This window comes from Macrobrachium nipponense, chromosome 44 (assembly GCF_015104395.2).
Source record: "Macrobrachium nipponense isolate FS-2020 chromosome 44, ASM1510439v2, whole genome shotgun sequence".
NCBI classification, from domain to species: domain Eukaryota; kingdom Metazoa; phylum Arthropoda; class Malacostraca; order Decapoda; family Palaemonidae; genus Macrobrachium; species Macrobrachium nipponense.
The window spans coordinates 52,272,625-52,344,713 of NC_087221.1; the positions used below are offsets into that span (position 1 = coordinate 52,272,625).

Below are 72,089 nucleotides of genomic sequence, written 5' to 3' on the forward strand. Positions count from 1 at the left end.
CCTCCCAAGAGTTGTATCTTTGGGGAGAGAAAAACGTGAACAGAAATAAAAAGAAATAATGAGCGAATGGATAATTGTTTTGCGGAACAAGAACATTCTCCTTGCAAACCATTCACAGTAGTAAAACAAAGAAAATGGGATGGATGATTTATAGACACTGGGCTGAAACTTTAAAGTAATAAATAAACGACTGGTCTTAGTCTTGTATGGACGCCGGCAGTAACAGCCACTGCCGCAGTGGCTGTTTTAATTAGAAAACTAAATGTAGGCCAAAGGACGCGCTGAGACCTGGAGTCACTGTGTTGAAAAAATTGTTGCAACAATAGTTAAGATGGAAGAGACTAGCATGGTGGTATAGTAAAAGGAATATATCACTGTCAGGTCCAAGTTTTACTGCAACTATGGTGCACAACAATTGGGTCCTTTTTATCATTCCCATGGGGTGCATAAAGGTCTTATTTTTAAACCAAACAAAAACTTCTTTCAGTTTTCTTCTGAAGATTGAAAAAAAAACCCACAAAATCACTTTGTAACTTGTTTACTTCTAAGTATTTACATTTAGTTATATTCCACACTCGAGTACTTTCAGGCCCTGTCTGTGGCCCATTTTCAAGAGATGTTTGGGATGTTAGCCTGGTCAAGGCCCAGCAGTCTTCTGGAACTTCTTCTCGTTGAGCTGTCATTTATGTGATGGCTGTTCTGGTTTTCTTGAGAGTTGCCAATCCCCTCTTGTCGCTCTGATATTCTGAGCTGATGGTCAATGGGATTAACCCTTGTGGTAAGGGTGTGGTCACCAAAAGTCTGTTGGGCAGGAAACCTAATCTCCAGATCAGCAGGTCAATCTTAGCTTCTTTTAATATCAAAGCTCGGCTTATGGGATCTTCTGAGGTAAAACCTTTGTTTCCTTCAATTACTTTAATCTCTCTGATAAGTGCACCTTCTACTACCCTCCTGTGACTAATTTTGTTGCTTTTGTATATAAGCCATAATGTTTTTGAAAAATCCATCCTATGGTCATTTTCCAACAATGTCTAGCTATAGCACTCCCCTGAGAGTTAAGCTGTACTGCCCTTCTATGTTCTTGGACTCTAGTCCTTATTCCCCTACCTGATTCCCCAACATATCTGTCTCCACAATTGTTGCAATTATGTATACCCCTGCTACACCATCTGTATTACTGTTTTCTCCTTCCAATTTATTTTTACATACTTTTATTTTTACGGTATTATCAAAGGCATATACAAATTTATATTTACTTTCTTTCATTTTTGAAGTGATTTGTTTAATTTTAGGCATAAAAGGGAGGGCAATTATTTTTTTGTTTTCTTTATTCCACGTACTCTCTACATTCGCTCTGTAAAAAATGTTTCTAGCTTTGTTGAGTGCCCTTTTTCTGAACCATTCCGGGTATGCTAATGCATCGAAGCTTTTATCAATGTAATTTATTTCTTCCTCTATCTTGCAAGGGTCACACGTTCTCATTGCCCTAAGAAATAAACCTGTTAGAACCCCTATTTTTATATCATGACTGTGAAAAAGAGAAGAAATGAATATATGAGTTTGTATGTGTGGGTTTTCTATATGTGCTGAATTCATATCCTGTTTCTTTTCTTTCTATGAGTATGTCTAAGAAGGGCAGTTTATTATTGTTACTTTTCTCTAAAGTGAACTGGATATTATCATCAAACTTATTGAGTTCATCTAGAAAAGTTTCTAGTATTTTGTTTTCATCACCTTGCAGAATAGCAAAAATATCATCGCATATCTCCACCATCCTTGCAGTGTTAAGTTAGTGACATCAACATTAGGAACTAGATTAGTTTCGAAATATTCCATATAGATGTAAGCGAGTATAGGTGATAATGAGGACCCCATAGCTACTCCACATTTCTGTTTGCGAATGTAGAGAGTACATGAAATAAAGAAAACAAGAAAATAGTTGCCCTCCCTTTATTGTCTAAAATGAAACAAATCACTTCAAAATTGAAAGAAAGTAAATATAAATTTGTATATACCTTTGATAATATAAGAAACAAAGTATGTAAAAATAAATTGGAAGGAGAAGACAGTAATACAGATGATGTAGCGGGGGTATACATAATCTAATTGCAACAATTGTGGAGACAGATATGTTGGGGAATCAGGTAGGGGAATAAGGACTAGAGTCCAAGAACATAGAAGGGCAGTACAGCTTAACTCTCAGGGGAGTGCTATAGCTAGGCATTGTTGGGAAAATGACCATAAGATGGATTTCAAAAACAGTAGGCTTATATACAAAAGCAACAAAATTAGTCACAGGAGGGTAGTAGAAGGTGCACTTATCAGAGAGATTAAAGTAATTGAAGGAAACAAAGGTTTTACCTCAGAAGATCCCATAAGCCGAGCTTTGATATTAAAAGAAGCTAAGATTGACCCTGCTGATCTGGAGATTAGGTTTCCTGCCCAACAGACTTTTGGTGACCACAATATCAGAGCGACAAGAGGGGATTGGCAACTCTCAAGAAAACCAGAACAGCCATCACATAAATGACAGCTCAACGAGAAGTAGTTCCAGAAGACTGCTGGGCCTTGACCCAGGCTAACATCCCAAACATCTCTTGGAAATGGGCCACAGGCAGGGCCTGAAAGTACTCGAGTGTGGAGTATTAACTAAATGTAAATACTTAGAAGTAAACAAGTTACAAAGTGATTTTGTGGGTTTCTTTTTCGGTCTTATTTTTGTAACTTGTTTCACCTTTCATAACTACTGGAGGCAAGCACTGGAGTGTCTAACACAACTACATGGTCTCATTGAAATAATGACCATTTCCTTGATACTTTGAAATATCATTTACTGTTAACTTGTACTCTAACAAAGCCTGCTGCTAGATTTCATGTTCTTCCAAAAGTTTAACAGTAACTTAATAATTAATACAGAACTTCCATATTTTCATGTTACACACTATCTCATTTAATTTACCAGGATATATTTACTGAATATTTTAAAAATCAGTTGTAAACCTCAACAACAATGAGCAAAAAACTAAATATTTTGCTAAGTAATTCTTGCAAATAAAATTATCGTATATCCATAAAACAAGAGGAGTAGTTGTATTAAAATGCAAAACTTTTGCCGTAATTTTATTAATTACTCTGACATTACAAGAAGTAGGAAACTTTATATGCTGTACATAAAATACTTATAAGCGCAAAAATGATTTGTTTTTAATCCAATAATGGATTCCAAAAACTCATTAGAAAATTCAAATTGATCTGCACTTAAAAAAGGGAAAAGTGGATTCAAGAATAATGAAAATACTACTGTATTCAAACTCACTACAAAACGAATTATATAAGTTATTTATTTGTATTTAAGTATTCCTAGTTGTTCTTTAATATAAGACTGGAGAAATACTTCTAAGTACAATGTTAGTTTCAAAATTACATAACCAAGAAAAAAAAAAATAAAAAAAGTTGGTTTTGCCATTTTAATGAATGTTATGAAAATTCACTAAATTTAAAATTTTTTTTTTTATAAAGAAAATCTATATATTTCAATCCCCCTCACACACATTATATATATATATATATATATATTAATAATATATATATATATCATATATAATATATATAAAAAAAAAAAAAAAATATATATATATACTATATATATATTATATATATATATATATATACAAATATACATATATATATCCTTAATCTAGCTGTTACAAATACAAAGCACCTTATTGCAACATGAACTTCGAGAAAAGCAACTGCAAAAATAAAACTGGAGACAGACTTCAAAGGAGGAACTTAAGACTAGTTTATCATTACACAATATCTCAAAAATTTAAAACTAACAATTCTGCAAACAAAAGTGCTATTGTTGGTTGTCTGCCGTTTTGAATGTCATAAGTAAAAAAAAAATCATTACTATTATCATTTTTCATATACTGTGACCATTTTACCCAAGGCTCACTGTTCTTCTAAGCATAAACGAACCTACAACCTACAAAAAACAACACCTCTTGTACAGTCATTCATGCATCAAGGCCGTAAAGTAATTTGCCAGAACTACACTTTACTTCAAAACAAATAGTGACACTTGATAAGGTAAACACTGTCTACTATAACAATCAAAATTCAAGTAAACTAATTCATTAACTTTCGATAAACATTAGAATGACTAATACCTGAAATTTTTTTTAGTTTTATTCTCTTACAACTACTGACATCCACATGAGAAATGAAACTATTTGATAAGTTCGAAATAAATTCATGGTAGTGCTACACTTTGCACTATCATAGAGTGATTCTCCTGCTAAAATGAAGAATCAAGTGTCACATTAAAGACCGTATGTAAATGTTACTCTCTTAAATTTCAGTTGTGACTCTTTACAAAAAAACACATACTCTATGTCGAAACTGTCCAGTCAAAATACCCCTGGGTGTTCTCTCAGGATCTTGTCTTAGGCGGGCATAAAACAGGGTACAGCTGCCTATTCCCATTTACTGTATAACCAAGTCACGGAAGAACTATGTTTCTAACTAAACACGTTATATTTGTACAACTGGTAACTTAGCTGCAAATTACCTTTGATCTTGAAAGGCCTATGAACATGTATGAGCAATTTGAATTCCTGAAATTCATATGCCATCTCGTACATCTGAGCTCTAAAGGAAAAATTTATTTCAAATTACAGTGTGCACTGCATGGAACACTATAGACGGTGCAACATCTCTTCAGCACCAGAAGCAAAGCTTTCTGTCTATTATTTTAACCATTTCTCTTTTGCATTTTCTTATTTACCTGTCGTACTTAACCTAACTCCAAATCTCCCATTCCATTTCTGAAAGATCATTCAGACAGTCCTGTGAGAACACATGCCCAGCTCAGTGGTTTTGTTGAACTACTTAATAACACTCTGGCAATAACTGTATATTTTAAACATATACATCAAAATCAAAGGTATTTAATTATAAGTTTGATGAGACCACTGATTCATGTAGTTCAGCATAAAGAATCCTAACGTTTATACCCTTTAGAATGTAATTCAGAAGTAGTATCTTGAGAGGGGAAAGGATTTTACTGATATACAATAATGTAAGCAAGCAGGAAATCAAGGCTTCCCAAAGCAAAAGTAGCTTTAAAATATTTACTATGACTGAATACCACAATCTCTTACCATTCATCTGAGAACATCAATTCAACCAGAATTCATGGGATTTTGTAAAAACAATACCATGGGGAACTACATAATAAGAACAGGTACTTACTTTCAATAGGCCAACCCTTTGCAGTCTAAATATGAGACTGGTTTGATTCAACTCACGTTACCCAGTAGCTGATTGTAAATGCTATATGCATTTACAACTTCTGAAATTGGTTGACCAAAAACTCTGCAAACATGATAATTGTTTTTACAGAGTTGAAGAATTCCCAAACTGATGCTACTGCTGTTATTTTAATAACTCCCAAGTCCATGCTACTGTTAGCTTCACTGAAGGTAAATCCAACCTACTAAAAAATTTCTCTCTATATATTGCAAAGCAAACATCAATAATGGAGTACATGAACATTACAATATCAGTGACTTAGTGTCAAAGATTTATCATTTAACTGTCACTTAAAAAAAAAAAAGTCATAGTATTGTATTGGATTTCCTAAATTTCCAGGCTGGAATTTAATGGCAGGCATAAATTAACGGTTTGACAGCATGTCCTATCATTTTTATAACCAAGTACCCAAGAAAAACTAAAATAATTCTTCCCACTCCATCATTTATTCTTTACAGTTGGTTTTATTTGATGCTACATGAAGTAAGCCCTACACAATGAAACATGAGACCAAAGATGATGTAAATAAAATTTTGGAGTAAACACTACGAATTCTTAAATCCTCAATTAAATGTCTCATAAAATGACTGCGGCACAAATATCCAGTAATGTATTCATAAACTATATTAGCTAATAAAACCCTTCTCAGCCTTACTTAAAGCATAAACCCAGTAATCATTTATGATTTTTTTTTTAACTGTATTTAACTACACTAACAAATTCTCTAACACAGCAGAATGCACAATAAAACAACAAATTCAACGTAAGAAAAATTTAAAACTAAATGCTATAAAAAAAAAGCAGGAATTCACTGCTCAATATAAATAACAATCTAATTATATTTATGTAGTTCTTATGAGAGGTATCTTTAAGACCATAACCTCATCCTCTTCACTGTTTATGGGAAGACTTAACCTTGGCACCTTCAAATAACTGAGTAAAAGTACTAAAACTATTCTAATTAAGAAAAAGGAGAAACTTTCATTACAAATCCACATACGTACACAAATGACAAGATACCATTTACTATTGCTGTCAAATAATTCTTACTTTAGGCAAAATGAATTCAGATAAAACTGAATGGATAAACAACAAAAATGACCTTAATATGTAAAACTTCATTTACAAATGCTAAGGACAATTACAGGAAACATAAACTAACTCCAAATTTTAAAAGTTGAGTAATTTTAGCATTTATAAAGCAGTCTACAGTTTTCTTTCATCCTCTACAAGACTTCACTTGAATAACTTCTGTTTACAGAATCATAAGTCTACAGCCACTGAAAATTTCTCCAAGAGATACTAATTAAAATAGACTGTAGTGCACACTCAACGTCAGTCCTTCAAAAACTAAGTCTAGCCTCTCAAAAACACATGGTTTGCATAGGATGCATGACTTGCTTTTACCCATACTACTATTTTATCATATCAAAGTTTTAGTAACCTTATTAACAAATACTGTATTTAACAGCATATTGTTAAACAGCACACAACATTCAATTGCATTTCACCTGGCAAAGTAAGTTCTAGAAATCGAGTGTATGCAGCTGTTTTTATATCATCCACACTATTTCATGACACACCTGAACGTACCCCTACCAATCATAACTTTCAGTCTCAAACATTAATCCTAAAACCAAGGTCACAATCAGATCCCCAATTGTTATTTCAGGAAAAGGAGAATGACCATACAGGAGCCCAGGATATTTTCTTGAAGTTCTGACACCACAACCACTTTGGGGATACACTACATTACCAAAACAAAGTATATTTCAATATTACAATATACTCTCATCATATGAGCTTAGTCATATGATGAGAGTATATTGCCTGTTCAGGCTATGAATTAAAAATAAGCACATGCAAGGTTCAAAATCCTGTACTCCCAAACTAAAATTCTTTTGTTATATATCAATAAAAAGATTATGATAAAGTTGGATGCTATTAGCAAATACTGAAACTTAAGCTTCAGGGCAAGACTTGAGAACACCTATAATTAAAACAATATTACTAAACTAAGATCGTATATACTTCAAGTACATTCACATAAATGATTTGACCCCTCCAACAAAAATACAAAAAGAAAATACAATTAAACTGCACAATAGACAACCAGATGAAAATAACAGGTAAATAGGAGTCAACACAAGAAAGAACTACAAAGCAGTTAAATAAAAACAAAACAGCAATAGGAAGAGCCAATACAAAAAACTATAACATAACAACATAAAAAGGGACATTTCCCATGAGTGTATACAGAGCTATATTATTGCTTTCTACCTTTTACTTTTCATCTGTTCCTTTAGGTCTTCCTACCTACCTTCCCGTCTTTACCTTCACCTTGTTCAAATGCTCTGCACTCGTAGGAATCCTGGCAAACCCTATGAGTTTCTAGAAGTGATATTCAACCATTTGATTAAATTAATAAAAAAAAACATCACCTCATACATGAACTGGCTTTTGTTGTTATAAAATGCCAAAAGTTAAATGTCATACATGATGCATAAATACAGCAAAGTTCGTCACTGTAAAGTTGTTGTTAAAATCAGCATAAAAGCTCTGGCAACCATTTTATACATATATAATATCCCATTCCAACTAATGAATCTTGCAAAAAATAGTTCTGCAATTTACTACAATCCTATAACAGGAGCTAATATTGGTATATGTGCATAGTACTGTGCTGCTGAACATTGGTTGCATTCAGTGAAACATCTTCTGTAATGAAAACATTTAGAAAACTCTTCAAGTCAGTACTGTAATGTATACAGTACAGGCAACCATGGCAGTTTCTACAATTTCACTTTTTTTTTTTTTTAGTTTTGAATTATACTGTCCAATACTGCAGTTGTTTTCAGGCCAAAGTTATTTCTATGTATTGCACATAACTTACTAGTTATGTATTGCAAGGCAGTAATTTAATATGTTAGATACAGCATGAATTGAGCAAGACACCTGAAATATGACTTTACTTTTGACATAAATAATTAGCAGCCAGTAATTGGTGAATCATTATTATCAATCATTAAATTATTGTTATAATTATCAACCACTAATTTTGGTGCTAATGTATTATTACAATATTATCATAGCTTAAATTGGTATGCTAAGAAAACACTAGGTAGGATATGTGCAAGTGTTTATCTTCTAAACTTGTCAATAAAGTAACTCTTTCAATATTTCAAATTTAAAATCTTAAAAAAAAAAAAAATTTAGATACATAATAAATCTTTATGAAAAACATAAGGCAGCGATCCTTAACCTGGTCATGTGCATCTCCAAATGTGTTTGGATTGGTGCTTGCACAGCCAACTGCTTCAGCATACAGGATATAATGTAATGACCTGTCTTGATAGCCATTATAAATGTCAACATAACTACAACACACATACATGAAGTTCTAGTCTTTTGCTTCATGTCACTGGTGCTTTTTTAATGTTTTATATATCTTACCAAATACTATTCTGTATGAAATTCAGATTTTATTCTAACAACCATTTACTTTTATATTTCTACCTAAAAGGTACTGTGAACTGTTTTCATTTACTAAAATACTATATTAGTGCTTCATATTGAAACTTCCCTTTTTCACAAATTTTCCATTAATAATCAATGCAAAAGCTGGTAAACCCAATGAAAGCCATACAAGGCCAAAATCAGATTAATCGGGGTTAGATTAGCAAGGTTTTGTGGTATGTTATAAATTCTGTACACTATACAATTCAGTAACATTCGTGTGTATAGCAAGTACGTACTGAACTCTACATAACTGTACATACTATATCATTATACAGCTGGGAATGAAGCCTGTTTACTCACACCAAACATGGGAGTTGCATAAGGAATCTGCAAGCTATGATATGGAGTTTTCAGTTCCATTATAACCTTATGGAATTGCCATTGTATAACTTGTCCACTGTAAGCAACCTGCAATATGCACACATTTTCTATGATGCCGAGAATACAATCTAACTTGGAATTTACCATACATATGTTAGTGAGAATATTTATCTTGTTTACAGTGTACTGGTCCAATAACATAGAACTAAGTTAAACTTGATAATCTGAAAACTAAAAATGAGATCCGCAATTACATTTTTTCAAGAAGTTCAAAGGTTTCTAGAATAAAAGTTGCAACTGTTTAATTACAAAAATTACTCTTTAAAACAGTTGTTACAAACATTGTAGACATGTATAATTCAGTGGTAATGAGAATGTAATCCATTTTTTAAAGCTCATTTTACTGATTTCATCATTCTTGCAATGGGAAAACAGTTAGTCATGAATACATTTTAAATTTTTCCTTTTGACAATGGAGTTTCTAATTATACTGGACATGAAAATTATACTATACTTTATAAAATGGTTACCAAAATCAATTACAGGCCTTGATTTTTACCTGAAAAAATGGCACTCTACACTTTTTCTCAACACCTAGTGATCTAAATTGACATTGCAAAGGGAAGCTTTGCCAGACCTGTGATTTTAAAAATTCATCATTTTTTTTATCTCAATATTAAGATAATGTTGATCTACACAAAGCTTGTAGTTCATATGGGTTGTAAAGAAAAAACCCAATATAAAAGACCCTACATCAAATTAAAAAATTGCAATGAAAAATCAGCACTAAAACACTGAATGCAAATTCCACCTTCAATTAAATTGAAATAATTTTCAAAATATAAAGTTTTAAAGTTAATAAAATGCTTACATTCTAGCAAGAAAACATTGAACATCCCTTCCACACTGCCTCTGTCAATAGTTTCAGTTTAAATCTCTGGTCATAGAACCACACTACAATGAATCACCACTGGATGTCATACTTATGCTATAATGAACTATCACATTTTGTTTCGCCATCTAATGACTTTACAAAATAAGAGATCAGTGTCTTTTGTACATACTTGTGACTATCATGTGAGTGCAACTTCTTTTTCTTGCATGTTGTACCAGAGCTTGGCTGGTCAAAAGTAACATCTGTAGAATTGTTAATTTCTTCTTCACTCCTCACATCTTGTTCTAAATTCAACAACTCTCTTTTTGGAGTCTTATAGTCTAGACTTAATTTCTTTCTTGTTTTGGATCCTTTTGTTCTACTTCTAATGTTTGTATGAGATGAGGTACCAGATGGCAGAGGCACCACCTTTAGCGATTCCAAGCCACTGCCATCCTGAAATGGCTGGGATGAGGTACCAGCACCAAAAGAGCTACTCTCATTAGCCATGATGTTATCTTGGTAGGATGTAATACTTTCCTCAAGTGGACGTTTTCCAGTTCCAGGATATATTTCCTGGAAATATTTATAAATTATCATAACATACACTGTATAAAGATGGAAAAAAAAAAGGTAAAGGGGACAACTGAAATTCCAGGTTCAGAAATTGTAGTGTCAAGGATAAAATCATTTTGGTATTGTAAACAGCAATCATAAATTCTCTAGTCTAGTATCATTAAGAACACTAGGGGAAAAAAATGGCAGCAGTTTGCAGGTGTTAAAAATAACAAACATTATTGAACAAATACTTCTGCAACCTTATGCACTGGAGGAAGGCAATCAAAATACCTTTACTCTTTACATTACCTGAAAATGCAAGCAAAAACAAATTTCATATCAATAGTTGCCAACTTCAGAAGAGGCAAGTATGGAGAGCTAGAGGATACTGGCAAAACAGCAAACTGAAAGAAATGCCAATCTCTAAAAAAATATAAATGATGAACCTATGAATTTTCATTCTTTTCATTAAATAGTACATATTTCTGAGAATTAACTATAGATGTGTCAGCAGAGTTAAGAAAGAGATGGGGGAGGCCGAGTGTATTAATGAAGAAACAACTTGAAATGATGGTAAACCCATGCTCTGATCACTCAGGAATAGGTGTCTGAATATTAATGTCCTTTCATCAGCCCAAGCTTTTTCATCAACCAGTGCTCTCTACAATCTCTAGAGCACGCACAATGCATGGCAATGTTTTCTGCAAAGAATTTTCCTCACATTAGCACTCTAACATGAATTTGCCTTCTTTGAGGCCGTGGATACAGAATTGCAGTGGTCATCTCATTCTTCCTCATATTACTTCATCAAACATATGGGACCAAAGTTTTTACTAAAACCACTGTCTGCTTGAAATTCAATTAAGTCTGTCTTCATCTAACTTTACCCAAGATTTTCTGGAAAATCCTATGCATCTCCACTTTGCTACTTCCATATCTACTGTTGTTCTCACCAACTGTTCCTAATCCTTTCTCACAATGTCGTAACCATTTCAATCTTTGAGATCTTTTCATATTCCCCCAAAAATTCCTATTCAGGCAATATGATTAATGGGGCTATAATGAATAAATGGTGTTAATACGAAGTGTGTTTTTCAGTACAAATCCAGCAGTTAATCTAAGTTCCCTCATCATTTCCCCTAAATATCACAAGAAAAACGAGTGAAGCAAAGTATCTTCAATGGTATAAGTTAGTGACAGGGATTTTTTTCTACATAATATAAAGGCACAATATAATCAATGTTCTGTTGTAAAACATTATATTTAATGTACTTCCACGCATTATCATAAATTCCACATGTATGGACATTCAATAATTTAACCTGAAAAAGTCTCATCATCAAATAATTACAGGCTACCCCTGTGACAATACAGCTTTGAGCTTGGTGAGCTGGTTGAAATAAATACAAAAATCATTATAGACTGCTGAGTTTACATTATTAACTTCACTGGGGCTGGACAAGCAGATTTGTTCTGTTCTTACATCAGTTACTATTCACTTTCTAAAAACTTGCTCAAATTTTGAAGACTGGATAAACTGAAAATGTTAAAGATTAAGACTGGGATTTTGACAAAGGAAAAAAGGGATTTTGACAAAGAAAAATTCTATTTCTGGGTGAGGACCTGTGTCGCCCAGTGAAATGTTCCTTATAGCACTCATTTCTAAGTATAAATAATTGCTAAATATACAAGAGAAAAAGCCATATGGAATGCCAGGGTTACTACCCCCGGCTCTCTCACCCTCATAGGGCGCTGGTATAGTATCTGGGGCAAGAAGAAGCCACTACCAGAGGTCCTCTGCCAATTAGATATCTCCTTTCTCAAATTCCCCTGCTCTAGAGAGGAGCCGTTACAACGGCCATCTACCGCCCGCTACTGCTACTACTATCGCCCTACCCGATCATTCCTGAAATACGCACGCAAGCTTGGGCCAGCTCGGGGTGAGGAAAGAAGAGGGGGATGGGTTCACTGGGCGACACAGGTCCTCACCCAGAAATAGATTTTTCCTTTGTCAAAATCCCTTTTCTGGGCTCGACCTGTGTCGCCCAGTGAAATAGTAACAGAGAATTGGCCACACAAGCTTGGCAAATAGTGTAAACAAATTTTTTTTATATATATATATATTTTTTATATGCAATTATTTTGGAAATAAGAAAAGCTACAACCTTCAAATATTTTTCGTTTTATTCTACATGAAATTGCGCACATTTTCATATATAAAACTCTATGAAATGCCTAATATGAAACGGAGCAAATATTCCGAGAATGGGACGTACGCATTTCGGAGATTTGTGGCGGAGAATCCGCGCGCGGAGTGAAGGAAATTTTATTTTTTCAAATTCACTATAAATCTAAATATTGTGCTAGAGACTTTGAATTTGTTTCAAGATGAAGATAAATGACTGAATATTACTAGACTGTAAGATTTTTAGCTTAAAATTGTGTTTTTCGACCATTTCGGTAGAGTCAAAGTTGACCGAACGTGGTTTTTTTCTATTTATCGTGATTTATATGCAAATATTTCGAAAATGAGAAAAGCTACAACCTTCAATTATTTTTAGTTGTATTCTACATGAAATTGCGCACATTTTCATATATAAAACTTTATGTAACGGCTAATTTAAAATGGTGCAAACATTACCACAATCGCACGTATGATTTTTTCGGGAGTTACCGCGTGGACGTAAAGGAAAATGTTATTTTTTTCATAAATTCACCATAAATTGAAATATTGTGCTAGAGACTTGAAATTTGTTGCAAAATGAAGGTAAATGCTTGAATATTACTAGAATATAAGCGTTTTTAGCTTACAATTGCGTTTTTTGACCATTTCGGTAGAGTCAAAGTTGACCGAAGGTTAAAATTTTGGCAATTATCGTTATTTATATGAAAATACAGGCGGTCCCCAGGTTACGACGGGTCCGGCTTACGACGTTCCGAGGTTACGACGCTTTTTCTTAAATATTCATTGAAAAATCCGCCCAGGGTTACGACGCTTGTTCCGAGGTTACGACGCTGACGCTTCCAAAGCTCCGAGTTTACGACGCTTTTAAAAAACACATATTATGATAAGATAAGAATCCTTTATAGTTTAGCACAGTTTCTCTCTCTCTCTCTCTTTGTATTTTCCAAGAAAATAATCACTATAATTTTCTCTCTCTCTCTCTCTCTCTCTCTCTCTCTCTCTATACTACAAAGATGTATGTTTTTTTAGTATGATAAATAAATGATTTACTATTTTCAAATATTAATATTAATTTATACAGCAATAATATCAATTCATTAAAGAAAATACCATAGTGAATTAGTAAGATTTTAGCTTATATTTAAAAAATTATCGAAGAATGAAGGAAATCCCAGTCTTCTCTGTTGAAGGAAATCCCAGTCTTCTCTGTAACCTTTCCAGGTACTAAAACTGTCAGATATATATCATGTTCTGTGACAGCCAAAAGGGGGAAGAGCTGGGGGAGAGCTGCAGTGTTGCAATCAGTGGTCCTGACATTTTCCCCCCCCCTCTCTCTCTCTCTCTCTCTCTCTCATTTACCGAGACTCGAGATTTTTTATGTACTTGTACTATTTGTTTTTAATACTTTCAAATAATAATAATAATAATAATAATAATAATAATAATAATAATAATAATAATAATAATAATAACTGTAATTACAAAATTCATATGTGATAGTATTTTAAAGAAATACAATACGTACTAATCTATCCATGTCACTTTTAATTAAGGTTAACTCTCTCTCTCTCTCTCTCTCTCTCTCTCTTTTGCCACACAAGATAATAATGAGTCATAGTGGTAACGCCCTCCCTCTCTTTCGCTGGAAGCGTTATAAACAAAGAGAGATAAACACTCTCTCTCTCTCTCTCTCTTTACTGAGATGAAAGAATTTTTATGGTACTAGTATGTAAAATGTTTATTGATAATTTCAGTTATTTAATAATAATAATAATAATAATAAAACTTTAATTACAAAATTCATAATGGTCGTATTTTAAAGAGATGAAAATTACCTTTCCATTTCACTTGTAAGGATAATTCCTCTTTCTTACTGAGATGAGAGAATTTTTATGGTAGATGCACGTGTTTATTATATTTTCAAATAATAATAATAATAATAATAATAATAGAAGTAGTAATAATACGATAAATAATTTCAAAAGAAAATTCTTCCCTTTGTCTTTTTCTGTATCAATTTCCCCACCTCAACTCAGTGACACTCAAGCTAACAATGCCATACAATGGTCAACGAATTTATGGTTTTATTTATGTAATCTCTCTCTCTCTCTCTTACTGAGATGAGATCATTTTCATGGACGTGTATGTAATAAGTTTATCATTAATATTTTCCAATAATAATACTATAAGTACAAAATTCATATCTGAGTATTTTAAATACAATAATCATTCCATTTCTCTCTTTTAAACAACTCTCTCTCTCTCTCTCTCTCTCTCTCTCTCTCTCTCTCTCTCTCTCTCTCTCTCTCTCTCTCTCTCTCTCTCTCCACAAGATACTTGTCATACATTTGGTGTTTCTATTTCTTCCTTTTATCTCTCTCGCTCTCAGCAAAAGAATCGATAGACAGACAAACATAATTGCACAGTCCTCTCAGTAGTAGCCATCTTGCTTGGTGAGACGTACCCGCGTGAAGTCAGATTAATCAACAGATATCACAAGTTTAACATACGACTAGAATTTGAGAAATATCTAGAAGTGTTCGTGAACTATCGGTGATAAGATTAGTGTGAAAATAGTAGGATAAAGCGTCTTCTAAGTTAGTTTATCAAGTGTAATACTATAAATCAGAACAAGATGGCAGGAAGTTCCAACTGCGGGAAGAGGTGGCGTAATTTGGCGTGTTTAGCAGATTCGCAATACGATGAGGTAGCAGGAAGGGAACTGGCATTTCTCATCTATGAAATCAGCAACAGTCCTAACCAAAAGATACAAAAGCATTCATAGATATATTAGAAGGATATAATCCTTCAAACTGGAACAAATCTAATGAAAACATCTTGAAAATAATTGAAGAAGTTCCAAATAAAATCCAAGTGGTCAAGAGACTCATAAAGAAAATATACATAAACCAACATATTCCGACAAAGAAAATGAATAAGGTGAATCTTGTGAATATCCTAATTGATGCATTAGGAAAAAGAATGCCAAAAGCATGCAAACTGTGTAAGGTTTGGTATAGCATAGTCAATCCACAAAACCTAATCAGAAAATGTGCTGCATGCAACATTCCGACCCATCCACAGTGTGCTGAGGTAATACAAGATTTGAGAAAAGATACAAGAATTTTTTGTTCAACATGTCTATCATGGATAGACAATGTTATTAAATCAAGATTGAATGTACAAATAGTTGAGGATGAAGAAGAAGAGGAAGAGGAAGAAGAAGAAGAAAAAGAAGAAGAGGAAAACGGAAGAGAAGTAAACAAAAATGAAATGACAGAAAAAAATAAGGAAAACAAAGAACAAGATAAAAGTATGGATGCAGAGATACTCATTGATACTACATATGAGGCAATAAAGCAGCATACCTACGAAGAAATAAATTACGATATGACAACAGAAAAGCAAATCCCGAAGAGGCTCTACCCAGATCTATACAATGACGGGAAAAGAGGAAAAAAAAGACAAGAAAGAAAAAATCTGCAACCTTTTGAAAAGAGGGAATTGCAGATTTGGAGAAAGATGTTACTACAAACATCCTAAGATATCAAAAACTATGAAATATATGGTAAATGTGCATACTTAGATGGATATGGGGATGATTGCAGAGATCTGCATCCAAAAATATGTAAAAACCTAAAAGAAGGAAAAGGATGTAAGTTCGACAAAAAATGCAAATATATGCACCCTGTAGCCCATGAATCATAATCAAATAAATAACCAACCAAGTAATAAAATCCAAAATAAGAAAGAAACAAATAAAGAGAGAAATCAAGAATATCAGGTAAAAGAGAAAAGCAAACCACCAATGAGATATGCAGAGGTGTCAGCAAAAAATTTCAAAGCATCAGCTCCGAAATTCTACTCAAGAGATAATAACTGTATTTATTATGCAAGAGGATATTGCAGAAACGGAGAAAATTGCAGATTCAGACACAAAATGAATAATTATGATGAAGGAAGATCAAATATTATGGAAAAGTTGGATTTTTTAATGTCAGAATTTCTGGAAATGAAAAAAAGAACAACATACCAGAACAGGAAAGAGACATGGGAAAATCCTTATTACTACCAGTATTAAATGAAGGAGAAAACACGCAAACCATCATAGTGATGAATGCGCAGGGTTTAGTTACGAGTAACTCAAAAAGAAAAATAGAGTACTTAGAAGAACTAACCCAAAATGAAAAGAAAAATAGATATAATGAATATAAGTGAAACCTGGTATTCCCAAGAGACTGGAATGATGATCAAATAAAAGGGTTCCAAACTTATAGATCAGATAGAAAAAATAGGAATCAAGGGGGAACCGCAATATATGGGAAAGACAAAAAACAAGGAAAAATATATGAGAAATATAGTAACTCAGAATGTGAACTAATAGCGGTAGAATTTGAATCTGAAAAATTGATGAACATAGTAATATATAGACCTCCTAATACTAAAGAGTTTGACTTAATAATTGAAAAATTGGATGATATATGTAGAAATCACAAGGACTGGACTATTCTCCTATCTGGTGACTTCAACTTTCCTTTCGTAGAATGGAAAGAACGAATAGGAGATTGTGGTTGTACTTATACATATAAAAAAGAGAGTAATAGTAGTGCAGAAGATAAGAGGCAATTTGAAAAGCTATTAGATATGCTACTAGAATCCAACATTCAACAAATAAATCACCTGCCAACAAGAAAGGAAAATACTTTAGACCTAGTATTTGTGAACGAGATGAATTATGTTAAAGAAATAATAGTTTATAATGCGAGTATTTCAGACCATAAGTCATAGAATTAAACAGTCATTCCAAAGCAAGTGAAAATAGAGATAAGCAAGAAATGAAAAAGTGGGAAGGATATGGAAAATACAACTTCTACAGTAAAAATATAAAATGGTCAGAAATTAATGAAGAATTAAACAAAGATTGGGATAACATTTTCGTAAGTGATGACATAAGGGTAAATACGGAGATATTATATAAAATATTGGAGAAAATAGTGGAAAATATATACCGAAGAAGAAAAGTAAACATCATTCATGCATACCAAGAGACAGAAGGATCTTGTTCCAGAAAATCAGAAAGTGGAAAAAAGGTCTTGCAAAAGAAAAAAATGCATGGAAAGTTATAGAACTAAAAAGTAAGATAGAAATGCAGACAAAAGATTATACAATCAAAAGAAAATGAAAAACGGGACTTGGAAGAAAAAACCCTATTAAATATTATCCAGCAAAACCCCAAACTATTATACTCATATGCGAAGAAGATGAATAAAAGAAGAATAGAATAGGCCCTCTGAGAATTGAAGGGAGATTAACGAATGAAAAAAGGAAATTTGCAACATACTGGCAGAACGATATAAGAGAGAATTCACCCCTAGAATAGATAATGAAGATAATGATATAGAAGTAAGGGATGAAAATAGTGAATATTTAGCTGACATAGATATTAATGAAGCTGATATTGTGCAGGCTATTAATGAAATTAAAAATGGAGCTGCTGCAGGGCCTGATGGAATTCCTGCTATTTTGTTAAAGAAAGTAGTTCATTCTATCGCAAAGCCACTTGCAATATTATTAAGACAAAGTGTAGATACAGGCAAGATTTATGATGAGCACAAATTAGCATATATTACCCCTACTTTCAAAAGTGGATCAAGACTAGAGGCAAGTAATTATAGGCCTGTGAGTCTAACATCACATATTATGAAAGTGTATGAAAGGGTAATGAAGAAAAATATTATGAAACATTTAATAAAAAATAATTTGTTTAATAAAGGACAACATGTTTCGTACCCGGAAAAAGTACACAAACCCAACTGTTAGTCCACCGTGAGAACATATTCAAAAATATGAAAAGCGGAAATGAAACAGATGTGGTTTATTTAGACTTTGCAAAAGCTTTTGATAAAGTAGACCATAATATATTAGCGAAGAAAATTAGAAAACACAATATCGTGGATAAAGTAGGAAGATGGTTAAAAGAATTTTTACACAACAGAAAACAGATAGTTATTGCAAACGACGAGAAATCGGATGAAGCCAAGGTAATATCCGGTGTGCCGCAAGGTACGGTGTTAGCTGCAATACTGTTTGTTATTATGATTGAAGACATAGACAATAATGTTAAGGATTCGGTAGTGAGTAGTTTCGCAGATGACACTAGAATAAGTAGAGAAATTACTTGTGATGAAGATAGGAAACGCTCTACAAAGAGACCTTAACAAGTATATGATTGGGCAGAGGTAAATAGGATGGTATTTAACTCTGATAAATTTGAATCAATAAATTATGGAGACAGAGAAAGAAAGCTATATGCATATAAGGGACCTAATAATGAGACCATCACAAATAAGGAAGCAGTTAAAGACCTTGGTGTGATGATGAATAGGAACATGTTATGCAATGATCAAATAGCAACTCTGTTGGCAAAATGTAAAGCAAAAATGGGAATGTTGTTACGGCACTTCAAAACAAGAAAAGCTGAACACATGATTATGCTTTATAAAACATATGTTCGTAGTCCACTTGAATATTGCAATATGATATGGTACCCACACTATCAAAAGGATATTGCACAAATAGAGAGTGTACAAAGGTCCTTTACAGCTAGAATAGAAGAAGTTAAGGACCTAGACTACTGGGAAAGACTACAATTCTTAAAATTATATAGTCTAGAAAGGAGAAGAGAACGCTACATGATAATTCAGGCCTGGAAACAGATCGAAGGAATAGCAGAAAATATCATGGAACTAAAATATCAGAAAGAGCAAGCAGAGGTAGATTAATAGTGCCCAAAACTATACCAGGAAAAAAATAAGGAAAGCACAGGACATTAATCCACTACGCACAGCATCGATAATGCAGCGTCTATTCAATGCGTTGCCAGCTCATCTGAGGAATATATCAGGAGTGAGCGTAGATGTGTTTAAGAATAAGCTCGACAAATATCTAAACTGCATCCCAGACCATCCAAGATTGGAAGATGCAAAATATACCGGAAGATGTACTAGCAACTCTCTGGTAGACATTAGAGGTGCCTCACACTGAGGGACCTGGGGCAACCCGAACAAGATGTAAGGTCTGTAAGGTCTCTCTTCTCTGGAGAAATATATGTATTTATGGGAGGGGGAAAAAGTTGCCTACAGACGTTCATTTCAATCTATTGAAACCTAAGGAGTTCTCTCTCTCTCCTCTCTCTCTCTCTCTCTCTCTCTCGTCTCTCTATCTCTCTGTCTCTCGTCTCTCTCTCTCTCTCTCTCTTGTATTTTAATGAAAATATACAGTAATTTGTGAATACACAGTGTTGCACATGAAAAAGTAAATTAGTGATAATTTTAGAGATACGGCCCTAAGAAAAATTGCAAATTAGTAGTGAAATTTTCCCTGTGGACATGTTTTCAAGAACGTCGTTCCGGCTTACGACGATTTTTCGGGTTACGACGCGTCTTAAGAACGGAACCCCCGTCGTAACCCGGGGACCGCCTGTATCTCAAAACTGATAAAAGCTACAACCATGGGTTGTTTCTAGTTGTATTGTGCATGAAATTGCGCACATTTCCATATATAAAACTTTATATAACGGCTAATTTTAAAATGGTGCAAACATTACCACAATCGCATGTACGATTTTTTTTGGAAGTTACCGCGTGGACGTAAGGAAAAAGTTTTTACATAAATTCACCATAAATTGAAATATTGTGCTAGAGAATTCCAATTAGTTGCAAAATTAAGGTATTGAATATTACTAAAATATAAGAGTTTTACCTTACAATTGCGTTTTTCGACCATTTCGGTAGAGTCAAAGTTGACCGAAGGTTGAAATTTTGGCAATTATCGTTATTTATATGAAAATATCTCAAAACTGATAAAAGCTACAATCATGAGTATTTTATTGTTGTATTCTACATAAAAATGCGCACATTTTCATATATGATACTTCATGTAACGGCTAATTTACAATGGTACAAAAATTTTGTCAAAGTGACAAAATAATTTCCGAGATGTGTCACAGATACTTTTTAGTGCGGCAAGAAAGAAATTCGCGCTTGCGCGCCTGCCTAACGATTGTAAACAAAACAACACCTTGATCCGTGAACTCCCAGCATCCCCCAAGGCACGTGATTCAAGAGTTTTCGGCTGGTAGGCCTAAAATTATTTTTCCGCGAATTTTTAAAAAAACTTTTGTATGTCGACGTAAAATACATCCAGTCAGCACCCGAGACAAAAAATGTCGACGTAAAATACGTCCAGTCGGCAGTAAAGGGTTAATATTACGACATCACAATAACAAATATAAAACTGTACAAAATTCTGGTATGACCAAGAATATACCACCACCAAGGAGTACAATAGTTAATATATACAAAACAATCTTAATAAACTATGTACAATACAGGAGTGGGTTGATATTCAATCCAGTCCAGGGCAAAAGGTAAAAAATAACTAGGCTGTATCAGGGGGGGACAATGTTCCCTGCTGCCACTGTCAAATATTTAAGGGCCTCTTAAAGATTTTAGATAGTGGCGTTTAAATACTGTCGGAGATTTCCAACCCGTATATTTTTTAAGGTCATCGAAGTTCATATGATGAAAATAATTAACTTTGATAACCACTGCCCGGATACCATGTACCTGGGGAACTGAATCCGGGTAGGCTTGTTTAATGAAATAAAGTATTTGTTGTCTGATGGCCTTCAGGGAAATGGTTCCACCATTCTCTCTAATAAATAGGGGGCCCGAAGACTTTTTAGAAGTTCTGTCCAGATAGGCTTTCAACGTATTTACAGGGCATAGAGACAGATCTTGTGGAAGAGGGACAATCTTCCACGGAGACCACCTGTTCTGTGGGTCTTCGTTCTTTGCCAAGAATTTTCGTGGGGAGAGCAGAACTTCTCCAGACGGGAGGAAATCAATATGGTTTGGTTCTCTGGAGAGAGCCGAGAGTTCAGATATTCTGGCTCCTAACGCCAGACTCACTAAGAATAATGTTTTCCTGAGAAGGGTTATATATGAGCATGATTCGTTATCAGTGTCTGAAGCTAGCCTGAGTACGTCATTTAAAAACCAGGAGACCGTGTGAGGATGGTCTACCGGTCTCAGCCTAGCACAAGCTCTCAGGATAGATGAGAAGTACGAATCTGTTAAATCAATGTTAAAGCCAAACTGAAATATCTTTCTCAAGGCGGATTTAGTTGTAGTAACGGTACTAGCTGCTAGACCTTTTACAATCAAAGTTCTAAGAAATGAAACTGCCAGATTCGTAGTCATTGTCTGAACCTCGAGTCTTTTAGAAAGGTGGCTAACTTCCTCACTGCCGAATCATACTGCCGTAGCGTCGATTCTCTTTTGTCTGACTCTAGGAACAAAGTGTTTAGTGGGTCAAAATTGGCATCCTTTTGTGCCGCAAACTTCATGAAGTCCATAAAGTTAGGGCATTCTGAATTGTTGAGGAAGCTGACACAGTCCGCATTTGTACTACTTGAGTCAGCCTCGGGTTGGGAATCCGCTTGGGACGGAGTCTCAACTCTACTAGAAGAGGAAACCAATTGATCTTTGGCCAGTTGGGTGCTACCACAGCTATCTGTCCTTTGAAAGATCTGAGTTTGTTTAGAACTTTCATTAAGAGGTTTATTGGTGGAAATAGGTAAAACGTCAATTGTTCCAGTCTATGGACATCGCATCTGTGGCGTGAGCCAGAGGGTCCAAATTGGGACCCACATAACACAGTAGTTTGTGGTTGGATTCCGTGGCAAACAGGTCTACTTGATGGCCCGGAATTAGTCAGCAAATCCAATTGAATGACCTTATGTCCAGGGACCATTCTGACTCCAGAGTTGTTCTGGACAGTGCGTCCGCGATAACATTCCGTACTCCTGCCAGGTGAGTGGCTGACAGATGCCAATGGTATTTCGCTGCTAGCGAAAAGATTGCTATCATCACTTGGTTTATGTGGCTCAACTTGGAACCTCCTCTGTTTATGCTGTGAACTATTACTGCACTGTCCAAGACTAGTCTGATGTGAATATTTCTGGCCGGAGTTAGTCGTTTCAGGGTCAGAAATACGGCCATGGCTTCTAGTACATTGATATGGGAGCTGCCGGAATGCTATCGACCATGTCCTTTGAACCTTCTTGTACTGAGAATAGCCCCCCAAACCGCTTAGTGAGGCGTCAGTGTGGACTATTAAAGACGGCGGAGGGAATCGTATCGGCACCGACTTTGCCAGGCTCAAGACTTTCGTCCATGGACGAAGTCTCTTCCATAATATCGGCGGGATCCGGGAGATTTTGTCTCTGAGCCTCCTGTTGGCTCTTGTCCGCCATACCCGGTTGATGTCCTTCAGTTTGGCTTTCAACAGAACGTCTGTTACTGAAGCAAACTGAAGTGAACCTAAGACTCTTTCTTGGGTCCTCCGAGACGCCTGCTTGTTCTTGAGGAATAGTCTCGTACCTTTCGCTATCTCTCTGCGCTTCTCCGGCGGGATAGATAGCTTGTGTGTGGTTAGGTCCCATTGTATTCCCAACCATTGAAAGCGTGACGCCGGGACAAGGTGGGACTTTCTCCTGTTTATCTGGAATCCCAGATATTCTAGAAATTTTATTACTTTGGCTTCCTTGTCGCTGGTTGCCCAAATAAGCCAGTCGTCTAGATAAGCTACTAGCATTATTCTTTGAGCTCTTAGTTCCTGCACTACTGTCTCTGCTATCTTTTTAATATTCTGGGTGCTATATTGAGCCCGAATGGCATGACCTTGAAGGCATAAGCCTGGTTTCCTAGTTTGAAGCCTAGGAAGGGAGAAAAATGCCTTGCTACCGGAACATGATAGTAAGCATCTGTAAGATCGATAGAGGTGGTGACGGCCCCACGGGGAAGTAAGGTTAGCATGCGGAACTTATCACATTGCATGTATAAGTTGAGATGGGACAAGTCCAGAATTACTCTTCGTTTGTCCGAGTCCTTCTTTGGGATGCTGAACAAGCGTCCTTGAAATTTCAGGTGCCTGACTTTCTTTATTACCTTCTTTTGAAGAAGGTCTTTGGTGTAGTCTAATAGGTCTGCCGTTTGAATTTGGTGGAAACTGATTGGTGGAGGAGGCCCTTTTATCCAACTCCACCCAAGGCCTTTTGATATTATACTGTGGGTCCACGTGCTGAACGTCCAACGTCCCGGAAGAGGTACAGTCTCCCTCCTACCTGGGGAGTCTCACTGGTTGGATGAAGTCCTACTTCCTCTGCTTCCTCGGAAACCTCTTCCTCTAGCAGGGGCTCTGGCGCCGGCTCTGTGCTGGAAGGCCCCTCTTGCCCGCTACCCCTTGCGAATCTATTGTAACCTTGAAACGCCCTTGTGTTTCAAAGGAAGCGTTGAAGGCTCCGGATGCAACAAACGTAGCCGAACTCTGGGGTTGTTGAGACGGCTGGCTCTGCAACAAGACAAATTGTTGCTGAGGTTGAGCCTTTGACGTTGAAGGCTGACTAACTTGGGCTACAGGGACTGCCTGTACCACTGCTTGAGACTGGGAGGTCTGGAAGGACTGGTACTTCCTAGGCCTCTTCCTACCTTTGGGATGCGATCCGGAGGGTTCTAATTTTCTCTTTGAAGGAAGGCCCCAGTGAACCCGAAGGTTCTGGTTAGCCCTGGCCCCTTCCCCCAGAATGCTATTCACCATGCTATCTGGAAATAGGTTGGCTCCCCAGACTGGAGCCTTAATGAGCCTGTTGGGCTCATGCCTGATGGAAGCATCAGCTAAAACATGCTTCCTGCAGTTCCTTCTGGCCACGGCAAAGTCATATACATAGCATTGGAGGGTCTGCAACAGCGACTTCGTTAAGACCCGGAATAGACCTTGAGGGCCTGAGGAGTCTGTAAGAGATAGTAGAATCAGGTCCTCTTGTCATGGTTTGCTTGTCACATCTATTATCCAATATAATTCAATATAATCCAATATAATCCAATATAATCCCCAGAATATCACTTAGGTGAGAATGGTACCTACCGACTCGTTAGTTACCTAACTAACCTCATCAAAATAATAATAGCATATCAATATAATATTATAATAAGATAATACAAATAATACCACATACACAACATGCATGAGCACAGGGAATGGATGAGGGCTTTCCTTTACCTCCAAAATTAATAAATGGTGTAGCGATAGGCTAGCTAGCCTACCCCACCTCAAACACAATACTCACGCATGAAGTAGAATTTTGAAAAATAAAACAGCACTCTCGTGAGGGAACCAAATCGCTCATGAAGGACGGATGACTAACGAGGGAAACCCTCTAAATAAGGCCAAATAATGTAATGGCTCAAACAGTGATACACAAGCCTATTGGTACACATCAGGAGCAAAATGGTAAAATTTCATGACAACAGTAACGGTTACTGTGATGTGCAATAGTTGTGAAAATAAGATATGCATTGAAATAAAAAGTTGAGATGACTGAGTAACGCGGTACCTTGATGTAAACAAGGTAGGAAGCATGGCGGCTCCCATGCAAACACCTCAAATATTAAACATCTCAAATAAGGGCAAACTGTTGCCTAACTGCGTTCAAAGTCAACAAATAATATACTCAACTTAGATGAAGATGCTTCTTGGAGATCAGTAGACATCGTAACCAAAAAACAGCAAAATAACAACAAAGTGTAAATGAAAGCGGTTCATGCTACGAGTGCTATGAAAGGAATGAGGGTTCTTGGCAGAGGTAGTAGTGACGAACGGAAGGTAGCCGTTGTAACGGCACCTTTCTAGCAGGGGATTTTGAGAGAGGAGACACCTAATTGGCAACGTATATTTGATAGTGGCTTCCACTCACCCCTGATGCTATACCGACACCCTATGAGGGTGATCGATCCAGAGGTAGTAACTCTCTGGCATTCCATATGGCTTTTTTCTCTAGTATATTTAGCATTTATTCATACCTAGAAATGAGTGCTATAGGAACATTTCACTGGGCGACACAGGTTGATCCCAGAAAAAAATATTTTTAAATAAATGTTTGACCAACACTTCATCACTGTGGACTGCAAATTGACAATTAAAAAAGAAAAGAAAAATTCAATTTGTATTTTCCCTAGGATACGTACCCATGCTTTCATAAAAGGAGTTTCTCACACAAGGCATGCTTCAAAAAAAAAAAAAGCACACACACACACACTACTACTACTGGGTAGGCCTGAATGACCTAAGGTGGCCTAATTCGTCCCCTGTGAGAATCAGCCAAAATGGGTGAACACAAGATGAACTGCCAAATACTATCACAGCTCAGAACACAGTGGAAGAGTTGGTCCACCCGAGGTCACATGGGGGCACAGGCCAGCCCGATAGTTTTGTTTTTATTGTTAGTCAGTGGCAGTGGAAGGGTGCTGCCCACAAGAAACTTCCTTTATGAAAACTTAAAGTTTGTATTTCTGTCAAAACAAATAATCATACAATAATTCACTTACATGTTGTTCTGTATTCTGAAAACTTTATCACTATGCTACAAATGTATACTAATAAAGTAAAACACACTTAACATAAGATACTTACTAATTCTCCTTTTATGTTGGAAAGTTCTTCCATATCATTTTCTTTGTCCATTCCATTACTCAGTCTAATAGCTGGTGGTGTCACCTCATATGAGGTTGTAGACCTCATATGTTTCAGGTAAACAGGTGTCTTCTCATCAGGAGATAATGTAAGACTCAGTTTCAGTTCAGAGTTTGGTGAATCAAGTAAAGAGTTCCATGACTTGTTACAAATTGGGGAATTGAATGCTTCTAACTCTTCATTGTGCTTGGTGACATCCTGTGACATATCGACATCACATGCCTTTTTGCAGAAACTTTCTCCAGTTGATGTTGTCCGGCAATCACTTCCACACTGGCATAAGGTTTTAGAAAGAAGTGATCTACACAATGTAACTTTTATATTTGGTGTATTTGGACATGGCCTCCTCATTTTACGACGTGCCTTACGAGTGAAGCGACGAGGCTTTGTCTTAGCTGACTGAGCTGTAAGAATCACTGCTTCTCTCACTGAATAAATTGCTCGGATAATCTTTGACATTTGAACCATTTTGTCCAATGGTAAACTACAACTAAAAAATGTCATTACTGTTGCTTTATCTAGCGTGAAATCTTTGTGAAATGAAGATTCCCTGACCATTTTCACAATTTCTGCTTCAGTTAATCGAAGCTCAATCATCCTTTCTTGAGCTCTTAGAGCATAATTTTTTAGCTTTTTAAGTTTTTTGGATAGTTCCCCCCCATTTTCTTCAAGCTCTCTAATTATAGTATGGGGGGGAACCTGGTATTCCCCCAAATCCACAACAATTTCTTCTTCAGAATCAGTGGATGAACTAAGTTCTGATGTTTCTGCAATACCAGATTGACTTAAAATGGTAAAACTTCCCTCTTTTGACTGAGTCTTTGTCAGGTAACAACTTTTATCAGGTGTACTGAAGTCCTCAGCGGCTTCTTCCATATCCACATTAGAGGGGGTTTCATATACTACTTCTGCGCTACATGATGCAGTGCGTTTTGCATCTGTCTCATTTTCACTTATTTCAGTTCCTACTCTTTTGTTTCTCTCCACAAGTCTTCTCTCACGAACTTCTTGGTTCGCTCTCTTCTTACTTTCCTCTAACATTTCTATACATGTGGGGCAGGTCCACTCTGTACAAGTAAATCGAAGCTTCCCACAGGTAATGTGAATACCACTGGCACCACATAGTGAACAGAGCAGAATCTCCCATCTCCTGCAAAGAAGGAAAACAATAAATTTCAATGTTTTACAAAATACATTTTTTTCATTTAAGTGTATCACTCATGAACAAGCCACACACATATGACTCCTGGTCAACAGATAAGGCTGAGTAATATACATCTGCTTAAAAGATGAAGTGACCACCTGGTCACATAGGTTGCTGAAAAATTTATTATGGAATTGCATGACATCCCTAGACTATGGTTACCATCTCTTGGCAACTGATGACTACTCATCCTACTTGGACAATGCTTTTATTACAACAAGCTGGGTATAAATCCTTGTACTATGTCTGAATTTGGTTAATCGACCAGGGTTAATCTTGTTTGCATATTAGGTCAGCACAACTTTCTCTTCATCTAGGGCATTACATAAAAAAATACCCACAACAGGTAGAATATCCATGCCTTTAATATATTTTACTATCAAGACTGTAGTGCATTTTTCATCCTGTATACAAGGATCAAACAAGTGTGATCAATCAAAATAATAATAATTTCAAGGAATTTCATAAATATACCATAAACTATGGTTGGTTTAATCTATTTCAATTTATTTTTATCAGCTACATTATCCAATTAGGTAATCATACAATAGGAATGACTGACTGAGCTAGTGTTCAACGCCCCAGCTTTGATAATTGTCTACATCCTGGCTAATACCAGCATAACCAAGGTGCTACCACATAGTAAGCAAGAAACTCCACTCAATAGATCTCACTAACATAAACTGTAATCACAGTGGAATTTACTTGGTAATGATTTGCTATTTACTGCACTAACATATTGAAATGTCTGTAAAACAGAAAGGTTTGTATTTGTAAGAAAATAAAAATGATATTGTTATGATACAATAAAGTTTGTTCATACTTACCTGGCAGATATATATATAGCTGTATTTTCTGAAGTCCGACAGAATTTTAAAAACTTCCGACACACGCAGTGGTCGGCCAGGTGGTTAGTACCCATTCCCGCCGCTGGGAGGCGGGTATCAGGAACCATTCCCATTTTCTATTCATAATTTTTATTTCACTGTCCCCTGAGGGGAGGTGGGTGGGTACTTGATTATATATATCTGCCAGGTAAGTATGAACAAACTTTATTGTATCATAACAATATCATTTTGTTCATGAAACTTACCTGTCAGATATATATATAGCTGAATCCCACCTTTGGAGGTGGGAAGGGACAGAATAGAAGGATTTTGGGAAACAAATGCATGCAGATGATTTACATCTTGGTTCCACCTGTTAGCATAGCTGGCTTCGTGGTTACTGCCACGTAAGTCTGCTTGTGCTACTAGAGTTGCCAGCGAGGTAGAGACCTATATAGCTGGTGCACTCCAGATGATCTGTCAACAGGGGCGAGACCACGACGTGACTAGACCATATTGACCATACCATGAGGGCTAAGAAGTAAAATAAATATATATATATATAAATATATATATCACCACCTGACCAACCTAGCCAAAGTTAAGGTGTGTTAACTAAGGCTTAAGAGTTAAGAAGTCGCCGTTGTCGGCGACTCAACAACTAAATTAAGAGCTCTTCCTAACCATTTTCTACAGGATAGGATGAGTGGTACTTCTTGCCCCCAAGATTGTGTCTGCAGACACGTATGGCCCTAGCGAGCAGCAGATCTCATATGCCATCTTCACATCTCGCAGGGAGTGTGAAGTGAACACAGAGTTGCTTCGCTAAAACATGGTACTCAGGATGTTGCTGAGTGCCATGCTCTGTTGAAATGCTTCCGAGGCCGCGCCCTCACCTCGTGAGCATTCAGATAAAAGATTTCAAATCTTTGTGCAAACACAATGAAGGAGCATTTTTGAAAGAACTCCTTAACACTAAAGCCAGGCTGTTCTTCGATATGGGCAAGTCTGGTCTTTTTCGGAACACTGCAGATTGCCCGATTGACTTCGACTTTCTTGAGTTTTATGTAGATAAACTTGAGAGACCCGACAGGGCACAGGACTCTCTCTGGCTCCTGCCCACTAACTTGTGCCATCCTTGCTTCCAAGCTCCTGGCCCAAGGACAAAACGGGTTACCATTCTTAGGCCACAACGGAAGGGTTAGAGAGCACACCGCCTTGTTCTCTCTAAAGCCAAAACTTGTGACGATGGCTTAAAATCTCACTAACCCTCTTTGTCGTATCTAGGGTGGTTAGAAGAAGGCCTTCCTGATCACATGCAAGAAGTTAACAGGTAGGAGAGGTTCGAATGCTTTGACATCAAGAACTTCAAACTACGTCTAAGTTCCATATTGAAAGCTTCGATCTGGACATGCACAGTCAGTCCGTCTGTACTAAAGTCAGGTGACCGACCAGTTGACCAGTCAGACGAATCAAGGACAGCAAGGCTGTACCCTGAAGACCATAAGGCACTATTCTTCGCTGAAGGATGAGTGTCTGGACTGCCTGGGCGATTCAATCTAAGCAAACCTTGGGGGTGTATCAACGCAACCCAACGTTGTCAGCGAATCAACTCCTGACTCGAGCTTCTGGTGCCAGGAGAAAGGAGCGAGGAGCAAAAAGGCGATTCAGTCCCGAAGGAAGAATGCCTGACAGTCCAACCTGGTCTCATGTTACACGATCATCGGGGGTGTATAAACGCAACCGACTTCGTCAACAAGAAACTCAGGGCTACTATATGTCGCCTGATCTCGCACGAGTGTCTGACTCCGAGAAAACAGGTGAGACAAAAAGTAGATGGTGAGCGAGGTTCGAGATTCCACAGAACTCAAAGATCGTGAAGGGCTTTTGTTGTTTGACAGACGCAAATCTCTGAGCCCAAAGGCCGTCAACAACATATTTGCGTATTCTTTAATAGTTGTGACTGCCAGCTTATCCCATTCTTCAGACGGAAATGGAAGACGGTAATCTTATTCCTGTCAACATCTCGATAGCCCTGAACGTAGTCAAGACTCAGAGCGGAGAGGTTATAGGTACCTTTCGAGTTAGAGTAGACCGACTCTCTCGGAAAAGGTCCTTGGAAAGTGAACTAGGAAGTATGTGACCTCTGTGAATCCAGGATCCTGAAGGCCAACATGGGGCAATCAGCGTCAATTGTCGCTCCCTGTGACGTCATAAATCCTCTTATTACATCTCCTAAGCGATTGAAAAAAAGGGGAAAAGAGACTAAATATCCATCCCAGTTCAATATCATAGGATGGCGTTTAAATGGTACGATCCCGGATCGAGAATAAGGGAGCAGAGAAGAAGAAGCCTCTTCGTCCTCAACATATCGAAGAGAAGAATGAAAGGGCGTCCCTAAAGTCTCCACACTCTCAACTTACTTCTAAAGAAAGATTCCACTCGGAAGTCAATAGTTTGCTGCCGTCGATCGAGACGATTCGTACGGACTTTCGCAATCCGGTAACGAACCTCTAGAGGATCGTTACATTCTACGCCTGTTGTTATAATAGGCTTTCTCGTAAACTCGAACAGGGACCGAGAGAAGATACTTCTTAAGATATGAGAGAGCTGTGGAATATCAGAGTTTGATCTGGACCACTGGTTCCCAAAACTCGTTTACGAGGACTGGAGGGACTACCGAATCGCTTTTACTTCTTTCAGATTAAGATCCAGGACATCTGAAACCCTATCCAGATGTCCGGCACCTTCTTTCTATCACCTCAGGTGATAAAACGCACTGAGCGATGTTCAGAATCATTCCTAGATCTTGAATAATATTTCAGTTTCCCGGTAGGAAAAAACTGTGGTCTGAATTGCAGTCTATTCGGGGAAACAAACTTCTTCAGGAAGGAAATGGTCCCAGCAAGCTCATCCATTCCCTCCCGAGTATGCTTACTTCCCTAATAAGGCTGCGCTTTGCCTAAGCAGGAGAGCATATAAAAGTGCAATGTTGCGGTAGACTCGTAGTTCTATACCGTGCGGTAACGAGCACCGAAAGGATTAAGAGATAACTCTGTTGAACATAGTAAGGCAAAAACGAATGCAACGTTTATTCATTCACGTAAGAAATCCCCTCAATCTTAGGCTAAAGTCCGTGATTGTAGGGCAGAGTTACAGTTAGTCAGTCAATCCCGCAGGAGAGACGTAACCGCCAGCACAGGAGATACGGTTAGTCAGTCATCCCGCAGGAGAGAGAGACGTAACCTATGGCGCATGACAGCGCCCGATCTGTTACTGGCTCGGTTGGACTGGAAGACAGACACAGCGTGACAGCAGCAGCTAGCAGCTTACGAACGTCGTCTCTTAACTTTATGTCTGGGTTGCCAGCTACCCTATTCTACGAAGAAAAAAAAAATAGGTCCTTTATTTTTTTTGGCCGAAAGACTCTCAAGCTGGTATATTTAAGCGAAACAGAAAACGCTAAATATATAGATGCGTTTGTGTCGTCAGAACACTACCATACAACGGTAAAAGATAAATCGGAAACTCCTGGAAGGCTGCAGGGAGTAACGATTAAATGTCCTTAAAATAGACAATAGACCTCTCGGTTGCCATCCGAAGAGGTAACTACAGCAAGCGTATATGACTTGAAACCAACCAGAAGTAAAATAACGCAAGGCAAAATATGAAATTATATCACAATAAAGTTTGTTCATACTTACCTGGCAGACATATATATAGCTGAATTCGGAAATACAGCTACATACATATCTGACAGGCAAGTTTCATGAACAAAACTTAAGAGAATCGAAGCAGTCAGCTCAAGCTTCTTATGTTACTGGACATAAGCGTTCATTTGACATAGTCTACAAGTCTATTTCTTGTACGAGTCTGCGAATGACGAATGAGAGCTCTTCCGAATCTTGTCAATAAGAGCTTATTCGCTTACGCAATATCAAGTTAATGAGATGTTTGTCAATGAGAACTAACCCATTTACGGGACAAAGAGATATTTTGTCATGAGGGGATACCCACTTACTTGACAAAACGAAAGTATATTGTCAATGGGGGAAAGTCATGAATTGACAAAACGTAATCCAGGGAGTCAAGCATTTAATTTTTTCGATTCCCGTCTCAAACGAGGAAGGGGCAAGAATCCTGTTAAGAGACTGGGCTTACGGCAGGTAGAACGACGATGTTCAATTCGGCAGCGTAGTCCCGACTAGAAACTAACAAAATCTATCATCTGAAAAACCCTTTCAGATGGGCTAAAAAGCTTGCAAAATTATCCTGGGAAGAGGAAGAAACTCTCCAACCAGCTTCCTCTCCCGTATCACAACTAATGCCTGCTAAAGCTTAAAATTTATTGGCCAGTATGGCAAAGGAAGTCCTGTCTTGCGCTTTCCTGAAGAGCGTCCTTTTGATGAGTTTGCCTTTGCAAGAATACCACTGAACGTTGCCGAGAGTCCTGACGTGCAGGAGTCGAGCCTTACATAACCCGTAACTGCCTTATCGCAAAGTCTTGACTGCGGTAGTGGCAACTTAAATTTATTGGCCGAATGGCAAAGGTTGCGGTAGAGCAAACGAGATCTTCCCTTGAGCTTTCCTTAACTCCATCCACCTATGCGAAAAGCAATATTAATTGACAGAGACCTCTTGAATTCACGAAACCCGATGTCTTGCTGGGTTTCGAAGAAGAAGTTGTCTGTTCACTTTAAACTTCCTCCGAAGCACTGCCTACTTCACATTCTTTGCAGGTGAGGTAGAAGGTATCACCGGAGGTAGAGGTAAACATTCTTTAGGCCCATATCTGAAACAAAGAGCTTGAAGAGTTCAACAGAAACTTTCAGCCAGGCGACACACCTGGCGTGCGCTGGTGCACGCTCGGCGTCCACTGGCGCACGCTCGGCGTCCACTGGAACGCGCTCGGCGGTCCACTGGAGCGCGCTCGGCGTCCACTGGAGCGCGCTCGGCGTCCACTGGCGCGCACTTGGCGCGCACTTGGCGTGCACCCGCGCGCGCCTGGAGTCCATCCGAGCGTCCGCTCTCAAAAGCTTCCTGCTACTATGACTTCTTTTACGTATTTCTCGGTGGAAAGACGGACACGAGTTCAGGCGACGTTCGCCTTCTTACTTCTCACTGAAACGCATAACGAGAGAGAGAGAGAGGACGTGAAGCGTCCTCTTCTATAAAGCTTCTATTTAGAGGGCGCGAGTCCTTCCGAAAGCTCCAACCCCTGCATGGGGAGGACGCTTCGGAGGACGAGAAGCAATCTTTCAGGATTCGTGCACGCGCACGCACTTTGGCAGTCTGGGGATTTTCATCAGAAACTGCCGAAGGCACGCCAGATCGGTGGGGGTTCCTTGTAACCCTCCTTAGGCTTTCGACATGCTCCCTCCCCGGGTCCTGGGAGTCAAGCAGAGGTCCCGGCCTAGAGGCGAAACGAGGCCGATCTGACGCACCCTCCACTACACAAGGGGTATCACTGCACTTCTGCACTTCACTTTTACTCTCTAAAGCAAGCACTTTCGATTCTAAGATACGAATCGAAAGAGTATCAGAAAGGGTAATTCCTCTACAGACACTGCTTAGGGCCCGAAGGCAACACTTGCAGGGTTAGGAGTAACAATTACAGAAGTAAGCACTTCACAGCAATGAAGGAGAGCGAGCACCTCTCGTAGACATATTCATAGCCCGTAGGCCATACTACAGGTTAGGCAAAACATAAAGTCTACAGGAAGGTTAGCAGGTTCACTACCCTGACTTTTGTTACTGATTAATTGCGGTACCTACGAATCATTACGTCTTCCTTACGGAATTAGACATGTTTACTGATTAATTGCGTACATACGAATCATACGTCTTCCTTACGGAATAGACAAAGTCTCACACTCCTTACATGACAAATCTCAACAAAGAAGCAAGACCCATACCCCTCGTACATACCAAGTGCGGATCTACCGAAGCTTTCGGTAGCCACACCCTATCTTTGCAGACAACCCCGTCTGAAACTAGCCTAACTAGATTCAGATATTTTATGCAAAAATGAATCAAATTCAAATCAATTTAAGATAGCGTATGCCTAGCCACAAATCCCACAAATCCAAGTAAATAAATCAAAAGACAATTAGGATACTTAGCGGCAATGAAGTTTCCAAAATCCTAAGACGGAGGTACTGAAAACAGGTGTTTTCAGCACCAGCGACAGAAAAATTATGAATAGAAAATGGGAATGGTTCCTGATACCCGCCTCCCAGCGGCGGGAATGGGTACTAACCACCTGGCCGACCACTGCGTGTGTCGGAAGTTTTTAAAATTCTGTCGGACTTCAGAAAATACAGCTATATATATATCTGACAGGTAAGTTTCATGAACAAAATAGAACTTACAGCCTTATGAAAGTGATTTTCCTAACAAACTTACGTTCCAATGTCATCCCTCTTCCTGCCATCAGGGCAAAAGCATTTAGGCGCATCACAACGTACTGGACGTTCCAACTCAATGTATGCATTTGGCTCAAGTTCCCAACTCGCATCTCTGTAAATGAAGATGGTAATCATGTCACTGAATGTCACAATTCTATATAGTGCAGGCACTAGTCATTTGAATCACAATTCTACAACAGTCATTACTAATTCACTTCAAGCTGAAATGTGTCTATAAAACAATAATCTGACTAATTTTCCTCTCAATTTCCTTTATTCAATCATGTTCTCAATTTTGAACCCGCCATTCAAAAACCCAATACAACATGTTACGTGGCAATCACAGCCACTGGTGTCTCTGGATACCATGGCAGCCCTCACTAAGTGACTAGTTAAAAACTAAGCATCAAAACTATTATGAAAGTACCTAAGAACATAACAGTTACAATAATGTCTCTCACAAATACAGTACAAAATTGTCTTATATTTGGAAATACCTTCTGATCTGGTCGTTGAAACTTAGTAACAAGGTAGTAGTTATCTAGCAGCAAGTGAGGGAGGGGTTGCAAACCAACAAATTCACTCAGTAATCAGTGTCACTTTTTCCTTAAGCACCAAGGACAAATGCAGGTTAGTTAAAAGGTGCAATTTGATAGAAGGCTTCAGGTTTGTTATACAATGGCACCTAAGCTCAATGGATAGTTTGTGGATCTGCTTCTTCAGCTATGTAATGAAGACTGAATGACCTACATGAGCAGGTACCACGGGGCCAACTCACATATCTTACAGTGTAGTATAAATTCCTTGTCACAAATGAGATGTCAAAGATCACAGGGCCCTGTGCTAGAGTACAGCTTTCCTTACTCTAGGAAATTAAGAGCTCTGATTTCCATTTTTGGGAACAGGATGACCAGCTTACATGGTGGCACATTATCACAGAACCATTTACAAATATGTTCTAACTTTCACCCTCCCCAGTCTAATCAAAAGATGGACAGAGGGAGTCATATCTGCCAACTACCATAAAATTCAGAATGGGGTTTTTCTTAAGAAGCTAACCTGCATATGACCTGACTAGTGAAAACATATCTACTGGATGTTGGACGGAAGAGGTTAGAAAGCAAAAAGTAAAAAGTAATCTTTCAACCATAGACGAGATACTGTTCTGCCCTAGCAAAGCTCAGGCACTTGCACAAGTTAAGCAGCCATCAAGGATGCTAAGGAGAAACTATCCAAGGACTTGTAGACAATTCCGTACTGTATTTTAAAATGATACAATGAATCTTGATTGGGGCTATTTAAAAAGCATAATGATCACATCTCTAGCTTTAAAGTAAAGATATGTATACAACCTTATTTCATCTTGCGATATATTCTAATTTTCGTACTTACTTTTCAGGGACATAAATACCAAAATTTTGCATTTCTTCCACAAATACTTCTTTATCATTGCACAAAGGACATTTAAAAAAGTATCCTGCACTCACAGCCAGTTGCTGAAAAGAAAAATTAAATAGCACTTTATACACTTAGCTTTATATATACTAATTCATAACTACAACTTTTGTAGAAAGTCTTGACAACCATTTCTAATAATGATCTAAATATCTTATAATTTTTTTATACCTATTGAGTAAAACTTCAAAGGTAAAGACTAGACCATAATCTGCCCCCATATCATACAAACACACTTCTTTACCTCTGTTTTATCCCAAAAAGCACCTTGAAGATACTCATGAAACTTCCCCAAAGCTGGTGCTAATTAGAACACTGGATCAAGGTTCACTGAAAATCTATCCTTGTCAAAATGGAAATTACAAATAATTTGAACTGAAGTATTACAGGATACAGAAACTACATATACACACTAATCCTGAAAGGTTCCAAGCATCCGGTGGGCCAGCTGTTCTTACATTTTCTACTATAATATATTAAGATGTCTGGGAATTAAAGTAACTAATAATTTTGGCTAGTTAAAAATAATGGGTTTTGTGATTAAACAAAAATACTTACCTGTATACATATTTTATGGAACCACTTTCTGTTACAGCAGGGAGACCAAACAGCTTTCTTAGGATCAGCAATTAGTTCATCCATACATATAGGACATTCTACTTTCTGACCTATGGCTATTCCTTGCTGGTATGTTCGGTGTTTTTGGCAGTATGATCTGCAACAACAAAATAGAAAAATATATTTCTCTAATTTAACAGGCTTTTAAAATTATTAAAAGCAAAATAAAGTAATACTAGTAGTACAAAAAATTTAACCCCATAATTCTGTAGCACTCTTTCACCTTAATGATTGTCTTAGCACAGCATGCCATGACCATAAGTCAGGCTATTATAAGTGAAGGGTCACTGCAAAACTAACTTAATCTGTTATACATATTTTTAGGGCAATATATTTTGAAGGGTATCTAGTATAGCACTTCTAGTCACCGACAAAACCAAATTTCTGAAGGGCATAATTTTAATTCATTTAAAGATTGAAGAGTTATACAAACCTGAAGTCTCCTGAGAATCTATACAGACAATTATGATTCAACCCGCAGGCATAATGATAGCTTCGACGGCATTTCTTCTCGCTGCAACCAATTGTTGCACCCTTCTTTCCACAATATGCACATGACTGAAAAGACAAGACATCAATACATGGAAGATTATTTTAGTACATGGCTGAAAAGACAAGACACCAATACATGAAAGACTTTTTTTTATAATAAACTTTTAAAGACAAGATAGAAACTGTGCACTTGTGTCTCTTGCCTTCCATATGATGCTACATTATAAAAAAATTCAATAGTACTTGCTTGTATAAAAAAAAAAGAATCTTGGACTTCCAAGAAAGTGAGGGATGCTCCTCAGGCGGGAACATGACCTTTATTTCTTATCATAATTGATAAGTTTCAAAAACTTTGTTCTTTACTTGACACATCTCGCACCCAACTGATGGGGCAAGACTTCTGCAATGGTTTGAATCTGACCATCATCATCATCAATGCCCTTTTTCCAGATACTGTAATTAAAAAAAATGCTTCTTTATGCTAACTGAAAGAAATCCTAAGAGGACTTCGGCTTTGATACGAGAAAGGCAAAGAAAAATAGAGTTCAACATTTGTTCTGCAATAATCCACTGTAAATACAGCACTTTCCATGAGCAAAGCTCCTTCCCCTGAAATCACACTCACTACTGTGCCTGTTAGCAAAATGTGTCCTAAGGTATCAAAAAAACCTTAAATTACCCATATGGCTTAGCATAAAACTGGACTTGTCTTGATCATGGCGAGTGAGAGAGAGAGAAAATAAACAATGAAAATGCTTAAATTATTCGCATTTATATTTGTACAATCTCTACAAGATGAGAAACTCATGAAAACTAGTATTTCTATTCATTCTGCTAGTAAATCAGAGGTATTATTTAGCACCCACTAATGGATAAAATATAAAATGTGGTGTTCTGTTACACCTTATAAGAAATGAGTTCGTTCTTTTAATGGAAAGAAACAAACTACTACACAATGGTAGTGAATGCGCTATGAAAAGTGGAATCCAAAGGCAATTATAGGTTTTTGACAAGACAGCTTTCTTACATAAGGTTACCAGATAGAATCCTGCAGCTGAAAATGAACCTGGGGTGATGTTGAGCAAGGTATGTATTTCAAAAGATGAAAAAGAGGCTGATAGTGACAAATCATCAAAAGACGTGGTTACCCTAGTTCCCTTTATTAATGCCAGTGGTTATTCAGTCCTAAAAGCCTCTGCTTGTGCTGGTGGTATCACTCAAATAATCCACAAATACCTAAAGATCTCAAAAGGGGTACTCTTCCTGTTGTGCTCCTTTCATATCCAAGCAGTTGGATCACTTTTATTATGTAGAAATGTTCTTGTATGCAATAAGCATCTTTGATTGTTGCTAATTGCATTGCTAATCCCCCAGACATTACCAATTATGGCAATAACAATTGCATCTTATTTTTAATGCCAAATAGAAAGGTGCTTTTGCCAGAATAATCTATCAGTTTTTTTTGCAAGTGCCACAAACACACAACAACAACTTGAAACCACTTTCAAGTACCATTAAACTACAACTGTTTTTTTACAGCAATTCTGAGAAGGAATACAAAAGGATATCAGAAGGAATAAAAAAGGAATATTTGATGATTATCATCACTTCAATGTTAGTTTTTCCCTCATGATGTTAGAAGTTAAATGAGATCTCAGCACTCTTTTCTTTCTTGTGCAATTCCTGTTAGAATTAACAATTAGTCTATATCTAACATCTTCACAATGCATCCTTTGAATTTACTAATATACTGTAACTCAATAAAACAAAAGACAAACTGCAAAAGAAAAGCATTAAAACTAATACAAAATTACTTACTAATTTTTGCCCCTCGCTATTTCTCTCTGAATATCAGGAATCAGAAAACCCAAAATTCCTTCCTCCTCCTCTCCATTCTGAGCTAATCCGCTGGAAAAAAACTGAAAGAAGAAAATTTCATGCTAGATACTGTTTGATACAGAAGACTGCATCTGTTGCAAAACTAAAATATTCTGTTCATGAGGTACATACTTTGCTATTTGAGAGCCTTTAAATCTTTTTTCAACTATGGCAAACCACAAACAAAATCAAATAGTCATCTCGTCAAATATGTGGTACGAAATGGAGTCATTTATCTCAAATAATTCACATGCTAATAAATATTTAAACCAAAGAAACTATTGGCAAGCATTAACTACAATATTCAGCTTTGGGCGAGTGTTTCAACTATATATATATTTTTGCAATTTTCTCCCCAAATTCTGTACTATTAATTAATGAAACTGCCACTAACTTGTAAAACTTGTTGGAATTCATTCTAAGCACCCCAAAACCAACTGTATACCAAAGTTCTATATACAGTAAACTAAATCCCCATACACTGTTCTGTTTCGTTTAGCATGCATAACTCTCAAGATTTACCTGTAGTCAGAGCCTACTGCTTAGGTTATAAAAGGTATTAAACTAAAATGTACAATACTTACCAGGCAAAAACAATGGACAGAGACACCAGCTAAAGTGTGCAATGCCCCAAGTTCTAGTTCTCTTTGTGCTCCAATTCCGCAAAAACCACACGCCTTATCTTTACTCATGTTGGTGCTGAAATGAAAACAGAATTTACCTATCAATTAAGAATATAAGATTCAAACTGAGAAAAATATTTATAATCACCATGAACATCGGCCTGTATTTTACACAATTATCACGTGCCTGTGTTTTAAAATAAGCTTAAGTTTTTGTGTATGCAGACCAACTTTTGAGAAAGCTATATGTATTAGGCAAAAGTACATTATGCCATTGTCAAATGTCTCAGAAATTTCTCGAGCAACTACTAGTCTTACTCCTGCACAGAAGTAAAAACTTAGCATATAGGAAAGGAAGTCCTAGGCAGATCATACATCATAACACACAAGCTGGTGATCCAGTAAAAAGTGTGTTGAGCAGTTTCACACACTTTAGCAAAGGTAAAATTATTCCAAAATATGACATTTTTATGATAAAATAGTTTTATAAGTACTTACCAAGATATTACATAATCAGAGCTATGTAATTATGTACATAGTACTTGGTAAGCTACTTATATAAACTATTAATTTTGAGTTGCAGGCTTGCTCAGCAATTGTGAGAACAATTTTTATTGTGCCTTTTTTACTTTCCTTCCTCTGCTAGGTAAGAACAGAGCAGCTCTGTTTTCCAAGCCTCGGTTAGTTCTGTGCTCACTGAACTGGGGAAGCTGGGTGGGTACAATGAATGTCAATTACAAAAAATAACCAATTTTGATAACAAAATTTGTAATGTCATCAAACATTTATATAACTATCTACCAAACAGACAAGGATGCAGGGATTGTGGAGGACAGGGCAAAGGCTAGTAAACTAATGCAGAGAAAACATGATATTGTTATGATACAATAAAGTTTGTTCATACTTACCTGGCAGATATATATATAGCTGTATTTTCTGAAATCCGACAGAATTTTTAAAAACTTCCGACACACGCAGTGTCGGCCAGTGTTAGTACCCATTCCCGCCGCTGGGAGGCGGGTATCAGGAACCATTCCCATTTTCTATTCATAATTTTTATTTCCACTGTCCCCTGAGGGGAGGTGGGTGGGTACTTGATTATATATATCTGCCAGGTAAATATGAACAAACTTTATTGTATCATAACAATATCATTTTGTTCATGAAACTTACCTGTCAGATATATATATAGCTGAATCCCACCGTTGGAGGTGGGAAGGGACAGAATAGAAGGATTTTGGGAAACAAATGCATGCAGATGATTTACATCTTGGTTCCACCTGTTAGCATAGCTGGCTTCGTGTTACTGCCACGTAAGTCTGCTTGTGCTACTAGAGTTTGCCCAGCGAGGTAGAGACCTATATAGCTTGTGCACTCCAGATGATCTGTCAACAGGGGCGAGACCACGACGTGACTAGACCATATTGACCATATTGACCATATCATGAGGGCTAAGAAGTAAAATAAATATATATAAATATAATTATATCACCACCTGACCAACCTAGCCAAAGTTAAGGTGTGTTAACTAAGGCTTAAGAGTTAAGAAGTCGCCGTTGTCGGCGACTCAACAACTAAATTAACAGCTCTTCCTAACCATTTTCTACAGGATAGGATGGAGTGGTACTTCTTGCCCCCAAGATTGTGTCTGCAGACACGTATGGCCCTAGCGAGCAGCAGATCTCATATGCCATCTTCACATCTCGCAGGGAGTGTGACGTGAACACAGAGTTGCTTCGCTAAAACATGGTACTCAGGATGTTGCAGAGTGCCATGCTCTGTTGAAATGCTTCCGAGGCCGCGCCCTCACCTCGTGAGTATTCAGATAAAAAGATTTCAAATCTTTGTGCAAACACAATGAAGGAGCATTTTTGAAAGAGCTCCTTAACACTAAAGCCAGGGTGTTCTTCGATATGGACAAGTCTGGTCTTTTTCGGAACACTGCAGATTGCCCGAATGACTTCGACTTTCTTGAGTTTTTATGTAGATAAAACTTGAGAGACCCGACAGGGCACAGACTCTCTCTGGCTCCTGCCCACTAACTTGTGCCATCCTTGCTTCCAAGCTCCTGGCCAAGGACAAAACGGTTTCCATTCTTAGGCCACAACGGAAGGCTTAGAGAGCACACCGCCTTGTTCTCTCTAAAGCCAAAACTTGTGACGATGGCTTAAAATCTCACTAACCCTCTTTGTCGTATCTAGGGTGGTTAGAAGAAGGCCTTCCTGATCACATGCAAGAAGTTAACAGGTAGGAGAGGTTCGAATGCTTTGACATCAAGAACTTCAGACTATGTCTAAGTTCCATATTGAAAGCTTCGATCTGGACATGCACAGTCAGTCCATCTGTACTAAAGTCAGGTGACCGACCAGTTGACCAGTCAGACGAATCAAGGACAGCAAGGCTGTACCCTGAAGACCATAAGGCACTATTCTTCGCTGAAGGACGAGTGTCTGGACTCCCTGGGCGATTCAATCTAAGCAAACCTTGGGGGTGTATCAACGCAACCCAACGTCGTCAGCGAATCAACTCCTGAGCAACTCCTGACCCGAGCTTCTGGTGCCAGGAGAAAGGAGCGAGGAGCAAAAAGGCGATTCAGTCCAAGAAGAATGCCTGACAGTCCCCAACCTGGTCTCATGTTACAACGATCATCGGGGGTGGTATAAACGCAACCGACTTCGTCAACAAGAAACTCAGGGCTACTATGTCGCCTGATCTCGCACGAGTGTCTGACTCCGAGAAAACAGGTGAGACAAAAAGTAGATGGTGAGCGAGTTTCGAAATTCCACAAACTCAAAGATTGTGAAGGGCTTTGTTGTTTGACAGAAGCAATTCTCTGAGCCCAAAGGCTGTCAACAACATATTTGCGTATTCTTTAATAGTTGTGACTGCCAGCTTATCCCATTCTTCAGATGGAAAGGGAAGACGGTAATCTTATTCCTGTCAACATCTTGATAGTCTGAACGTAGTCAGACTCAGAGCGGAGAGGTTATAGGTACCTTTCGAGTTAGAGTAGACCGACTCTTTCGGAAAAGGTCCTTGGAAAGTGAACTAGGAAGGACGTGACCTCTGTGAATCCAGGATCCTGAAGGCCAACATGGGGCGATCAGCGTCATTGTCGCTCCCTGTGACGTCATAAATCCTCTTATTACATTTCCTAACGATTGAAAAAGGGGAAAACAAGAGACTAAACATCCATCCCCGTTCAATATCATAGGATGGCGTTTAATGGTACCGATCCCCCCCTGGATTTCGAGAATAAGGGAGCAGAGAAGAAGAAGCCTCTTCGTCCTCAACATATCGAAGAGAAGAATGAAAGGGCGTCCCTAAAGTCTCCACAACTCTCAACATACTTCTAAAGAAAGATTCCACTCGGAAGTCAGTAGTTGCTGCCGTTGATCGAGACGATTCGTACGGACTTTTGCAATCTTGTAACGAACCTCTAGAGGATCGTTACATTCTACGCCTGTTGTTATAATAGGCTCTTTCTTGTAAACTCGAACAGGGACCGAGAGAAGTACTTCTTAAGATATGAGAGAGCTGTGGAATATCAGAGTTGATCTGGACCACTGTTCCAAAAACTCGTTTCGAGGACTGGAGGGACGACCGAATTGCTTCTACTTCTTTCAGATTAGATCCAGGACATCTGAAACCCTATCCAGATGTCCGGCACCTTCTTTCTATCACCTCAGGTGATAGACGCACTGAGAGATGTCAGAACCATTCCTAGATCTTGAATAATATTTCAGTTTCCCGGTAGGGAAAAAAAAAACAAAAAAAAAAAAAACAACAAACAAACTGTGGAGGTCTGAATTGCAGTCTACTCAGGAAACAAACTTCTTCAGGAAGGAAATGGTCCCCAGCAAGCTCATCCATTCCTCCCCGAGTATGCTTACTTCCCTAATAAGGCTGCGCTTTGCCTAAGCAGGAGGAGCATATAAAAAGTGCAATGTTGCGGTAGACTCGTAGTTCTATACCGTGCGGTAACGAGCACCGAAAGAATTAAGAGATATCTCTGTGAACATAGTAAGGCAAAACGAATGCAATGTTTATTCATTCACGTAAGAAATCCCCTCAATCTTAGGCTAAAGTCCGTGATTGTAGGACAGAGATACAGTTAGTCAGTCAATCCCGCGGAGGAGAGTACGGCCACCGCCAGCACAGAGATACGGTTAGTCAGTCAATCCCGCAGGAGAGAGAGAACGTAACCTAACGCGCATGACAGCGCCGAAGCGGTACTGGCTCGTTTTGGACTGGAGGACAAACAGCAGCATCAGCTTACGAACGTCGTCTCTTAACTTTATGTCTGGGTTGCCAGCTACCCTATTCTACGAAGAAATAGGTCCGTTATTTTTTGAGCAGAAAGAGACTCTCAAGCTGGTATATTTAAGCGAAACAGAAACGCTAAATATATAGATGCATTTGTGTCGTCAGAACACTACCATACAACGGTAAAAGATAAATCAGAAACTCCTGGAAGGCTGCAGGGGAGTAACGATTAATGTCCTTAAAATAATAGACAATAGACCTCTCGGTTTGCCATCCGAAGAGGTAACTACAGCAAGCGTATATGACTTCAACCAACCAGTAGTAAAATAACGCAAGGCAAAATATGATATTATATTACAATAAAGTTTTGTTCATACTTACCTGGCAGACTATATATAGCTGAATTCGGAAATACGCTACATACATATCTGACAGGCAAGTTTCATGAACAAAACTTAGAGAATCGAAGCAGACAGCTCAAGCTTCTTATGGTTACTGGACATAAGCGGTCATTGACGTAGTCTACAAGTCTATTTCTTGTACGAGTCTGTGAATGATGAATGAGAGCTCTTCCGAATCTTGTCAATAAGAGCTTATCCGCTTACGCAATATAAAGTTATGAGATGTTTGTCAATGAGAACTAACCCATTTACGGGACAAAGAGATATTTTGTCAATGAGGGGATACCCACTTACTTGACAAAACGATAGTATATTGTCAATGGGGGAAAATCACTGAATTGACAAAACGTAATCCAGGCAGTCGAGCATATTATTTTTTCCGATTCCTGTATCAAACAGAGGAAGGGGGCAAGAATCCTGATAAGAGACTGGGCTTTCAGCAGGTAGGACCCCGATGTTCAACTTCGGCAGCGTAGTCCCGAACTTAGGAACTAACAAAATCTATCATCTGAAAAGCCCTTTCCAGATGGACTAAAAAGCTTGCAACTTAAATTTATTGGCAGTATGGCAAAGGAAGTCCTGTCTTGCGCTTTTTCCTGAAGAGCGTCCTCTTGATGAGTGCTTTTTGCAAGAATCCTACCGAAAGTAGTCGAGCGTCATGACGTGTAGGACGTCGAGCTTTTACATAACCCATAACTGCCTTATCACAAAGTCTTGACTGCGGTAGAGCAAACGATCTTCCATGAGCTTTCCTTAACTCCCATCCACCTATGCGAAAAGCAATATTAATTGACAGAGACCTCTTGAATTCACGAAACCCACGATGTCTTGCTGGGTTTTCGAAGAAGAAGTTGTCTGTTCACTTTAAGCTTCTTCCAAAGCACTGCCTACTTCACATTCTTTGCAGGTGAGGTAGAAGGTATCACCGAAGGTAGAGGTAAAAATTCTTTATGGCCCAAATCTGAACAAGAGCTTGAAGAGTTCAACAGAAACGTTAAGCCAGGCGACACACATGGCGTGCGCTGGTGCACGCTCGGCGTCCACTGGCGCGCGCATTGGCGTGCACCCGCGCGTCCCGTCCAAGTCGAGAGGGAACGCCTTCTTATTCTCACAGTAATAAAGCTTGGACGTTCCGCTCTCAGCGTCCTGCTACTATGACTTCTTTTACGTATTTCTCGTGGAAAGACGGACGGAGGGACACGTGTTCAGGCGACGTTCGCCTTCTTACTTCTCACTGAAACGCATAACGAGAGAGAGAGAGAGGACGTGAAGCGTCCTCTTCTATAAAGCTTCTATTTAGAGGGCGCGAGTCCTTCCGAAAGCTCCAACCCCTGCACGGGGAGGGACGCTTCGGAGGACGAGAAGCATCCTTCAGGATTCGTGCACGCACGCACTTTTGGTAGTCTGGGGAGTTTCATCAGATACTGCCGAAGGCACGCCAGATCGGTGGGGGTTCCTTGTAGCCCTTCCTTCGGCTTTCGACATCTCTCTCCCCGGGTGTCCTGGGAGTCAAGCAGAGGTCCCGGCCTAGAGGCGAAACGAGGCCGATCTGGCGCACCCTCCACTACACAAGGGGTATCACTGCACTTCTGCACTTCACTTTTGCTCTCTTAAAGCAAGCACTTTCGATTCTAAGAGTTACTAATCGAAGAGTATCAGAGAAGGGCAATTCCTCTACAGACACTGTTTTAGGGCCCGAAGAAGCAACACTACAGGGTTAGAGTAACAATTACAGAAGTAGCACTCTTCACAGCAATGAAGGAGAGCGAGCACCTCTCGCAGACATATTCATAGCCCGTAGGCCATACTACAGGGTTAGGCAAAATAAAGCCTACAGGAAGGTTAGCAGGTTCACTACCCTGACTTTTGTTACTGATTAATTGCGTACATACGAATCATACGTCTTCCTTACGGAATTAGACATGTTTACTGATTAATTGCGTACATACGAATCATACGTCTTCCTTACGGAATAGACAAAGTCTCACACCCCTTACATGACAAATCTCAACAAAGAAGCAAGACCCATACCCCTCGTGCATACCAAGTGCGGATCTACCGAAGCTTTCGGTAGCCACACCCTATCTTTACAGACAACCCCCTCTGAAACTAGCCTAACTAGATTCAGATATCTTATGCAAAAATGAATCAAATTCAAATCAATTTAAGATAGCGTATGCCTAGCCACAAATCCAAGTAAATAAATCAAAAGACAATTAGGATACTTAGCGGCAATGAAGTTTCCAAAATCCTAAGACGGAGGTACTAAAACAGGTGTTTTCAGCACTGGCGACAGAAAAATTATGAATAGAAAATGGGAATGGTTCCTGATACCCGCCTCCCAGCGGCGGGAATGGGTACTAACCACCTGGCCGACCACTGCGTGTGTCGGAAGTTTTTAAAATTCTGTCGGATTTCAGAAAATACAGCTATATATATATCTGACAGATAAGTTTCATGAACAAAATGATAAGTTTTAAATGAAGATCAACAAGTGACTCTCACCTAATGTTGGTAATCTGCTAGCAGAAACTTCCAAACTGCCCTTCTGGACAGCCATGTCGGATGATTCTAAAGAAAATCTTGTCAAAACTATGAATCTGAGTTTGGACTAAAAGGAGAGTTGTAAAAACCAAGGGATTTCCCAGAGTGGAGAGCAGCATGGTTGCATGCAAACAGATCATTCCGCTATTCTTGAGTACCATCCATGTAGAAACCTGTTGCATGTGTAAACCATCTGCCTGTACACTCACAATCCAAGCATGCAACTGGGTGTGCTTTTGGTGAAACACAGTTGGAAGAGCCTGGGGTCTTCACATTCAAGACAGAGTGGACTGGGACAGGGTACTGAACATACTAAGTGAGATACGTGCCAGCCTGGCCAAGAGAGGACAGATCACTCACAGGTGGCTGAATGCTCCTGCCACCCAGCAATTAAAGAGTACTCAATGGAAGTCCTACTGTTTTTCTTATGAGATACCTTCTTGAATTACTTCTTCCTTACATGAGGAAAATGAGGAGGAAGACTAAGAGGAATTAAAGTGTGTTTGCTTTCTCTATTTGGCCCTAGCCAGTATTTTTCTCTCCTCAAAGGAAGGTAAGGTCTGATTAGGTCAGGACACTGCATTCTAGGAAAGATTAGGTTTGACCTGTTTTCAAGGTTGGATTTCTCATCCCTACCCGTCTCCATACTCCGCATCTGCTCCATTTCAGTTTTATTCTAATAGCCTACCATCCTGCCAGCTGCAGATCCTACCACAGCCTAAGAACAATAATGGTAAGGACTTACCTAAGCGGAGTGCAACTGCCTATACACTTCCACATACCCGTCATACTTGTTAATCACATACTATGCTATTCCTTCATGATACATATTACGCTATTCCTTCATGATAAAGTTAACTCCTTACTTTATGGCAGCCAAAACGTCCTTGGTGCTGGTAGCAGAATGAGGGTACGTATCCCCAAACACCACAATTAACCAAGTTATTTCTTGCAATACCACGGTTCAATAACCAATTACAGCTTACACCAATTTGTATTTGCATAGGAGGTAATTCTAGGCAATAACTCTGCTAAGACTGCAAGGAACGGTCCCGCTAATACAAAACCCACTAAGGATCAGGCGTAAAATGTATTTCACCATATTTAGTACTGGCCCCTAATTTTCTTGTCCAAACCTACCACTAGATGGCCTTAAGTTCGGACAAGTAAATCGGCGGAAGTACACACAACCAAATTGGCGGCGAAATCAAAACAACAACAAACAATGTAGCAGCAAAAGATTAATAAAAATGGTAAAGGGGGACCCTCTGGGGAAAACTGGTTTTTGGGTGGGTGGGTTGGGGGGGGGGGGGGGGGGGGGGGGGGTGGGGGGGGGGGGGTGGGGGGGGGGGGGGGGGGGGGGGGGGGGGGGTGGGGCGCATACGAGTGAAAGCGATCGCCAAAAGATAAATAGAAGCGATTAAGGGGGACCCTGTTGGGGAACTGGGGTTTTTGGGTGAGGGGAAACGGATGAGTGGCGGCAATCGCCGAAAGATGGGTGGGGGAAAACGGATACTGGTAGTGACCTAACCCAACGAACCCACCTAACCTGACTTAAGGTGCTGTGCCCTGACCTGGCCAGGGGGACCCCCCGTATGGTAACAATGGTTGTGACCTAACCAAACGAACCAACCTAACCTGACTTAGGGCACATGCCCTAACCTGGCCAGGGGACCCCCCAGTATGGTAACTGTCTTACTCTTTCATGAGGCTCATTGTTCCCTCTTTGCAGTGTTCACATCAACCACTAAAATCACCTAAAAGGCCACTTTTAAAAAGGAACAAGTGTAACTGGGTTAGCAGCGGCAAAAGCAACGTGCGACGGATGAGGACTAGACAGCGACGCCATGTTGACTGTTTTGAACGGTTGCGGGTCGTGGTAGATCTTCTAGGTCGAAGGGACTACGTACTTACCTGTGCGAATGGATTTGGTTGTTGTACGGCCCTGGAAATTGACCTGTGAAGCTGCCCCACAAAACTGTAAACAACCCAGTTATTTTTTAGGAAGGTGGTCGCACTTTCATCACAACAATCGTAAACCCCACCTCTTACCAGCACTTATTTGTACTTATTCAAGGGGACATTGGCATTCTTTTCGGCGCTTCACGGCATTTTGCGCTCTACAATTGTTTATCAGTGTTGCCAATTGGTATGTGTTTACCCTCTAAACTGGGTACAGGCAGTCCCCGGGTTACGACAGTCTCGGCTTATGACGTTCCGAGGTTACGACGCTTTTCAATTATATTCATCAGACATTATTTCCAGGGTTACGACACATGTTCCAGGGTTACGACGCCTACAACGCTCATCTGGCAGATGAAATCTGACACCAAAAAATGCAAAATACTGTAATCAATATTTGAAGGTTTTTTTGATAAAAATGCCATAAGAATGCAGTTTACATAGTTTTCAATGCACCCAAAGCATTAAAAGTAAGGTTTTCTTAGGATTTTTGACAATGTTTCAGCTTACGACGCGTCTCAAGAGCGGAAACCCCATCGTAACCCAGGGACTGCCTGTAAAAGACTTACACAAAACCGGTGAAATAAGTGAAATTAGCGTATCTATTTGTAGTTTATATACATATTACAGCAATTTTATTATTACTGCATTACTATGACAACTAGAATATATGGAAACAGTTTCTAAATGCATTGGCAACGATGAGTCTTTTTGCCGTCGTCTGCTTGTACTTCAGAAATATCTGTAATTTTTCGGGGTTAATTTGGTTGCAAAAAAGGGATAATAGACATGAATTAAATAAACATTTTGAAGTAAATTTAAACCAAATAATGAGTAAAGTAAACAATTAAGGGTATAAAGCTTTGCACCTCATAAACATGTACATAGTTGTCTGCTGCTTGTAACTGTGTTTGCGGAGTGAGTTTCTTTAGGAACCAGGAAAAGGCAGCAACGTGTTCAAGTTGCAATGTGGAGTGAATTAAGGACAAAAAGGGAAAATGTGCATCAATTACAATCGGAATAAGCACTTGGAGTTTTTCAGTTGTGATGGCAGTAAAGATAAAACCACCGATTACAAGGTAAAAATTAATTCAGTTCAAACCATGACCTCGGGAATAAAAAGTTTCATACTTTCACTAATATAAGCAAAAAAAATTTTTATTGTGCTGATTACAACTGCAATCTTGAGTAAGATCAATAAACGTTACATATATATGCTAACATTGCTCAATGAGTGCTTGGGAAGAGGCTTGGAAAAGATGGGTGGATTGTCCATGATAGACCGCCAGCCACACGATTGCCGCTATATTGGATTTCAAAATTGCCTTGAAAACATATTTTATGAAAGGCTCACATGCTTATTTTAGTTCGTATGGGGCTTTTATATATCATGTTATATTGACGAAACTTCAATCTTTTGAATGGTATGCTGAAAGTTCTAATTGTATTCTTGTTTCACCAATTAAATATTGAGTGAATAAGGCCTGGCCAGCGCGATGATGATGGATCGGCCGCAGTTGTTTACCCTAATAAGCAACCTAAATACTACAGAAAAATGACAATTTGTCCAAATTGCATTTTTTCCTAACTATACAAACCTGAGGTCCTTTTACAATAGGAAGGTACTAGCGGCAGCTGGATAGGTCGTAAGCTTTTCGAACAAGGGGTTCGGTAGTTAACTGCTTGTCCCCCGACAGGCGCGCGCGCGACTGGGAGGTAAACAAATCACTTTGCTTTTTGGCCCAAGCAAAAACTGCAGAGTGAGGGGTGGCATGAGGTGGGGGCTATGTGTAAAAGGACCTCAGGTTTGTATAGTTTAGGAAAAATGCAATTTTTTGGAGAAATTGTCATTTGTTCCGACACGGCATACAACCTTCGTCCTTTTGTTTACAATAGGAGACTCACTTCTTTGGTGGTGTGGGAATCTGATCTTTTGTGAACAGACTGGTGTTCGCCCAAACCAATTGGAAGCCTCCCTGGTCGTAAGAGCGAGGGAGGGATCCAAGCCTCTGTCCGATTGATCGGGGTGTGCACCGCAGGATCAATGGTCAGACCTCTGGACCGAGTACTAAGAGAGAGCAAGCGTATCTCTTCGTACCAGCAATGTAAGAACTTGTTCCTGTACAGGGCCAAGATAAAGTCATGGTTTTTTGACTCTTTTGTTAGGCATCCACTTCCCCCCCCTTGTAGAAGGAAGTGGTGGATATTCTTGCTCCTATCCCTAGTGAAAGGGATGGATGGGGCTCTGTCATATACTCACCGGCATCTCGTCCTTATCCAGCAGGGTAATGACCGTATCCCTCTACCCACAGGTAGGGGAGGGGGTAGAAAAGATAGAAAAGAAAGCCAGTCACTTTCTCATTCACTATCTATTCATCCAGTCACACCAGGACTCGATGCTGTTCACCTGCTAGGGTCTGGGTAGCTAGACGACGTGTTGCAGCACCCCACGGGTCCTAAGGAAACCGATCCAAGGACCTATGGCAATATCCAAGGGTATAAGAAGGTGCCGGTGGTCTGGTTGTACCAGACCCTGCCTTCCATACCTGCGCCACGGAGAAGTTTCTTTACGAAACGCCAACGGGGGCCGGGGCCAATACTTCTGACTTCGTGAGCTCTCGACGGGACGGGTACGGATGTCGTCACTACCATCAGCCTCATACGCCCTCCTGAAGACCTCACGCCCCAGGACGAAAGAGTGTTCTTGATACTTCTTTCTTGGTGACCCCCGTTGCTAACGAAGAGGCGTCGACACTCAGGCCCGAGGTGTTCGAGTTCTCTTCAGATAGCGCCGTAGCGCCTCCCAGGACAAAAGCAGCATCTCATCCACATCATTATCTGCATGAAGTTTCCCGTACTCTCTTCGCCGATGCCAGGTTCCAGCAAGAAGAGGGTCTTGTGAGTTCCCTGGGTTGGCAAGACCTTTGGAGGCTGCTCTTAAGCAAGGAGATCGAACGAGTTCGAGATGTCCAATCCCGTCAGTTTTCAGGACGAGCGTCAAGCGGCTCTGTATCCTTTGACTGTGGGAACTTAGAGGAGCTTCCTCGGCGAAGAAAAACGTGAAACCGCTACCTGCTGAGAGTTGCTCTGAGAGGAGATAGGCCCCGTCTACGACAAACCAACACCGAAGACGGCCGACTTCCCTGGTACACAGCTGCAGAGGACTGACGGACTTTCCAGCCCCATCTCTGTTGCTGCGCTACGAAAAAAAGCTTCTCGTTCGCAAGAGATTTGTGGATAACAGCCAGCCGTGAAGACGTAGGGACTGGACTGCTCGTTGGTAACCGCTCGACGTGTGGCTGGGCGAGAAGGTTGTGCCAATGGGGAAGTTTCTCTCGGTTCTCTTGCGAGAAGAGCCAGCAGGTCCGGATACCAAATGGCCTGTGGCCATTTGGGAGCCTCAGGATCATCCCTGATATTCGGGATACCAGTGCTCGACTGATCACCTTTGCGAATCAGGCTGAACGGGGAAAGGCCTAGGCGAAGAGGTTGTCCCCACGGGTGTTGAAGAGCGTCCTCTGCAGCTGCCCATGTGATCCGGCACGCCGAGAGAACACCTGGAGCTTCCTGTTGTGCCGTATGGCGAACAGATCCTCGACTGGTCGCCGCCACCGGTCGAAGAGCCTTTCCGCCACGTCCTGGTTAGAGACCATTCGGTCCTATTCACCTGATCCCGACGGCTGAGCGTGTCTGTACTACATTCCTTCCCTGGAATGTAGGCGTGCCGACAGCTCTATTGATGCGCCCTCGGCCCACTCGTGCACCTGCCGATTCAACTGATACACGAATAGGACACTAGGCCCCCCCTCCCCCCTGTTTGTTGACGTAATCCACCACCGTGGTGTTGACGTACAATCAACACCACTGAGTGTCCCATCAAGCGGTCCTGGAACTCTTGGAGAGCGAGGAACGCTGCCTTTGAGTTTCAGTACATTGATGTGAAGGTGCTTGTCGTTCTCGTACACACTCCTAAGTCCGCAACTCTTCCAGGTAGTGCCCCCATCCCTCGGGTCGATGCGTCTGAGAGCAGCTGCTGTCCCCGGGGGGAGAGTGCGCAGAGGCACTCCTCTTAAGGGGTTCCTGTTGTCCAGTCACCCGGCTAGGTCCTGCCTCACTTCCTGTGTCCGTGACAAATGGAAAGCTTGGGGGGATCCGTCGCCTGTGACCACTCTCCTTCAGTCTCCCTGAAGAGACCGCAGGTGAAGACGCCCGTTAGGGACTGGCTCCCGAGTGACGACAGGTGTCCCGATCACGACTTGCCATCGCTGAGCTACCGTTCCTGCCGAGACAGGAAACTGGTTGGCTGCCTCCCTGAATCTGCTGATCCGCGAGTCTGCGGGGAAGACTCGCCCTGCTACCGTGTCGATCCGCATACCCAGGTACTTCATCCTCTGCTTGTGCTCGAGATCGGACTTTTCGAAGTTCAGAACGATCCCCAGATCGCGACAGAACTCGAGCAGTCGATCCCTGTCCTGTAGCAACTGCTCGCCAGGACTAACCAATCGTCGAGATACCCCATCAGACGTATCCCGTGCGAATGGGCCCCCAAGCAGACCAGAGTGAACACTCGCGTGAACACCTGTGGGGCGGTTTGAGAGACCGAAGCACGTGGCCTGAGCTGGTACAACCCGTCCCGTCGAGGATGAAGCGGAGGTACTTTCTGGGAGGACTGATGAATGGTATTTTTAAATACTCATCCTTCAAGTCCAACTGAAGCATGTAATCGTTCTCCCTGATAGAGTCGAGCACTGCGCGTGCCGTCTCCATCGTGAACCGGGTCTGCGAACCAACCGGTTCAGGGGAGAAGAGATCTATCCCACCGGGCCCCGCCAGCCTCTCATAGACTTTTCCACCAGGAAGATTCGGCTGTAAAAGCCCGGTGCTGATCCGTGCCGATTTCTACAGCTCTCTTGCTCAGCATGGTCTTGATCTCCTGTCTCAATGCTACGTCCTTCGATGCCCCTCGTCTGGTGGGGCTAATCGACACCTGGACAGGAGAGAGCCGATACCGCTCCGACTCATTCCAGTCCTCGTCGAGGTCGAAACCTCAGGAGGACCGAAGGGGTATTTAAATACGGTGTCCGAAGACACGTAGAAAACGCCTCTGTCGCAGTAGAGGAGGTGAAGTAGCTTGTTCGACCGCCAGAACTGATAGAGCCTTCTTGTCCGAGACAGAGACTACCTGGGTTCACACAGTCGCAAGTCTCCTGATCGCAGGCAGACCCACCGTCGATTTGGGTTGGGTTCCCCTCGGGCCCCAAACGACTCGAGCCGAGACGTGCTCTGCTGGTGGAAGCGGCGATCCTTCCCCGAGGTCATTGTGGCTGACGAATAGCGCCGTAACCCCTCGGCAAAGTTCCTCTGGATCTCGGAAGTCACAGCATCTTGCAGAGTGGGACCGTTAAGCCCTTCGAACAAGAGCATAGTCCGAGAACCTTCCTCCTAAGAAGGGGTAACAGCGACAGCCCCTCTCGGTCTTCCCCATCACTTGCGCATACGTCCTGGCCGGTCCAAGAACCGTGCCTGGCACGTAGGGCGTCGTGGTGGGGATCATGAGGGGCGCACCCCTCACGATCACTCCTCAATACTCGCTCCTCCGGTGTCAACCCGAGGCCCAGGTTGTTAAGGTACGGGAGAGGCAGACCTGACGCTCCCACCCTCGTTGCTCGCTGGCAGAACAGCAGGCTTGGAGGGCTGCAGGCGGATCGTCAACCCCGCGGTGCGATCGAGCTGCAGCCTGGTCGAACCGTCTCGCTGTGGAGAACGGCTTGACTGAGCACAGCGGCCCCGATCTCGAGTGTCAGAAGAGCTGGTGCTGGTTTGCCGTACCCGGTCGCTTTCTGTGAGAGCGACGGTCAGGCGCACCTGCAGGCTCCACTGTCACAGTGACCGGTGCTTGTCCTCACGGCACGTCAACGTTCGCTGGTTCCAGCCGTAGCTGGGCACCGGCGAACGGGGAGGACCTCTTCACCCAGCCTCAGCCCGTGGTCAGTCGTGGACCGTCACGTCCCCGGGTACCAGCTGTTTCGCCGCGAGAGTGAGAGCTGGTCTGGTGAGAGTCGCATGAAGCGGCTGTCACCAGTCTTTTCCGCCCCGTGCCGTGAACCTGACGCTGAGCGGGACTCAGAGGTCTGGTTCCTGGCTGCAACGGTCGCTGGTAGCGACCGACACTCGTACCCCTCCGCGAACGAGAAGGCCTGAGACGGAACCCTGATGCAGTGGCAGAACCACTGACACCAGCGAGGAAGTACCGGTGTTAGCCGGTACCCCCTCTGGTCCCCCCGGTAGTCTTCTTCTTGCGGAAAAGAAAGACGGCCCCGCTCCCGAAGGAGCAGAGGACCAGCGGAAGGAACCCTCCCGTCCCACCGAGGTGAGACGGGTCCCGAGAAGCTCCTAGGGAGACTTCTTAGAGGGAGGAGCAACCTTCTTTCTTCCTCGGCTGTGAAGCCCTAGAAGTCGAAGGGGAAGAGGCGGCAGCCGACGACGATGAAGAAGATAAGAACGACGACGACGACACCTTCCTCCTCTTCTTCGTCAGCTTCCTCAGACAGACGTAAGGATCTGCTATCCAGGGCGGAGCGGGCTGCTGTAGCCGAAGCCACAGGGCCCGGACGCACCTGTACAAGACAGACCAAGTCTGGGGTAGTACCACCACGAACGGGACGACATCAGCAGGTATGGGGCATCTCAGGACAGCAGGCACAGCCCGCACAGCATCGGTAGGACAGCCGCGCAGCACGGCAGGGACAGCCAGCGCAGCAACGGCAGGGACAGCCAGCGCAGCAACTGCATGGACCAGTCAACCCAGAATCGGCAGGTACGGCAGGTAGCACCGAAAACACAGGGAAGTGGAGCAGCAGCCAGCACATCCTGGTACCGGCGGCAGGTCCAGGGCGAGCTCTAGGGCAGCGGAAGTGTGGTCGCTGCAGCGCGGCAACCACGAGCGCGGCGGCACGCCCCCCTCTCTGTACGCGAACGGCACTTCACAGCGCTGTAGGCAAGACTGTTACCACGTGAGGCGAGTACACCAGGGTGAGGAGGACGTCGTCACCTGGTTGCGTGGTCACCACTCCATGGGTGGACCGCAGTAGGCCCAGACATAGAACCGCAGCCCCTGGACACTATCACGCCCTGCAAAATGGGAGGACGCCCATACCTCACCAAGGTCCACCCTCGTGCAGTAGCACCTGCGGAAATAACAGTAGTAGCGATTAGTGGGGGGGAAGTCCCCTCGCGCGGGGGGTGAGCCCCTCTCCGAACGATGGAAAAGACCCCTATACAATTGTACATCGGGCACCGAGCGCCCTCCTCCCCCGCGCTCGAACGGATCGGGCGAGGAGGAAGAACGCCGATAACCTCCCCCCCCCAAGGGGAAGGGACATCTGTGGGAGCTGAGGCGTGGGGGGGGGGGGGGTGGGGGGTTCTCGTTCCCCCCCCCACCCCCGCACAGTACCCAAAGTACCCAACAACAATATAAGAGCCCGATAGCAATCGTGCCATCGGCCCGAATGCAAGGGCATAAGGGATCAATTCCCTGACTGAGCGGAACTTGAAACCTAATAAATCTATTGATGCCAATCAATTAATAAGGAATAAAATGAAAAATGCAATCTTGCATACGATTCACTTCACAATGAATAAGGGCTCGGATCGAGCGCATTTGCGCCCTATGGTACCGAAGCGCAAAGGGTGAAAGGATCAATTCCTTACCTTTATGGATCAAGGTTTCCTGGAAACCTTGATCCATATGAATTGATGCAATCAAAAAATATATTGAAAATGAAAAGACTACTGCGCTTGCGATTTCACTTCATACAAATAAAAAGGGGAAGGATCAATTCCCGGGAATAGCGGAAACATTGATCCCAGTAAACAATCAATCTCAATAAAAAAATGAAAATGAAAAAGAACTGCACTTGCAATTTCACTTCATTCAAAATAAAAAGGGGGGGAAGGATCAATTTCCGGGTAAGCTCGGAAAACTGATCCAAAATGAGTATTGCTACAATCAAAATAATATATGAAAATGAAAAAGAATACTGTACTTGCGATTCCACTTCCATACTAAATAAAGTTTCCGTGCCGAGCGCATTCGTTCGGCAACGGGCATACAGGTCAAAAAAAATATAAATGAAAAGAGACTTACTACGATTTCATCTACACATTTCCAACCCCAATCTACGCTCGGAGCGAGTGCTCCCGCCCTCGGCACCGAGCATACACAATACGAGGATCATTTCTGGGAAAATGAATTCCCGCACTTACGCCCTTCAGTCCCGGCACTCGGGTAATCGGAGGCGTGGTGACACCAAGATCCTTAATTCACAATTTGAAATCAATGAAACTGATTGTACTTACAATTCAGTTTCACTAGATAATTAGAAAAAGAAAAACACCAATCATGCGAAAGCAAACGACGATGAAGCGGGCAGAAGCGATGATACACGTTCCACACGCCAGCAGGCCGAAAGCAAAAGTGATTTGTTTACCTCCCAGTCCGCGCGCGCGCGCCTGTCGGACAAGCAGTTTAACTACCAGAAACCCCTTGTTCGAAAGCTTACGACCTATCCAGCTGCCGCTAGTACCTTCCTATTGTAAAAGAACCGAAGGTTTGCCTATGCCGTGTCGGAACAAGTGTAATTTCCAAAGAAATACCCGACGTGGAGTTAGAGTAAACAACCGCGGACGATCCATCGTTATTACGCTGGCCAGACCTTATCCACTCGATATTTAATTGGTGAAACAAGAATACAATTACAACTTTCAGCATACCATTCAAAAGATTGAAATTTTGTTAACATAATGTGATACAGTGGTACCTCGACATACAAAAGGCTCAACTTTCGAAAAACTCGAGATTCGAAAGCAAATACGAAGATTTTTTTGGCTCTACATACGAAAATAGTTCAAGTTACGAAAGGTTGTTGCTGTAAAAAGTCCTGAGATTCGCCCGGACCTCACCGAGAAACAATTTTAAAACTCGCACGCTGCCAACTGAGTAAACTCGCCACCATCCTCCCGCCTCTCCCACCCCATTGGTTCCTGATGCTAGTCACCCCATAAGATCCTGCTCTCTTATTGGGTCAGCATCTACCCCTTGTGCTCTATGTTTAATTTTTTTTTCTATTGGTAAAAGGATGCTGTAAAATTGAAAACTTATTCATGCAATACATTTAATAAAAAAAAAAACATTAGGTAAAGATAGAATAAAGAATATAAATGAATGGTTATTATATACCATTTGGTAGTTTCAGTAGTTGAAGAGAGATAATGAAAATTTATGGCTTACTGTGTCCTAGGAAAAGTGATTGCTTGGCGATCGTTCGGTACTCATAAGAGCTGAATGTAAACAAAAGATGGGAAGGTTTTTTTTTGTTTGTTTGTGTATTATAGTTAATGATTAATTAACAATTATTTTAAATGAGTACAAACTGATTATTTATACATTTTATTGGCATATTCTAAGCTTTTAGCTTCTTAGGTTTAGATGTCAAAATCATAGACTAGGCTACAGTAGCAACTGCTAACATAGGCTAGGCTTATTGCTAAGGGACATATGCTAAAGTCCTCAATATATGCAGTAAAAATGGGGTTGAACATTACATGCAGTTGAATATTACTCAAGTATGTACAGTAGTTTGCCTTTTTGGAGTCATATTTCTTCCGTCGGATTGGCGTCGTAACCCTAGAACATGTGTTGTAGGCCTGGAAATATAATTTACTGGGGTGCTTTTGTAAGGCTTGGAACGGATTAGGCATTTTACATGTAAAATGCGGTTGAAGATACAAAAAACTCATGATACGAAGGCCACCTCGGAACGGGTTAATTTTGTATATCGAGGTACCACTGTATATGAAAGCCCCATACAAACTAAAATAAGCACGTGAGCTCTCCGTAAAATATGTTTTTAAGGCAATTTTGAAATCCAATATGGCGGCAATCGTGTGGCTGGCTGGTCTAACCACGGACAATCCACCATCTTTCCCAGCACTCATTTGAATAATGTTAGCATATATATGTAACGATTATTGATCTTACTCAAGATTGCAGTTGTAATCAGCAAAATAAAACAACCTTTTGTTGCCTATATTAGTGAAAGTATGAAACTTTATTCCCGGGGTCATGGTTTGAACTGAATTCATTTTTACCTTGTAATCAGTGATTTTATCCTTACTGCCATCACAACTGATACTCCACAGTGCTTATTTGATTGTAATTATACACACTTTGGTCTTAATTCACTCCACAGTGCACTTGAACCACATTGTTTTTCCTGGTTCCTAAGTACTCACTCCAAAAACACAGTTACGAGCAGCAGACGACAACACTGATTATGGGTGCAAAGCTTTATTACCATAATTGTTTACTTTACTCAATATTTAGTTTAGCTTTACTTCAAAATGTTTATTTAATTCATGTCAATTATCCCTTTTTGCAACCAAATTAACCCTGAAAAATGATATTGTTATGATACAATAAAGTTTCATACATACTTACCTGGCAGATATATACATAGCTAAGACTCCGTCGTCCCCGACAGAAATTCAAATTTCGCGACACACGCTGCAGGTAGGTCAGGTGATCTACCGTCCTGCCCTGGGTGGCAGGATTAGGAACCATTCCTGTTTTCTATCATTATTTTTTCTCTTCCACCTGTCCTCCTTGCGGGGAGGCTGGGTGGGCCCTAATCGTATATATCTGCCAGGTAAGTATGTATGAAACTTTATTGTATCATAACAATATCATTTTCATACAATCAACTTACCTGTCAGATATATACATAGCTGATTGGCACCCTTCGGTGGAGTAAGAGACAGCTACTATATGGAATAGACAGGTAAACAACATATGTTGTAGGTATAAATAAAACCTTGGTTCCTACCTGATAGGTGGTAGACTTCGTGGGTGTTTGCCCAGTAGTCTGCATCACCTCAAGAAACTTTAGCGAGATATGTGATCTATGGCAAGAGTTCTTGTGGGTCTGCCGGAAGGGGTCTTATCCACTTACTCGGCAGAGCCTGAAAGGACTTTGTCAATGGGTGCTGATCCACTTATATGACAATACACCTTATGAAGGAGCGCAAACACCGATCCCGATCACCTGATCCTAACACGAGGGTTCGCGCTCAAATTGGAAAGAGTTATCCCCCACACTCCTTTCAAAAAACCCCAATAATTTCACTAAGTTTAAAAAACTTTAACTCAAAGTTAAAGGATCAGTGTCGGCTCCTTATCCCAGTAACGTATCCGCAGAAACGTATAAAACCAAAAGAGAGGATCTCTCGTAGGTTTAACTTGACATCCTTTGTGTAATGAGAAGTCAACACAGAGTTGCCTCTACCGTACAACACAGCTAATATCTTATATGACATATTGTTATGTAAAGACAAGAATTTGCAAAAGCGCGCACTTCCTGCGCTTTTAATTCTCAGCTGTTTGAAGGAATCAGTCACTAATGAAGTGCTTAGGAGATCTCCATGTTTCAAAGAAGACCAGGGCTTTCTTGAAATGGATCTCACCCACTGAAGCCTGAAGCCTGGCAGGAACCTCGCGCCTGGCTGGTGCTTCGCTCTTGGTTGGCCGCTAGCGCTTGTCTGGTACCTTTCGCTTGACTGGCGCCTCGCATCTGGATGACGCTTCGCGTCTTCTTTAGCTGGAGATTCGCGCCATAGCCTGGCTGCGCCTGGCTGGCGCCTCGCGCCTGGCTGGCGCCTCGCGCCTGGCTGGCGCCTCGCGCCTGGCTGGCGCTTTGTGTGCCTGCCTGCGCCTCGCGCCTGCCTGGCGCCTTGCGCCTGGCTGGCGTCTAGCTCCTGGTTGGAGTGGCGCCTTGCGCCTGCCTGGAGCTTCGCGGCTGGCTGGCACCTCGCGGCTGGCTGGCACCTCGCGGCTGGCTGGCACCTCGCGCCTGGCTGGCGTCTCGCGCCAGGTTGGCGCTTTGTGCCTGGCTGGCACCTCGCGCCTGGCTGGCGTCTCGCGCCAGGTTGGCGCTTTGTGCCTGCCTGGCGCCTCGCGCCTGGCTGGCGTTTCGCGCCAGGTTGGCGCTTTGTGCCTGCCTGGAGCTTCGCGCCTGGCTGGCGCCTTGCGCCTGCCTGGAGCTTCGCCGCTGGCTGGTACCTCGCGCCTGCCTGGCGCCTCGCGCCTGGGTGGCTCCTCCCCACTTGCCGGAGCTTCGAGCTTGGTAGAGTCTCGAGGATGTCTGGCAATGTCCACATCGGACACTCTTATCTGTCCTATATGTTCGCATCTAGCGCATCTGTGTCAGGTTGTAGGCCCGGTCTTTCTCCTCAATCAGACAATGAAGTGTTTCTTGGGCTGTCTGCAGGTTTCTTCTTCCTTACTGACTGTGTCAGAAGGTCTTGAGTCGCCTTCTCAGTTAATGAACGAGAAATGTCCTTCACTACTGAGAAGGGAACAAAAAGTCAGACAAAGGCGAGTACAGAAGCGCTGCCCTCTGAGCGTGGGAGACCGCTTTGGTTAAAAAGACACTATATAATGTCCTCTTTTTAAGAAGACCTGCTCCAAACAAAAGAGGAGATCTCAACCGAGCCATCTGATCCGCTTTGTCTATACAAGACAAAATACACAGAAGGACTTCTGGTTCGAGTCCTTCAGAATCATGGGCTTTCTTGGACATCACCCCAAGGGACCAATTTAAGAAGTTGAAAACTTCCAATAACATGAAAGAGTCCCTTGAGGAGATGGTCCAGTTCTGAAATGCCCCAAGTTATACGGGCAGAGTTCAAACCTTGTCTACGTGAACGCGTCAACTAAGGTCGAAAAGTCCGCTTTCTGACGTAGACGGAAGAGAAATACCCCTATTCTCTCCCGTCTGATATCAAATGCCTCTTTTACCAGCTAGTCTCGCTGGAGGCATGCAGAAGAACCGTTCTAACTAACACCTTCTTCAAATGGCGGGCTTCATTCTAAGAAAAAACGAAGATTTCTTCGGTCTTTGCACTCGAGAAAAGAGCGCGCGGAGAAGGAGGAGAGGCAGGAGTCAAGTCGTCTCCATACTCCTCTAGAAGCAAGGCTGTCAAAACATTATAGTTCGACAGTCCTTCTCTTCCTTTGAAACTCCTCCTCCGAGTTTACTTCTAACTCGGGGTCTAGATGAGTCTCCGTTGCTAATTCAGTACGTCTTTCCTCTGGAGGAGACAAACTCCTAAAAGGAGAGGGGCTAAGGGAATGATATTCCTTCCTCTTCCCCGCTTTAATAGTCCTGGAAGGCGCCAACAGCCCAGGCTTCTCTCCATAAATGGATGACGCTTCCCGCTTGGATGACGCTCTAGTCAGCCAAGCGTCCTGGCTGACGCCTCCCGTTTGTGTGGCTGCTGACGTCTGGATGACGCCTCGCGCCTGGAAGACGCTTCGCTCTCAAAAGGCGTCCTAACTGGCGCCAAAATTTTGGTTGGAGCCTCGCGTCTAAAAGCAGCTTTAAAATGACTATTCATGTCTTGACGACGTCTCACGTCTCTCTGGCGTTACGTGTCTTCCGTAAGATTCTCCCGATCTTCGCTCTCGAAACCGAAGCCTCTGCGATATGTTTGGAAGCTTCACGTCTGCATGACGCCTCTCGCTTCGCAGGGGAGAGAGGACGAGACTTCTTGATTGGAAGCGCAACGTCCTTCCTACGAGGCGCTAACACTCCCACCAAAGAGGCCAGTTGCTCTTGTACTGGCAAGATAATCTTCCTTGAAGCTTTTCCCACGTCATCTTCAATCGGGGGAGAAGTAGGAAAAGGAAGCAGTCTATAGGAAGCCTGTTCGTCTTCTCACAACTCTTCCCAATAAAATGTTAACATGTTAACAGTTATTATCGTCGATCGAGAAGGATCTCTTTGTTAACGCGAATAGGAGCGAAAAAAAGAGATTCTCGATGCTCTATGCGATATGAGAGTGTCGTGGAAATGGCCTAAGTGATTAAATGGGTAACGAAATCAGGAACGAATCTTGCCGTTACCGAGCTTGGTGTCCGAGAGTCTACTGGACTCCTAGGTTAATAACTCGCTAAAACGAGAAAATCTTGGATGGTGCTCTTGGCTCACTGCGCCAGGCTGGCGCTTCTGGCGCAAATTTTGCGCCAGGCTGGCGCTTCTGGAGCATTGCGCCAGGTTGGTACTTCTGGCGCGTTGCGCCAGACTGGCGCTTTCTTCTAATTCTTTTTATGTTATGTGCCAGAACAGCTGTGCCTTTATGGTACCCGACATCCTTTCACATGTTAATTCCGTTTCTTAGTAGGAAAAAACTTTATATACGTAGTATAGTCCATTCAGGGAAACAAGTTTTTGTCCCAAAGAGAATGTTTCCCATCCGACTCATCCATCTTCTTCTGAGCAGGTACTCTAATAAGCTATGCTTTCGTAAGCCTGAGAGCATTACATAATATAATGTTCTGCTGCGATAGAATCCTTTTAATAATGTTACCTACGTAAACCGCATTGAAAGGTTTGTACTATCTCTCTTATTGAAAGCTTCTTAGCAAAAGGCATACAATATTTATTTATGTTAGCTTAATTATCCCCTCAATCCGAGGTTAAGACCGCGATTGTAGGGGAGAGATACGGAAAGTTATTCCCTCCCGCAGGAGAGAGAGAGATTCGCCGACCGCTCATGACTGACACCTACATGGTACTGACAGTAACTGGCATAGGCGTACTGCGTTGGTCTCAGGCTCTCAGCGAAAGCAGTCCCCGCTTACTCTTCCAGAGTTGCCAGCTACTCCAATTAATAAAGGAATTTAATAAAATTATTATCGAACTTCAGGAAGTTCTTATTAAAGCATATTTAAGCGAAACAAGACTTCGATAAATCTAGAAGCTAAGTAGGTGTAGTCTTAACAATCCCTTTAAGCGTAGTCCTTCCTAGGAAAGACGTAGAAGGATACTTGTAATTGAGTTGCACAGAAAAGAAGTAACTACGTATGTGTTTATGAATTGACCGTATCGTATTCTCATACAGCAGAAACTCTACTACCTTCTACTATCTTCGTTCTTTTCGTTAATAGAACGATAGAAAGAGTATATATATATATACTATATATATATATATATATATATATATATATATATATATACATATATATATCCTTAAGGAACGAAGTTAATCAAGGAACTCTTTAAATCTTCGTGATTTCTTCATAAAATCGCGGAAGAGACAGAATTTCCTGTTCATCACTAGGGTTTACGGAAGGAAGTAGATATTTTCTATCCGCCATCATACCCAAACATCGATGAGATCTTATTAAGAAAAACTCCCAAAGCTCTTGCCTCCTCATCAAAACGAGGGAAGAGCATGGATGAAGGAGAGAGTCCGCATTGAGAGGAACTGCCTAACAAAGGAGTCTTCTGAATAATGAAAAGGGGCTTCTCTTAGTATCAGAATCCTTCTGACAAAAGCAACGGCCGCCTGTGCGACATCTTGCACATTTGCCAGGGAAAGTTGTTCAAGTTAAAAATTCAAAGAGGAGTTCTCGCGACTGACCTCTCTCTCTAATGAAGATTTTTGAAATCTTCTGACGCCTGGCGTCTGGATCCTTGCTCCTAGCGCCTAGCGTCTGGATAGTTCCGCGCGCCTGGAATGTTCCGCACGCTAGAAAGGAGACTCGCTCCTGGAACGTTCCGCTTGCGTGGAAGGTCCCGTGCGCCCTAATAGATCCGAGCGCCTCTAGTCTTGTTATACGAGCCTCTTGCCAGAAAACGTTCAATGGAAGCATCCTTTCTGATTGCCATTCTACTATAAGGCTCCTTAGTTAAGCCGCCTGTTTTCTCTTTGAAGGCGCCTTGCGCCAAGAAAAAGTTCTGGAACGCGGCTCTCACTCAGTTGCTGGAACGCGGTTCGCGTTTATCTGTATGAACGAGGCTCGCGCTAGTCTGATGGAAACGCGGCTCGCGCTAGTCTGTTGGAACGGCGGCTCGCTGCTGGCTGTTGGAACGTGGCTCGCGCTAGCTTGCTGGCTGGCTCTCAGCCTCTCGCTCAGTGAGTCAGTGTTCTCTTATTCAGAGAACGAGCCAGATCGTCCGAACTTCTAACATGTACATTCTTCGTCTTTTCGGATGTAAGATGAAGAAACGGAGAACAGACGCACTTTTTAAAGGCTGCCTTTGCAATGGCTATCCCCTGGCAGTCTGGGACGTATTACAGATCCCGCCGAGGGAACGCCCGATCGGTGGGGATTCTCCATAACCTCCGTAAGGCTTTCGACTTTCCTTCTCCTCTGGGCTTGTGAGTTTGGAAGAGGTCTAGGCCTGAGAGCGAGACAGAGCCGATCGAACGCACCCTCTACTAATTAGGACGCCTTTCCAATGGCGAACTTGGCAGTCTGGGACGATCTACAGATCCTGCCGAGGGGACGGCCTGATCGTGGGGATTCTCCATAACCTCCGTAAGGCTTTCGACTTTCCTTCTCCTCTGGGTATGTGAGCTTGGAAGAGGTCTAGGCCTGGGGAGCGAAACAGAGCCGAACAGAACGCACCCTCCACTGCACTAACAGTAAAATCACTTCTTACCTTTCAATAGCTCGTATTTAGAGCTACCTTCCTTTGTCTTCAAATTGCAATATGAATTTGAAGATTCTGTGAAGTAAGAAGGAGATGAGGATACCACACTACTAGTAATGTTAATGCTCTAACTGCTCGTTAGTACGAGAGCTATATAAACTTCTAAAGGAAGCGTAACTATTCTTTCCTTACATCGTCAAGAAGGAAGTTAGCTCAATCAATTTTCTAACATTTACTACACGTTATTATGAATAAATATTAAAATTTTCCTTCTTGCAAACTATGTGATTGTCTACCGAAAAGTTCGGTAGTTACACGTAAACAATTCTTCGAAATTTTCGAAGCCAAAGTTATCAAAACAAATTAATATGCGTATGCCGAACCAACGATCCAGTACTTCCCCTGCAAAAAGATAGCCCAGAAGATCGATGGCGATGAAATCCAAAAATCAAGTCAGGAGGAACTGCAAACGTTGTTTAACATTCCAAGCGACAGAAAAAAAATATGATAGAAAACAGGAATGGTTCCTAATCCTGCCACCCAGGGCAGGACGGTAGATCACCTGACCTACCTGCAGCGTGTGCCGCGAAATTTGAATTTCTGTCGGGGGACGACGGGAGTCTTAGCTATGATATATCTGACAGGTAAGTTGATTGTATGAAAATTACAAATATTTGGATGTATACTTATGAGCAGACGACACGAGGAAAAATGACTCATCGTTGCCAATGTAGTGGAGCGTCACACATAAGCCGATGCATTTACAAACTGTTTCTATATATTCTAGTTGTGATAGTAATGCAGTAATGATAAAATTGCTGTGATATGTATATACATATACTACAAATATACGCTAATTTCACTTATTTCCCCGGTTTTGTGTAAGTCTCATACCCAGTTTGGAGGGTAAACACATACCGATTGACAACACTGATAAACAATTGAAGAGCGCAAAACGCCGGAAAATATGCCGTAGACCCCGTCAATAAGTATGGTTAGAGGTCGGGTGTGCGATTGTTGTGATGAAAGTGCCCCAGCGTCTATGGGTACAAGTGGTGTACGGATTTAGTACGGGAAATGGGAAGGTAGATCAAGGGTACTTATCCGTGGCGGTCTTGACTACGGCAGTTGCTGTTTTTCTATGCAGTTTTACCTAATGAACAAGAATTTTAAGTAATAGGGTAAAACACCACAGCAGGCCAACCCTCATCACGGTGGACGGGTCTTATTCACTCGATATTTAATTGGTGAAACAAGAATACAATTGCAACTCTAAGCATACCATTTAAAAGACTGAAGTTTCGTCAACATAATGTGATATATGAAAGCCCCATACGAACTAAAATAAGCATGTGAGCTCTTTGTAAAATATGTTTTCAAGGCAGTTTTGAAATCCAATATGGCGGCTACGTTTTGCATGGAAGGCCACCATCTTTCCCCAGCCTTCCCAGCACTCATTTGAACAATGTTAGCGTATATATGTAACGTTTATTGATCTTACTCAAGATTGCAGTTGTAATCAGCACATTTTGTTGCCTATATTAGTGAAAGTATGAAACTTGTTATTCCCGGGGTTATGGTTTGAACTGAATTCATTCTTACCTTGTAATCGGTGGTTTTTATCCTTACTGCCATCGCAACTGAAACTCCACAGTGCTTATTTGATTGTTATTATACACATTTTGGTCTCAGTTCACTCCACATTGCACTTTAAACCCGTTGCTGTTCCTGGTTTCTAAGCGCGCGCGCCACAAACACAGTTATGAACAGCAGACGACGACAGACGACGAAACTGCAAAGTTTTATTCCCTAAATTGTTTACTTTACTCGTTATTTAGTTTAAATTTACTTTGTTATTTAAAAATTTTGATTTAATTCATGTATATTATCCCTTTTTTGCAACCAAATTACCCCGAAAAATTACAGATATTTCCAAAGTAGATACAATCAAATGTTTCTAACGTTTTCGTACATCTGGCTGCCAAAAACCATATAGGAACGACTACGGAAAAGCGCATAGAGGAACGACTACGGAAAAGTGAATTATATACATTTTTTTTTTTTTTTTGCTTTTTGGTTTTTGCTAGCACTTTTCATTGATTTCAGTCTATATTAGTATTTTGAATTTCTTTAATAATCGTATGCCAGAAATAAATGTAACCTTTAATGTTTGCATGCTAAGAATGGCAAAATCATCGTTGCCACATTAGTGGAGGCTTCACACATACGCCGTTCCATTATTATAAACTGTTTCCATGAATTCTAGTTGTCATAGTAATGCAATAATGATAAAATTGCTTTAATATTTATGTATATATACTTCCAATACATAGCCTAATTTCACCAATTTCAACGTTTTGTGTGTAGTCTTATACCCAGTTTGGAGGGTCAACACATACCGAATGGCAACAGAGAGAGAGAGAGAGAGAGAGAGAGAGAGAGAGAGAGAGAGAGAGAGAGAGAGAGAGAGGAAGGCGAAGGAACGAAGAAGGAAAGGGTTGGCGGTGGAGGGGGGGAGGGGGTAGGTGGAGCTTTATACGCGTATTCGTATCCATTTCTGCATAATGGAGTTTTTGTCTCTTGGTACAAGGACAGGTGTCGTTATTCTTTACGATTAGTGATTCACGATACCCTTATAAATTACAGCACTGGGTGTAATGCACTATAGCAAAATCTCGTTCTGTTACGAGTGTTCGTTACAGAAATAGGTATTGCCCAAAAACGTGCTTGCACTGTCTCTGAAACCCATAGTAGACATGATGCTTAGTTGTCAATCAAGTTTTTATAACCAAGTATTTTTTACAAGCTAGCTATTGAATAAATTTGTATTTTCTCAGTCAAAACATATGCCCCTCAATGCTAACTTTCCTCTTTTAACGACTTTCTGGTCATTGCAAATTCGGCCCCATAATTTCTTATGGTGCGAAAACAGACAGAGGCCCAGGGACCGAAAACAATTGCGTCACACTATGGCGGTAATCCAGCAGTAAAACATCTTCATATATCCAAAAAGTAAATAATAAAGATATATATGCGCATTACGACTATAACAATTACATGAATAGCTGATAACAATTACATGAATAGCTGATAACAATCTGCATGAATAACTGGTAAACTGTTCTGCAAGACAGTTGAGTATAGCAATTATTTACAATAGGTACGAAAGTCACGAAAGTCAAGATGTCGTGACGTCATAATACAAACTTAAAAGAACGTTCTAATTCAGAAAAATAATTACTTAAATTTGAGTCAGAGTCGAGTTACTTTTTCAATAACGAATATTTTCAAATTAATCATCATAAATATGTAAAATATTGATGTTTTACTATTTATTTAAAAATTAGCTAAGAGCACGCTTCTCGTCATCTTCTACCACAACAGCTGTTTACTCCTAACTTGTTTGTTGGTGAGAAATCGTGTTTCGATTGTTGTGATGAAAAGTGCCCCAGTGTCTGTGGGTACAAGTGGTGTGCGGATTTATCACAGGAAATGGAAAGTTTGTTGACACAAGCGACTCCGTAAACATCGAGATGGCGTCAATCTTCGAAAAATTTTTAGTTGTAAGTAAAAATTTCTAAAGCGTTTTGGTGAGATTTCCACTGCCGTGGACGCCATTTTCAGTACCCTCTGTTTAAATCTTAAAATTTGGCCTTAATTTCTAACTTTGGAGAAAATACTTACTTCGAAAGGAGAGTAGAGGTCTTTAGCTCCGTTTCTCACTAACAACAAGTCGCGACTGATGCCCATCTCCGGTGTCAGGACGCGTTATAATGTACTTTTTCGGAGGGTGGCAAGCGTTGATTGTAGGTGGCCTGTTTGGCCTGCCGTGGTGATTTACCCTATTTATTCAGACGACTGTAATTAATCCCCCAGGGGCCAGTACTAAACATGGCGCAGATACGACATCCCTAGTGGATGTCGTATCTGCGGTTATGTTCCTTGCAGTCCGCACAGACTGCTTCTGTAGAAATACCAATGGGAAGTTTATTGACACAAGCAACTCCGCAAACATCGACATGGCGTCAATCTTCTAAATATTCCCAGTTGTAAGTAAAAATTTTGAAAGTGTTTTGGGGTTGTGGGCACTGCATTAGCCACCCTTTTCATTACCCTCTGTTTAAATATCAAAATATGGCCTTAATTTCTAACTTTGGAGGAAACACTTACTTCAAAAGGAGAGTAGAGATCTCGAGCTCATTCTCTCACCACCAACAACTCGTGACTGATGACCATCTCCAGTGTCAGAAAGTGTTAAAAGTACTTTTTCGGAGGGTGGCCTAGCCGTGGTAGTCGGTGAGTTGGCCAGTCCACGAGGTTGTTTACCCGACTACCCAGATCTACTGCATAGGAATACAAACTGGCAAGCTAACAATACGCTTAACCCTAGTTCTTAACAATGAAAATCACTGTAGCCCAGGCTAACCTAGGCTACCTTGTAAACATTTAGGTACTACAGAGGTTTTAAAACACCTACACATTTAATTTTCCATATTCCACCACTCCATCTGTGGTTCTGTTTGGGTTCTTTCATAGTATCCATCAAAATGCGATGGCCTAAAATACGCACGGTAAAAACATACGACACTACCTAATGCTTAGCTAAGGAAGACTCTAAGAGACGCTATGCTATGCTGAAGAAAATTCCGAATTGTTCGTATCTTTAAATTAAATTTCGCTTTCCACAAATAACAAATTGTCTCATTCGTAAACTACTTATAAAAGGCAAAATCTGATTCAAATTGTTACACTGGCTAACTTTGTAAATCGCCGCAATGTGCAAAAAATGAAAACAAATCCTTGTAACTCTAGTATCAAAACATTCGAAATTCTTACCGATCTCACCGCCCACTTCGCTCCGATTAACCAAGTTGATATGCTGTTGTTTCTTTACACCAGTTCAAATTAGCACATGAATTGCACCTCCATCTTTAAAAACCTGTCGAAAAGAATCACTCCATAGCACAATAATAACAGATGTTGATCATCGGTGTTTAATGCACCTTACTCGACCGCTTTTTAAAGATGTCGCGTTGGGACTGAGGTTGTGCAGTGTTGCCAGATCGCTCAAGGTCTCATCTTGTTATTTTAGCCCGATATTTTGAAATTCCCAAACTGCAATTAATTCCCAGATCGATGTTCCATGCAGCATTTTTTTTAACAACTATTGAACTGCACTTCTCAGTGCAATTCTAAACGAGAAATGAAAAACTTTCTGCTTCGCGCGTGTCCTTGTCGTTAAATATTAATACCGTAAAATTGTTTGAATTCTGTTGATGTAGCATTAGTTACAATTTTTTTTTTTTTTACGACGCATCGTTATCTCAAGCAGCTGGGATGGACAGAAACTGTGAACAAGTTACGGCACCTGTAAGGATGCTACGGTAACTTACGCACACTCCATTCCTTTGTATGTAGCGCAAAAGGACAAACGTTCAAGTTTCCTACGCTTCATTTCGCGAGAGGAAGCCTATCTACAGAAAACACAGGTCCCAGCTGGAGACGGTTTAATACCACCGTAATAGTTATTAAACTTAAAGCTCCATCGCTATGGACAAGTCTTTGAAATTAACCTGATGGATGCCGTATCGAAAGGTATACGAGTTATGGTAGGATTTTTGATAATACCGATATTCCATTTTTCTCCTTACCTCGAGGCAAAAATCGGCCTGCCTGCAGGCACAGTTTTAAAAGGAAAAGGTCAGCCAGCGCGCACTCGGGATACCAATATTATAGTAACACAACCGAACTGTGTTATCAGAGCTACTACAGAACAAAACAAATTGAAATCACGGCGCAGGGAAGGTTGGAGGTGAAATGTATTGGTGCCATATGTCATTAAACTTTTTCTTATTTTAAGGTCACTCTCTCGAGGACTGATACCAGTATTTTTCAAAAACTTTACCTTTTCCACAAACCGCCCTCCCCACACTCCCCCTCCCCGGCTGTTTCTCTCTCTCTCTCTCTCTCTCTTCTCTCTCTCTCTCTCTCTCTCATTTCTATCGTGTCGAACTCCTATTATTTACATTCAGGAGTCGTGTCTACTAACTTTTATTCCTTTATTAACAAACAGTTATGTGAAATGATAAATGGAACCAAAAAATCATTATTATCATTATAAAAATATAACCCGGTATAAACAATTTCACCTACTTTAAAACTGGGTTGACTTGTACATCGCCCAATCACATAACTTACTGGAGAGGTTAAAAAAAAAAAAAAAGGTCAGTAATATCTTGGGTAAGGTACCTTAGATACCGAGTCTTCTTGCTGGTTTAGGCTGAGAGATTAAGCTGGTCTCATACTATCACGGGCCCTTAATTAACCTGCCAAGCACTGCAGCGTCAACTCTAGACGCAGTCAGCAGGATCCTATAGCTTCTTCAAGTTCACCTTGGCGTAATCCACACCCTTCATGTAAGAACGAGCTCTGTGAGAATCTAGTTTGTTGTTTTTTGGAGCTGATGACGGTCCACAGCACATACTGTGATCTCTGGTGGGTACTATTGGGCGGGATATATCACCAATCACAATTAGGTTCAGTGATACTG

General features: G+C 40.8%; 1 protein-coding gene across 1 annotated transcript; it reads right to left on the reverse strand.

Annotated features, from left to right (window-relative positions):
• Nucleotides 1-3,657: 3,657 nt before the first annotated feature.
• Nucleotides 3,658-47,097, reverse strand: LOC135204004 (uncharacterized). Its single transcript, XM_064233927.1, has 11 exons — nucleotides 47,043-47,097; nucleotides 40,136-40,190; nucleotides 39,832-39,946; nucleotides 39,188-39,288; nucleotides 37,733-37,822; nucleotides 37,311-37,472; nucleotides 36,818-36,974; nucleotides 36,197-36,300; nucleotides 34,803-34,916; nucleotides 26,307-27,516; nucleotides 3,658-10,606 (listed from the first exon to the last, which is right to left on the reverse strand). Exons 1-11 carry the CDS (start codon nucleotides 47,095-47,097, stop codon nucleotides 10,145-10,147), a joined length of 2,625 nt encoding a protein of 874 aa, XP_064089997.1. The 3' UTR covers nucleotides 3,658-10,144.
• Nucleotides 47,098-72,089: the final 24,992 nt, after the last annotated feature.

What these genes read in the sequence shown, in the direction of transcription:
- LOC135204004 (XM_064233927.1), bottom strand. Translation starts at nt 47,097, where the DNA reads ATGGCTGTCCAGAAGGGCAGTTTGGAAGTTTCTGCTAGCAGATTACCA. An exon ending in TAGCAGATTACCAACATTAG is followed by an intron (nt 40,191 to 47,042) that starts GTGAGAGTCACT and finishes ACTTCTGTGCAG; the next exon opens with GAGTAAGACTAGTAGTTGCT. An exon ending in AAGAGGGATGACATTGGAAC is followed by an intron (nt 27,517 to 34,802) that starts GTAAGTTTGTTA and finishes CCTTCTTTGCAG; the next exon opens with GAGATGGGAGATTCTGCTCT.